This window comes from Pelobates fuscus, chromosome 1, assembly GCF_036172605.1.
Source record: "Pelobates fuscus isolate aPelFus1 chromosome 1, aPelFus1.pri, whole genome shotgun sequence".
NCBI lineage: Eukaryota > Metazoa > Chordata > Amphibia > Anura > Pelobatidae > Pelobates > Pelobates fuscus.
In genome coordinates, this window is record NC_086317.1 from 473412401 (window position 1) to 473484489 (window position 72089).

General features: G+C 43.5%; 3 protein-coding genes across 3 annotated transcripts; 1 reads left to right on the forward strand and 2 right to left on the reverse strand.

Moving 5' to 3' along the window:
• Positions 1-24530: 24530 nt before the first annotated feature.
• Positions 24531-31070, reverse strand: LOC134599909 (uncharacterized). The gene is made up of 4 exons (XM_063444986.1): positions 30986-31070; positions 27871-28717; positions 25667-25847; positions 24531-25066 (listed from the first exon to the last, which is right to left on the reverse strand). Exons 2-4 carry the CDS (start codon positions 28251-28253, stop codon positions 24863-24865), a joined length of 768 nt encoding a protein of 255 aa, XP_063301056.1. The 5' UTR covers positions 28254-28717; positions 30986-31070; the 3' UTR covers positions 24531-24862.
• A 1020-nt stretch (positions 31071-32090) lies between these two features.
• LOC134599756 (tachylectin-2-like) lies at positions 32091-40042 on the forward strand. The gene is made up of 4 exons (XM_063444977.1): positions 32091-32208; positions 36575-37421; positions 38492-38672; positions 39761-40042. The coding sequence occupies exons 1-4, from the start codon at positions 32196-32198 to the stop codon at positions 39962-39964; spliced, it is 1245 nt and encodes a 414-aa protein (XP_063301047.1). The 5' UTR covers positions 32091-32195; the 3' UTR covers positions 39965-40042.
• Positions 40043-53999: 13957 nt separating this feature from the next.
• Positions 54000-54737, reverse strand: LOC134585578 (odorant receptor 131-2-like). The gene has a single exon (XM_063441017.1). It carries the CDS (start codon positions 54735-54737, stop codon positions 54000-54002), a length of 738 nt encoding a protein of 245 aa, XP_063297087.1.
• Between the last annotated feature and the right edge of the window lie 17352 nt (positions 54738-72089).

The following is a 72089-nucleotide window of genomic DNA, read 5'->3' on the forward strand; positions in this document are numbered from 1 at the left end:
AAGAAAATTGAAAAATGGTCTGGTCACTATGGGGTTAAAGATGCTATAAGTTTACCTCAGTCACATAATTGGCTTAAGGCTATGGCAGAGGAAATCGATTAACTGAAAGAAAATGACACATTCACTTTGACTACTTTACCAGACGGTAAACGTTCAGTGTGGTTGGTCAATAGGTGTATGCAGTGAAAAACAATGTTGATGGGCTAGAAACATACAAAGCCAGATATGTCGCTAAAGGTTAAAGTCAAGTAAACGGAATTGATTACACAGAAGTTTTTTTCTCCAACTGCAAACATTACATCAGTACGTATTTTTTTTTTTTCAATTCTTTATTTTGGTATTGACAGTTACATAATAATACATATGCTTAGTTTGGCTTACGCAGAAGCCCATTTTTTCCGTCTTGGTAACCGTCCATTTTTCTTTTTTTGTAATTAGTTAAAACATGAATTTAACAAACAATATAAACTTAGTTAACATATGTCACATAGTTGTGTATTACAGGGTAGTTTGACTCAGCGTTATTATCCTAACCATTGGTTTTACCAGTTGAGAGTTAAGTCCCCTGATTCATGTGTCGAACTGTTCCCATGGTTCCCAAACTTTTCGGTAGGTGGATGAGGTGTTTCGCACTTGGGCTGTCAACCTGTCCATCAGACAGTTATCTCTAATTTTCGTCCGTACAAGCGTGATAGGTGGGGTGTCCGTTTTATTCCAATGTTGCGCTAACGCCCTGCGGGCTGCCAGATTTAGTGAGTTTAGTAATTTTTGATTGTGTTTGTCTAACCCCTCGGTCGGTCTGGACAGGAGGCAAGCCCATGGGTTTGCGGTCAGTGGTTTCTGTAATATGCGTGAGTTTTGGTCTGTCACCTCTTTCCAGTAGTTTCTGACCTTGGGGCACTCCCACCACATGTGGATGTAAGTGCCTTTTTCCCCACATAGTCTCCAGCATGTGTCTGATGGGCTCAAGCCCATATGGCATTGTTTTGTCGGGGTGGTGTACCACCTGAATAAGATTTTGTACATTTGTTCCTGTAAGGTGGTGCATATGGAAATCTTGGAACTTGCGTCCCATATGTCTCGCCACTCCTCCCCCTCTAGCTTCTCTCCCAAATCCATTTCCCAGCTGTCCGTGTAGGTTAATGTACCCCATTCTCCTGATTCCTCCCCTATATGGTTATACAGTGTTGTTATCATTTTCGTGGGCATGTGTTCCCTAAGGCACATGCGCTCGAAAAAGGTTTTGCGTTTGTGTATTGCTGTTCTGACCTCTGTTGTTTGTGCGAAGTCTCTGATTTGAATGTATCTGAAGAAATCATGGTTTGTCAGGGGTGCTAGAGTTTTTAGTTGGTCAAAGGTGATTACCTGATTATCTTGGTACAGATGAGTATATCTTTGTGTCCCTGTGGCTTTAATTCCTAGAAAAGCTTCTGTACACAGTCCTGGTGGGAACGCTCTGTTGCGTAATATCGGTGTCATGGGGGAGGGGTTGTTCATGAGTTGGTATTTTATGGCTGTTTTGTCCCATATGTCTATAGAGTTCAGAATTGCTGGGCAGGTGGTTCTGAGAATTACCCTGTGGTTTTTAGGGGTCCATATGAGTTGTTGTGGTGGGTCCTTGCCAGGGCCGGCGCGTCCATAAGGCGGCACAGGCGGCCGCCTTAGGGCGCCAGAGGAGGGGGGGCGCAAAAATCCGAATCCCCTGCCTCTGGCTGGAGACTCGGATTTTAATCTCACCTCTCTCCCTGCAGCCAGCACACAGCAGGAGCAGGGCAGTGAAGTCAGCCGTCCTCCTCTGATGATGTTAGAAGGGGGCGGGACTTCTACTGCTCCCAGACTCCCCAGCGGTCCTGACTGCAGCTCCAGCCTCCCAGCCGACCACCAGGGGGTAAGGTTCTCCCTCCTGGCCCAAGGTAAGCCTCTGGGAGGGGAAGGGGGTGGGGGAAGAACTTGTAGCATTTTTTTTTTTTTAAATCAAAACGGTTTTTTTTCCAGCCCCTTTCTACAGCCCTTGCCCCCACCATACTCCTCCTGCCCCCACCATACTCCCCCTGCCCCCACCATACTCCCCCTGCCCCCACCATACGCCCCCTGCCCCCACCATACGCCCCCTGCCCCCACCATACGCCCCCTGCCCCCACCATACGCCACCTGCCCCCACCATACGCCACCTGCCCCCACCATACTCCACCTGCCCCCACCATACTCCACCATACTCCACCTGCACCCACCATACTCCACCTGCCCCCACTATACTCCACCTGCCCCCTCTATACTATCCCTGCCCCCACTATACTATCCCTGCCCCCACTATACTATCCCTGCCCCCACCATACTCCCCTTGCCCCCACCATACTCCCCCTGCCCCCACCATACTCCCCCTGCCCCCACCCCCACCATACGGCCCCTGCCCCCACTATACGGCCCCTGCCCCCACTATACGGCCCCTGCCCCCACTATACTATCCCTGCCCCCACTATACTATCCCTGCCCCCACCATACTCCCCCCTGCCCCCACCATACTCCCCCCTGCCCCCACCATACTACCCCTGCCCCTTAACAGCCCCTCTATAGCCCATGCCCCCACTCTACTGCCCCATGTGCCCCTCTCCACCACTTCTATTTCCCTCTATAGACCCTGCCCCCACCATACTGCCCATGTCCCCTCTACGTCCCTCTATAGCCCCTGCCCCACCATACTGCCCCATGTGCCCCTCTACAGCACCTCTATAGCCCCTGCCCCCACCATACTGACCCTGTCCTCCTCTACTGCCCCTGTGCCACTCTACAGCACCTCTATTTCCCTCTACAGCCCCTCTTTCCCTCTAAAGCCTCTGCCCCACCATACTGCCCATGCGCCCCCTATACAGCCCATGCCCCCCTCTACAGCCCCTGTCCCCACTATACTGCCCATGCCCCCCCTATTGCTTTTGTGCCCCCCTCTTTATCCCCTGTGCCTCCTCTATTTCCCTCTACAGTCCCTGCCCCCTGCCTCTGCCCTCTTTCACACGCCTCTACTGCCCCTGTCTCCCCCCTCTACTTCCTCTACCCGCCTCAACAGCCCCTGTCCCCCCCTCTACTTCCCAACTACCCCCTACCATACTGTCCCTGTGACACCACTTTATTGCCTCAGTGTCCCTCGTTACAGCCTGTGCCCACACCATACTGCCCCTGTGTCCCCCTCTACTGCCCGTTTCCAACCACATTGCCCCTTTGCTCCCACCACAGCCCCTATACTCCCTTCTACAGCCTCTAATTCCCTTACTTCACATCCCTTCCACTCCCTTTTACCCCATAACTCCAGTACAGCCCCTATTCCCTTACTACAGTCCTTACCCCCACCCCACCCCCTCTCCCCCAATTGCTGCCCATATCCCCCACTACAGCCCCTGTTCCCACTTGCAGCCATCAACCTACTTCAGTCCCTAACCACCCCCTCCTTCCCCCCCCCCCACCCCCCACCCCACCCAAGATTAGGTTCTGGATATGCCCCTGCTCTGTATACTTGTCTGTATGACTATGTCTGTCTGTGTCTGTATGTCTCTATATGACTGTGTCCGTGTGTTTCTGAATGTCCCTGTATGCCTGTGTCTGTATGTCTCTGTATGACCGTATCCATATGTCTCTGTATGCCTTGTTCTGTATATCTTTGTGTGACTGTCTGTGTATATATGTCCCTGCATGCCTGTGTAAGTATGTCTCTGCATGCCTGTATGCCTTGTTCTGTATGTCTCTGTATGCCTGCATCTTCATGTCTCTGTATGTCTGTGTTTGTATAACTGTCTTTATTTATCTATATGCCAGTGTCTGCATGTCTTTGTGTGTGTCTGTATGACTGTATGTCTGTGTACCTGTATGTGTTGATTGTATGACTGTGTGCCTGTATGGCTGTGTTTGTTTGATTGTGTGCCTGCATATTTCTGTGACTATGCCTGTATGTGTGTGTGTAGCTGTATATCTATGTCTATATGGCTTGGGAGGGAAAAGTTACACAAAGGAGCCTGAGGGGAAGAGGGACACACAAAAAAGAGGCTGAGAGGAGAGACCCACAGAAAAGGGCTGTGGGAAAGAAAGACACACAAAGGGGCTGGGGGGGGGGGAGGAGATACACATGGGGGTTGTAAGAGACATACAAGGGGGTGTAAGACACACTAAAGGGGGGTACAATACACTACATGGGGATTTCAAAAGGCTGGATATGAGACACCGCTAAAGATACATCTTATTCGTGTGTGGGGGGGCGGCAAAATTCATCTTCGCCTGTGTAGCCAAAAATCCTTGCACCGGCCCTGGTCCTTGCCCATGAGGGTGGTTTCTATGTCTACCCATTGGTGTCAACCCTCAGGGCTGTGCCAATGTGCTATTTGCGCTATCTGTGCTGCTAGATAGTAGTGGTATAAGTGTGGTAGTCCTAGGCCCCCCCTCCACTTTGGATTGTATAGCACCGCTCTGGCTATCCGGGGTCATTTTCCCTGCCATATAAACTCGTCTATTGCCTTTTGGATGTCGGCTATATCCTTTTTTGTGACTGTAACGGGTAATGCTTGGAATAGGAAAAGGAGTCTGGGCAGGACATTCATCTTTATGGAGTGCAATCTTCCTATCCACATAATTGGTTTGTCTGACCAGTTCTCCAAGTCTTTTTTTCAGTTTGTGTATTAGTGTTGTGTAGTTTTGCCTGTATAGCATGGAATGGTTTTTTGTTAACTGTATCCCTAGGTACGTGAATTGGTCTTTAGCCAGTTTAATTTTGTATGTGTTGGTTAGATGAGTGTTGTCCTCTTCTGTGGTATGGAATGAGAGAGCCACCGATTTGGTGAGGTTTACCCTGTATCCCGACACCTCGCCATACTCCAGTAGGAGCGTATGCAGGTGTGTCAGTGACTGCTTCGGATCGGATAGCGTGAGCAGAACATCATCTGCGTACGCCGCCACCTTGTACTGTTTTGTGCCTACTTGTATCCCTTTGATGTTAGGGTCGTTTCTGATGGCTTGCAGCATGGGTTCTAACACCATCGCGAAGAGGAGCGGGGACAAGGGGCAGCCCTGTCTCGTTCCATTACTTACACTGAAAGGTGTTTTTTGGGCACCGGTAATAAGTGTTTGGGCTTGTATGTCCGTGTAGAGTGCTTTGGTAGCTGTTATGTATTTTTCTGGGAATCCCTGCTTTTCCATAAGTCGAAACATAAAGGGCCATTGTACCCTGTCAAAGGCCTTCTCTGCATCCATGACAGGGCCAATGATGGGGATTTGGTCTGTCTCATGTGCCATAGTAAGTCTACCCCTCTGCGGGTATTTTCGTATAACTGTCTGCCTGGGATAAAACCCACTTGGTCTGAGTGTATTAATTTAGGCAGCAGTGAAGCAAGTCTTGTCGCCAGAATTTTTGCGAATATCTTTAAATCCGTGTTGATAAGGGAGATTGGTCTATAGTTGGCGGTCTGAGTGGCGTCTTTGTTGGGTTTTAGCAGCAGCACTATGTTGGCTGTGGCCATGTCTCGGTCGGGGGTTCCTCCTGTCATAAAATGATTATATAGTTTGGTCAGCTGTGGGATCAGTTCTGTTTTAAATGCTTTGTAGTACTGGATATTGTAGCCATCAGGGCCTGGGGCTTTATTGCCTTTGAGTGTTGAGATCGCTGCTGCGATTTCCTCTGGCGCGATCGGTTCATTTAAGAGGTCGGCATCTCCCTCTGACACTGTGGGCAGATCCGAGTGGTTAAGGAAGGTCTCTATGTTTGTCAAGTGTTGGTGGAGTTCGTTGTCACTGCGGGGGGAGTGGTTATATAAGTGACTGAAGTAGCTAGTGAACTCTTTGTTGATGTCTTCAGGTGTGCTAGCTATAGTGTTTGTATGTGTCTTTATGGTCGTGATTGGTCGAAATCCGGGCCTGGGTTTCAGGGTCCTAGCCAGTAATGTGTCCATTTTGCCCGCTTTTTCGTAGAAAAAGCGTTTGGACCACGTAAGGGCCTTGGTGATCTCGCCTATGGACATTTCCTTCAAGGCATGTCTAAGGTCTTGGAGTGTTTGAAAGTTATCTGCGGTGGGGTCCTGTTTGTGTCTGGTTTCCGCTTTCCGTAATTTAGTCTGTAGTTCTAAGAGCTGCTTCGTTTTAGTTTTCTTTTTATGGGTTGCAATTTTAATGAAGTGTCCTCGCAGTACTGCCTTGTGCGCTGCCCATAGTGGTGTTGGGCCTATATCTTCCCCCTCGTTAGTGGTGAAGTAGTCTGTTATAGCTTTTTTGGTGTCATTGAGTATGGTGTCGTCTTGCAGGAGTGACGTGTTTAATTTCCATGTCCAGCTACTGTGGTGCTGTATTTTAGTCAGGGTCGCTGTTACTGCTCCGTGGTCTGACCATGTGATGTTATGTATTTCTGTTTGGCTCAATTTGGACATTCCAGCCCCGTTTAAGTATATGTTGTCTATCCTTGAGTATGTGTTGTGTGGTGCCGAGTAGTATGTGTAGTCTTTTGTGTGTGGGTGTTGTATGCGCCAGGCGTCTAATAGCCCTGTGTGTGTAAGAAAAGCGTTGAGCAGTTTGTCTTGTCTCCCCCCCCCCCCCCCCCTGCGCGCGAGTCATTCCTGGTTTGCTACTCCTGTCTATTGCCGGGCAGGGGACCGCGTTAAAGTCCCCCCCCATCACTAAGATGCCACCTGTGAGGTGCGTTAAGAGCGTTTCCAATGAATCCCAATATCCTGTTTCAGGAGTGTTGGGGGCGTAGATATTTACTATATGCATCTTCGTGGAGTGTATGGTGCCGGTAAGAGCTAAATATCTGCCTTCTGGATCTATGTGTGCTTTAGTCAGGTTAAATGGGCATCGTTTGTGTATCAGGATGGCCACTCCTGCTTTTTTCCTCAGGGCCCTCGCTTCGTGGGCTGTGTTGTAGATATGATTTTTCAAGTGTACGCGTGCTGACCTGGGTAAGTGGGTTTCTTGTATTAGAGCGATATCCGCTTGTTTAGCCTTAATGTCTCTGTGTAGGATTCTGCGTTTGTTGGGTGTGTTTAAGCCCTTGGCATTAATTGTCAGTATGTTCAGAGTCATGGAATCAGTCGTCTGATATGCGGACCGCGTGGGTGTAGCCCCCAGTGATCTAGTGATGGGTGGGGTGGGTGCTGTAAGAGGTCAGTCTCGTCCGTTTGTTTCATAACTTCCTGTGACTTTGTGACATCATTCAAAACAGTTAAAACGTTAACATCAAAATCAATTACATAACAATAAACAGATTTGCATATATACATTTGCACATTTTCTCTGGTCTTACAAGTCGCCAGAGTATATGTTGAGCGTGCACCTATCACGCGGGTTTTTCTGTTAATACCCGGGTAGGTGCGGATGCTCCTCGCATCTTTCGAGCCTTGGTGTCGTGAGCCCCATGTCCGGTGGTTTGTCCCCCCCTCTGTTAGTTTCACCATTTGGCCCTCCCCCCCCCTTTTCACCCCATTCATCGTATGGGTGGGTGAGTACCCCCCCCCTCCTCCCTTCCCCCCCATCCTTCTATTGTGTGATGTGTGTGTTGTGCCTTCTATCGTTCAGTCCCGCTACCAACTGGGTAGGAGTATTAGTGGTTATAGGACATTCTCTTCTCTCTATTTGCTCTTCCCTAGGGAGTGTTGTGTAACCTTTGCTCATAGCGAGTGAGCTTTTGTCCCATATACCAAATGGCCTGTATTGCCCTTCGCTTAATAGGTCGGAGTAGGGAATGGCTCTCTGGGGTCTGTTTGTCCATTACTCATTACTCATCATATTTACATTTACACACATTTTTTTTTTTTTAAACATACAGTTATTCTCTTTGGAGTGTTAGGGTATGGGGTATTGGGCCTTGGGGATAGGTCCCCCCCCCCCCCCCCGAATCTTTAAGTCCTTCCCGTTAGGGGAAAATGAGCGGTACTTAGCTGCGATACGTTGCTGCGGTCTGTACCAAATCGGTCTCAATGTCCCCAGTTGTAAAGTTATTGTGTCCGCCATGCCTTCTTGTGACTTAGGCGTCGGTCCAATCACTTTGAAGCGTTGAGAGTTCTGGCATCTGGTTGGTTTGCAGGTTGAGGGTTGGTGGGGGTTCTATGCGTAGGTTGCGAAGAAAGCGCTGTGGGTCGCACCCGGGCAAGAGGGTGTGAGTGGCTCCCTCTTTGAAGGCCACCAGCTTGAAGGGATGGCCCCACGTGTATTTTATTGTGTGTTGTTGTAGTAGCGCCGTCAGTGGTTTCCATGCTTTTCTTCTCTGTAAAGTCGTCGGTGACAAGTCCTGGTATGCAGTGATGGTTGCACCCTGGTATTGTAGAGTGTTTTGGCGTGTGTATTGCATGACCGCCTCTTTTGAGGAGTAGTAGTGGAACTTGATGATAATGTCCCTTGGCGGCATCCTCTCTGCTCTTCGGGCGCGCAGTGCCCTGTGCGCCCTGTCTATCGCCCATTTGTCTTTGGGGATATCGGGTATTAGTTGGTGAAAGAATAGCTCCATCTTTTTTACCAGGGGGCCTTCATTGTGCTCCTCCGGTACACCTCTCAGCCTAACGTTATTCCGGCGGGAACGATTTGCCAGATCTTCTATTTCCAACTCCAGGTCGGCGATTCTTTTTTCTGCGGCTTGTGAGTGGGCCACTATTTGATTGTGGGCTTGCGCTGCAGCGTCAGCTCTGGCTTCCAGTGTTGCAGTTCTGGTGCCCAGAGCGTGTATCTCTGCCGTCAGCGCTTGTGTGCTCTTGGAGATCTCCCCTGCCAGGTAGTGCCTGACTTCTGACAGCTTGTTTAGGACACTGGCTATGTCTGGCTGAATGGGGCTGGGTGAGTCCGGGCCCGTTGTGGCTGCCGGTGAGTGATGCGGGCTGCACCGGCGGCCATCTTGTGCGGCCTGTGAGCCTCGTGGAGAGGTAAGCATATCGGCTACAGAAACAGCGGCTTCTTTCTGCTCACCTTTTTTTTTTCGTTGCGATTTGACTCCGGACTGCGCCCCTGACATGTTGGGGGTAATGTAGCTGATTTTGGGGGCTCGATGCTGCTGATAGTGGGTAGATTGCGCTCGGATGCTGCGGAGCTCACAGACTACACGTCCATCTTAGTCTGCGGTCCGGCCACGCCCCTCACATCAGTACGTATTTTTATGCAAATGGAAGCACATTATGAATTACTTATTCAGCAGATGGATGTGAAAACAGCCTATTTACATGCCCCAATTGACTGTGGGGTTTATGAGGAACAACCAGAGGGATTTGAGGTAAAGTCCAAGCAAAATGATAAACTAGTTGTAAAATTGAACAAGTCGTTGTTAGTGATGTCGCGAACACGAAATTTTCCGTTCGCGAACGGCGAACGTGAACTTCCGCTAACCGGCGAACCGGGCGAACCGCCATTGACTTCAATGGGCAGGCAAATTTTAAAACCCACAGGGACTCTTTCTGGCCACAAAAGTGATGGAAAAGTAGTTTCAAGGTGTGGCAAACCTAGCCACTTCTGAACTATATGTATTGCAGGTTGTCCATAGGCTGAATGTATACTGTAAGTCTTTACCTGTATAAGTGCTGTGTTATGGCCGTTCGCATACTGGCAGCCGTACGCTGCCAGCATACAAAGCATTCATTCGACGAAACACGGTTATCCCGGCCGTACGAATGCGGGCTCCCCAGGTAGACCACACATTCACAAGTCGTGTGGCACCAATTAACCGATTGCAACAATGTTGCAATCGGTAATTAAGGGCTCTCCTAGGTGGCCGCCGTTCGACTACCGACCATGCGGCGGTCGGCCATCTTGGATCCTTTGTCTCTGCAGCGGTGTTCGGTCGTCGAGAGCCTGGAACTGAAAACGGCTACTCAATGATCCGAACACCGCTGGACTTCCAGAGCGTTCGGGAGTCCCGCGTTCGGTACATTATGTTCCCCATAATGATTCGGTACTTTTAAACCGAACTCAATGTTTAAATGTATTCTGTGCGGCGTTCGGTCAATTCAGCTGGGATCGGAGCGGTATTCTCACAAAGTATGCGCTCCAACCTCAGCTATCTGCCGAACGTTCCGCCAGCGCAAAGTACCGAATATTGGGTAAAATATATATTTTAAAGTCAATTGTCGGTTTTGCTGCACGAGGGGATAATCCACTTAATCGTCCATTTTAGTGGGAGTATCCCTCTCGTGCAGCGGTGCCTATTGGGAAAGTCACAATGCATGTTGGGAGAAATCCCCTGGATTATCTGTGTGGAAACCCCTTGCATGGGGAACTGCTTAAATATGCCAGCTTGCGAATAAACTGAGTTAGTTGACTCCCAAACTGTGTTTCGTCCGGTTATTGGGAGGATGGGGAATATTGCCGTGCTTTCTGTTCTGACTGTGGATTTCCTGAGGATACCAACGGATATCGTGGACTAATATACTGCATTCCGTTGCACAAGGGGACTAACACCTGGACTGTGGCATGCCGGAGGGGGATCCATGGCAAAACTCCCATGGAAAATTACACAGTATATGCAGAGTCTGGTTTTAATCCATAAAGGGCGGAAATCACCTAACATTCCTAAATCACAATGGATATGGATTGACACCTGACATATGACATATTGACACCTTGACATATGGATTGACACCTGTCCTCAGAGACCCTGATACACACTGACACAGAGCAGAATAGGGACTATTCCCCCTACATAGGGTCACTTGGCAGATATGGATTGACACCTGTCCTAAGGATCCCTGATACACACTGACACAGAGCAGAATAGGGACTGTTCCCCCTACATAGGGTCACTTGGCAGATATGGATTGACACCTGTCCTCAGAGATCATGATACACACTGACACAGAGCAGAATAGACACTGTTCCCCCTACATAGGGTCACTTGGCAGGTATGGATTGACACCTGTCCTCAGAGACCATGATACACACTGACACAGAGCAGAATAGGGACTGTTCCCCCTACATAGGGTCACTTGGCAGATATGGATTGACACCTGTCCTCAGAGATCATGATACACACTGACACAGAGCAGAATAGAGACTGTTCCCCCTACATAGGGTCACTTGGCAGGTATGGATTGACACCTGTCCTCAGAGACCATGATACACACTGACACAGAGCAGAATAGAGACTGTTCCCCCTACATAGGGTCACTTGGCAGATATGGATTGACACCTGTCCTAAGGATCCCTGATACACACTGACACAGAGCAGAATAGGGACTGTTCCCCCTACATAGGGTCACTTGGCAGATATGGATTGACACCTGTCCTCAGAGATCATGATACACACTGACACAGAGCAGAATAGAGACTGTTCCCCCTAAATAGGGTCACTTGGCAGATATGGATTGACACCTGTCCTCAGAGACCTAATTGTGTAATAATGGTAATACTATTACCTATTATATAATATTGGCAGGGGCAAGGAAATTCCCTCTAAATAGATGGGTATAGGCAGAGAGTATGGAGACCGGAGTGATAAAGTGTCAATAAGGTGATATAAAGTTAAATGTATCACAGACACACAGCCACCCTTTCTCTTAGCTAGTTTCCAGAAATGCTGGATAGGTAGAAGGGCTATAAAGACCCAGAGAGGTCTAAGAAGAATCCTCTAAACTAGCCCTAATCTCCTTCAAGGGTGTTCTAAGCTAAAGCTCAATCTAAACGTTTAGATGACTGCCTGATTTCCCATCACAGATGCTGGCTAGGAATAACAGTGTGCAAGACAAAGAGTGGGTCTAAGTGCCCATAGTGCAGTAAAGTGTCCCTAGTGAAGTGAAAAAGAGAATAACGAGCTGTCGCCCAAGAGAATAACGAGCTGGCGCCCTATCAGGGAACGTGTATATGGCATTGATTTTAGGAACCGGGAGATGGAAAAAGATGCGCTTGGTCGGTCCTCCTACTTCAAATCTGGGGCACTGCGCATGCAATCTAATGTGCCACCAGATAGGAGTGGTGTGTTAAGTAGTACTATTCCTATCAGTTTAATCCCTGTTATGTGCCTTTTTTTTGGTTTGGTTTTTGAAGCCACAGTGCAGCACCAGAGGGTCGAAAAATTAGGCATGTACACATGCCTGAAAAATTAGGTATTGTTGCAGCCGCTGCTGTAGAAGCGGCCATAAAAATTGATGTTTGTTTCCCAGGCAGAAAGTGCCCTAAAACATTGCGGCTTGAACCCTAGTTGGTGGCGGATAAGTCAAGCAAGTCAACCGGCATTCAGAGGTATAATACAGCAGCGTGTGGACCATTTTTAGCCCAAGGCAGCTCATCTCATCAGGCCTTTTTAGTTGAATGTATCGCCCACTGTCAGTCCCTTCGGGATCCATTCCTCATTCATCTTAATAAAGGTGAGGTAATCTAGACTATTTTGACCTAGGCGACTTCTCTTCTCAGTGACAATACCTCCTGCTGCACTGAAGGTCCTTTCTGACAGGACACTTGAAGCGGGGAAGGCCAGAAGTTCTATCACAAATTGGGATAGCTCAGGCCACAGGTCAAGCCTGCACACCCAGTAGTCAAGGGGTTCATCACTCCTCAGAGTGTCGATATCTGCAGTTAAGGTGAGGTAGTCTGCTATCTGTCGGTCGAGTCGTTCTCTGAGGGTGGATCCCGAAGGGCTGTGGCGATGCGTAGGACATAAAAAGCTCTGCATGTCCTCCATCAACAACACGTCTTTAAAGCGTCCTGTCCTTGCCGGCGTGGTCGTGGGAGGAGGAGGATGACTTTCACCTCTTCCCCTGTTAGATTCCTGTTGTGCTGTGACATCACCCTTATACGCTGTGTAAAGCATACTTTTTAATTTATTTTGCAAATGCTGCATCCTTTCCGACTTGTTGTAATTCGGTAACATTTCCGCCACTTTCTGCTTATACCGGGGGTCTAGTAGCGTGGACACCCAGTACAGGTTGTTCTCCTTCAGCCTTTTTATACGAGGGTCCCTCAACAGGCACGACAGCATGAAAGACCCCATTTGCACAAGGTTGGATGCCGAGCTACTCATTTCCCGTTCCTCCTCCTCAGTGATCTCAATGAAGGTATGTTCTTCCCCCCAGCCACATACAACACCACGGATACCAGATAGGAGACAACGAGCACCCTGGGATGCCTGTTGTGGTTGGTCTTCCTCCTCCTCCTCACAGCCACATTCCTCCTCTGACTCCTCTTCCTCACAATCCTCTTCCAGCATTGCCGCAGGTCCAGCAAGCGATGCTGATAAGGCTGTTTCTGGTGGTGATGGTGACCACAACTCTTCCTCTTCCTCTTCATGCTCATCTACGGCCTGATCCAGCACTCTTCGCAGGGCACGCTCCAGGAAGAAAACAAATGGTATGATGTCGCTGATGGTGCCTTCGGTGCGACTGACTAGGTTTGTCACCTCCTCAAAAGGACGCATGAGCCTACAGGCATTGCGCATGAGCGTCCAGTAACGTGGCAAAAAAATTCCCAGCTCCCCAGAGGCTGTCCTAGCAACCCCCGGTCATACAAATATTCATTAACGGCTTTTTCTTGTTGGAGCAGGCGATCGAACATTAGGAGTGTTGAATTCCAAAGTGTCGGGCTGTCGCAAATCAAGCGCCTCACTGGCATGTTGTTTTGCCGCTGGATATCTGCAAAGTGCGCCATGGCTGTGTAGGAACACCTGAAATGGCCACACACCTTCCTGGCCTGCTTCAGGACGTCCTGTAAGCCTGTGTACTTATGCACAAAGCGTTGTACGATCAGATTACAATTTATGGGGTTAAAGATGCTATAAGTTTACCACAGCACATGTGTCAACTTGCCCAACTTCAATGCCGCCAACAAATTTGTTCCGTTGTCACAAACCACTTTGCCGATATCCAGTTGCTGCGGAGTCAGCCACTTTTCCACCTGTGCATTCAGGGTGGACAGGAGTGCTTTTCCGGTGTGACTCTCTGCTTTCAAGCAAGTCAAACCGAAGACGGCGTGACACTGCCGTATCCGGGATGTGGAATAGTACCTGGGGAGCTGGGGAGGGGGGTGCCGTTGATGTGGAGCAAGACGCAGCAGCAGAAGAGGACTCAGCCGAGGAGGTTATGGAAGAGGATGGAGTAGGAGGAGTAGAGGAGGAGGCAGGAGGCCTGCCTGCAAGTCGTGGCAGTGTCACCAACTCCTCTGTAGAGCCACGCATTCCATGCTTGGCAGCCGTCAGCAGGTTTACCCAATGCGCAGTGTAGGTGATATACCTGCCCTGACCATGCTTTCAGACCAGGTATCAGTGGTCAAATGGACCCTTGCCCCAACACTGTGTGCCATACATGCCATTACTTCCTTTTGCACAATCGAGTACAGGTTGGGGATTGCCTTTTGAGAAAATAAATTTCGTCCGGGTACCTTCCACTGCAGTATCCCAATAGCCACAAATTTTTTGAACGCCTCAGACTCCACCAGCTTGTATGGTAAAAGCTGGCGGGCTAATAGTTCAGACAAGCCAGCTGTCAGACGCTGGGCAAGGGGGGGACTTTCTGACATTGGCTTCTTACGCTCAAACATGTCATTGACAAACACCTGACTGTGGGCAGATGAGCGGGAACTGCTCAAAGCGAGAGACGGAGTGGCGGATGGTTGAGAGGGGGCTGATGCTGGACCAGGAGGAGAATGGCGGCTTTGAGTTTGTGTGCTGCTTGTACTCATGTGTTGATCCCATAGGCGTTTGTGATGTGCGATCATGTGCCTACGCAAAGCAGTTGTACCTAGGTGGGTGATGGACTTCCCACGACTCAGTTTCTTTTGGCACAGGTTGCAAATGGCATCGCTGTTGTCAGAGGCAGACACACACAAAAAATGCCACACTGCTGAGCTCTGCAATGACGGCATTCTGGTGCCGATGCATGCTGTCTGACTGTGCCACTAGCTCCTTGCGACGACCTCCCCCTGCTTCCAACTCGTCTCCTCCTCCTCCTCTCTGTCTCCCCATCTGAACTTTTGCCCTGTTCTTCTTCTTGCCGAGCGGGCACCCACGGGACATCCATGGATGCATCGTCATCATCAACCGCTTCACTTGTATCTGACAACTCCGCAAAGGACGCAGCAGCGGGTACAACATCATTATCATCACACCGTACGTCCATGTGCGTAATGCTGCCTGCCTGAGACATATCCCTGCTATCTACATCCTCTGGCAATAATGGTTGTGCATCACTCATTTCTTCAAACGGATGTGTAAATAACTCCTCTGACCTACCAAGTGAAGCGGTTGTGGTGCTAGTGTTGGTGGTGGCGGCAGGCGGGTGAGTGGTATCTTGAGAGGTGCCCGAAGCTAAGCTGGAGGAGGATGGTGCGTCAAGGTTCCGAGCGGAGGCTGTACAAGATTGGGTGTCCTGTGTTAGCCAGTCAACTATGTCCTCAGAACTTTTCAAGTTCAGGGTACGTGGCCTCTAAAAACTGGGCATTATTCTAGGGCAAAAGGGAATCACAGCACCACGAGCACGATAGCCCCTGTGGGGTGGCCTGCCTCTGCCTGTCATTTTTTTTTTGGATTAGTGGTACTATGCGTGCAAGCTACTGTGAGACCAGATATGAGTGGCACTGTGCAGTGGCAGAGGTTGGCAGAGAAAACGCTGTAGGCCTGACACACCCGCTTGAAGACAACTAACTGCTATTCAATCTATAACAGTGAAAAAAGTTTTTTGTTTTTAAATGCACGCTATTGTGCCACCAGATATGAGTGGCACTGTGCACTGGCAGAGTACACGCTGTTGGCCTGACACACAGACGCTTGCAGACAACTAACTGCTAATTAATCTATTACAGTAAAAACATTTTTTTTGTTTTTAAATGCAAGCTTAAGCTATTGTGACACCAGATATGAGTGGTGGCACCGGGCAAGTGGGCACAGTATCCACTGCGAGCCTGACACGGAAGCTGGCAGGCAGGCAGGCAATATAAAATATGGCGTATACTGCGCCCAAATTTAATACGTACATACACCTCTGCGAGGGAAAGTTGGTAAAATACCTCGGAGTAATAAAACAGAGAAAAATGATAGTGCAATACAGCATATAACAGTGCAAATATTTGTGCTGGGTAACTGTAGGAAAAACACTCACATACGGTAGAGCTATATAAGAGCTCTACTTTGTTCAGCGTGGACGGTATAATCCCCGTCTAAGGATACAGGATGGTAAAGGTGGTACTGGTCCTCCAGATGCAAAATGGGGATAAAAGAGAGAAACGCTCTGATAGTGTAGTAAGTACTATAAGACCAGGGTAGTAGGATAAAGTAATGTACTTACAATTTGTAGAGCAAGACCTGCTCTAGTTATCACAGCATGGGTGGTACTATCCCCACCTAAGGATATGATGGCACCAGGTAGTCAGCAGGACATCAAAAGCAAATAGAATAAAATAATAAAAGATAGATGTCTAAATGTAATAAAATAGACTATTTATTATAAAATATAGCATATAAAAGTATAAATACAAATGTCCAAAAGAGAGGGGTGTCCCACTTGACGCATTTCGCCTCTCCAGATTTGTAGAGCAAGACCTGCTCTACATTTCGCCTCTCCAATTTGTAGAGCAAGACCTGCTCTAGTTATCACAGCATGGGTGGTACTATCCCCACCTAAGGATATGATGGCACCAGGTAGTCAGCAGGACATCAAAATCAAATAGAATAAAATAATAAAAGATAGATGTCTAAATGTAATAAAATAGACTATTTATTATAAAATATAGCATATAAAAGTATAAATACAAATGTCCAAAAGAGAGGGGTGTCCCACTTGACGCATTTCGCCTCTCCAGAGGCTTTATCAAAAGTGTGGGGTGGTTCCTCAATGTCCTGTATAAGTATGGGCAAGTTGATTGCAGAACGCTACCTGGTGGGTCTTTCTTCCGGTTTCATGATGTATACCGGAAGTGATGTGGCAGAAGGGGAGACGATCAGTAAGTGCTGGCTGTGATTTGCGTATCATTGTGGACCGCACGCGTCATAACCGGAAGTGACGCGGCAAAGTCAGAGTCTCTGCGGTCACGTGTCTTCTGTTTGGAACACACGCATCATCAGAAATGGCGTGCATTGCGTTCCAAACATAAATAACCTATATCTCCCATAGATGAACATAGGGGGAATAATAAGAAAAGCGAAACAAGTATAAATAAGCTAACAGTTACATGTATATATCATGTGGATCATATGGAACATCATATAAGAGCATAATCTGGGAAAAATAATGGGTACAGAGTTATCATAAAGCATATCTAGAATATCCATTAATGTATGAAAAACATATAAATTAATAGGCAATAAATAATAAAGTAAGAATATATACAGTGTTAAATAGCTATGGCAATAGTTCTGGTATTCACAAAAAGGGACAATATAGCAGCAGATATACAGTACAAATAGATATAATGTGGTAGGAGAGGGGGAGATATATTACACAAAAAGGAGGGAAGGCTTAACCCTAAGAGTATATAGAGAATATAAAAATGGTATAGATAAAAGGCAAATGATAAGAAGGTAGATTTGGATTAAAAGGGCATTGCTGGAACGGATATATATGATATAAACAGGGAAATTATGGTAAAAAATATATATATATATATAATAGAAATTATATTAAAATAAGAATAAAGAAGGTAATTATAAAAAGCTGTATAAATCAAATTCAATATTTAATCCTTTGGGGTGCAGGGTATCTAGATAGTATACCCATTTCATCAGTACAGGTTGGGGATTGCCTTTTGAGAAAATAAATTTCGTCCGGGTACCTTCCACTGCAGTATCCCAATAGCCACAAATTTTTTGAACGCCTCAGACTCCACCAGCTTGTATGGTAAAAGCTGGCGGGCTAATAGTTCAGACAAGCCAGCTGTCAGACGCTGGGCAAGGGGGGGACTTTCTGACATTGGCTTCTTACGCTCAAACATGTCATTGACAAACACCTGACTGTGGGCAGATGAGCGGGAACTGCTCAAAGCGAGAGACGGAGTGGCGGATGGTTGAGAGGGGGCTGATGCTGGACCAGGAGGAGAATGGCGGCTTTGAGTTTGTGTGCTGCTTGTACTCATGTGTTGATCCCATAGGCGTTTGTGATGTGCGATCATGTGCCTACGCAAAGCAGTTGTACCTAGGTGGGTGATGGACTTCCCACGACTCAGTTTCTTTTGGCACAGGTTGCAAATGGCATCGCTGTTGTCAGAGGCAGACACACACAAAAAATGCCACACTGCTGAGCTCTGCAATGACGGCATTCTGGTGCCGATGCATGCTGTCTGACTGTGCCACTAGCTCCTTGCGACGACCTCCCCCTGCTTCCAACTCGTCTCCTCCTCCTCCTCTCTGTCTCCCCATCTGAACTTTTGCCCTGTTCTTCTTCTTGCCGAGCGGGCACCCACGGGACATCCATGGATGCATCGTCATCATCAACCGCTTCACTTGTATCTGACAACTCCGCAAAGGACGCAGCAGCGGGTACAACATCATTATCATCACACCGTACGTCCATGTGCGTAATGCTGCCTGCCTGAGACATATCCCTGCTATCTACATCCTCTGGCAATAATGGTTGTGCATCACTCATTTCTTCAAACGGATGTGTAAATAACTCCTCTGACCTACCAAGTGAAGCGGTTGTGGTGCTAGTGTTGGTGGTGGCGGCAGGCGGGTGAGTGGTATCTTGAGAGGTGCCCGAAGCTAAGCTGGAGGAGGATGGTGCGTCAAGGTTCCGAGCGGAGGCTGTACAAGATTGGGTGTCCTGTGTTAGCCAGTCAACTATGTCCTCAGAACTTTTCAAGTTCAGGGTACGTGGCCTCTAAAAACTGGGCATTATTCTAGGGCAAAAGGGAATCACAGCACCACGAGCACGATAGCCCCTGTGGGGTGGCCTGCCTCTGCCTGTCATTTTTTTTTTGGATTAGTGGTACTATGCGTGCAAGCTACTGTGAGACCAGATATGAGTGGCACTGTGCAGTGGCAGAGGTTGGCAGAGAAAACGCTGTAGGCCTGACACACCCGCTTGAAGACAACTAACTGCTATTCAATCTATAACAGTGAAAAAAGTTTTTTGTTTTTAAATGCACGCTATTGTGCCACCAGATATGAGTGGCACTGTGCACTGGCAGAGTACACGCTGTTGGCCTGACACACAGACGCTTGCAGACAACTAACTGCTAATTAATCTATTACACGAAAAACATTTTTTTTGTTTTTAAATGCAAGCTTAAGCTATTGTGACACCAGATATGAGTGGTGGCACCGGGCAAGTGGGCACAGTATCCACTGCGAGCCTGACACGGAAGCTGGCAGGCAGGCAGGCAATATAAAATATGGCGTATACTGCGCCCAAATTTAATACGTACATACACCTCTGCGAGGGAAAGTTGGTAAAATACCTCGGAGTAATAAAACAGAGAAAAATGATAGTGCAATACAGCATATAACAGTGCAAATATTTGTGCTGGGTAACTGTAGGAAAAACACTCACATACGGTAGAGCTATATAAGAGCTCTACTTTGTTCAGCGTGGACGGTATAATCCCCGTCTAAGGATACAGGATGGTAAAGGTGGTACTGGTCCTCCAGATGCAAAATGGGGATAAAAGAGAGAAACGCTCTGATAGTGTAGTAAGTACTATAAGACCAGGGTAGTAGGATAAAGTAATGTACTTACAATTTGTAGAGCAAGACCTGCTCTAGTTATCACAGCATGGGTGGTACTATCCCCACCTAAGGATATGATGGCACCAGGTAGTCAGCAGGACATCAAAAGCAAATAGAATAAAATAATAAAAGATAGATGTCTAAATGTAATAAAATAGACTATTTATTATAAAATATAGCATATAAAAGTATAAATACAAATGTCCAAAAGAGAGGGGTGTCCCACTTGACGCATTTCGCCTCTCCAGATTTGTAGAGCAAGACCTGCTCTACATTTCGCCTCTCCAATTTGTAGAGCAAGACCTGCTCTAGTTATCACAGCATGGGTGGTACTATCCCCACCTAAGGATATGATGGCACCAGGTAGTCAGCAGGACATCAAAAGCAAATAGAATAAAATAATAAAAGATAGATGTCTAAATGTAATAAAATAGACTATTTATTATAAAATATAGCATATAAAAGTATAAATACAAATGTCCAAAAGAGAGGGGTGTCCCACTTGACGCATTTCGCCTCTCCAGAGGCTTTATCAAAAGTGTGGGGTGGTTCCTCAATGTCCTGTATAAGTATGGGCAAGTTGATTGCAGAACGCTACCTGGTGGGTCTTTCTTCCGGTTTCATGATGTATACCGGAAGTGATGTGGCAGAAGGGGAGACGATCAGTAAGTGCTGGCTGTGATTTGCGTATCATTGTGGACCGCACGCGTCATAACCGGAAGTGACGCGGCAAAGTCAGAGTCTCTGCGGTCACGTGTCTTCTGTTTGGAACACACGCATCATCAGAAATGGCGTGCATTGCGTTCCAAACATAAATAACCTATATCTCCCATAGATGAACATAGGGGGAATAATAAGAAAAGCGAAACAAGTATAAATAAGCTAACAGTTACATGTATATATCATGTGGATCATATGGAACATCATATAAGAGCATAATCTGGGAAAAATAATGGGTACAGAGTTATCATAAAGCATATCTAGAATATCCATTAATGTATGAAAAACATATAAATTAATAGGCAATAAATAATAAAGTAAGAATATATACAGTGTTAAATAGCTATGGCAATAGTTCTGGTATTCACAAAAAGGGACAATATAGCAGCAGATATACAGTACAAATAGATATAATGTGGTAGGAGAGGGGGAGATATATTACACAAAAAGGAGGGAAGGCTTAACCCTAAGAGTATATAGAGAATATAAAAATGGTATAGATAAAAGGCAAATGATAAGAAGGTAGATTTGGATTAAAAGGGCATTGCTGGAACGGATATATATGATATAAACAGGGAAATTATGGTAAAAAATATATATATATATATAATAGAAATTATATTAAAATAAGAATAAAGAAGGTAATTATAAAAAGCTGTATAAATCAAATTCAATATTTAATCCTTTGGGGTGCAGGGTATCTAGATAGTATACCCATTTCATCTCTGTCTTTCCAATCTGTTTAATAATATCGCCGCCTCTCCAGTGTTTATTGACAATTGCAATGCCCGTGAACGTAAGCAGTTTAGGGTTATTCTCATGCGTGCAAAAGTGAGAAGAGACAGCGTGGTTGGCAAAGCCCTTTTCTATGTTTCTACAATGCTCTGCTATTCTGACTTTAAGAGGTCTAATAGTTCTGCCGATATATTGAAGCCCACATGGGCATTCTAATAGATAAATTACATTTTTGCTATTGCAAGTAATAATATTTTTAATATTGTAGATTTTTCTGGTGTTATGGGATCTAAAGTCGGTAGTTACTTTAGGTGTTGATTTGGTTTTCCTGCACGCTATATAACAATTGCATTTAAAAAAGCCTTTTTTGTTGTCATGAAATTATCTGTTTTCTTTGTGTCTGCTTTTGTAAACATTTTTGTAATGTGCATCTTTAAATTGGGGGCACCTCTAAAAATTATTTTCGGTTTATCAGGTATAATTTTACCTAATATCTCGTCTTCTTTTAAAAGGTGCCAATGCTTATTTAAAATATACCTAAGTTGTTTATTTTTATTGTTAAAATCCATTACAATAGGTAGTGTAAAGTCTTTTTTAGCGTCTTTCTTCTTTTTGTGCACCAATTCTTTCCTAATTAAGAACAAAGTCTCCTTAATAGTCCCTTCTACTTTAATATCCTTATACCCTTTTTGTATGAATCTTTTCTTTAGCTCATATGCCTGTTTGTTGAAAATTGGAGTTTCTGGGCAATTCCTTCTGAGTCTTAGCATTTGGCTCTTAGGTATGCTATCCAGCCAAACCTTATTGTGGCAGCTGTTGGTCTTTATATAGTTATTGACATGTACATCTTTGAAATGTGTCTTAGTATGTATTTTATTATTTTTAATATATATGTCAAGGTCAAGATAGGTCACTGTTGTAGTGCTAATGTTAGCTGTTAGAATGATGCCCTCATTGTTGGTGTTTAAAAAGGATATGAACTCATGTGTTGAGGAGACAGGGCCTCTCCATATGAAGAGGAGATCATCAATATATCTCACATAGGCTACCAGGCTATCCACCCAGCCATGCCCACTCCAGACCATAGGATCTTCCCAATCGGCCATATAGAGGTTGGCATAGCTGGGTGCAAACCTGGTGCCCATGGCTGTACCAGTATTTTGTAGGTAGAACCCGTCCTACAACTGCAATTACATTACACAGAAAAAAAAAAAAGCAGACTGATGTTCTAGCCCTAAAAAGGGCTTTTTGGGGTGCTGTCCTTATAGCAGAGATCAGATGAGTTCTTCAGGACTGTAGAGGACACTGAATACCCTAGCCTAGCTATCAATTTCCCTATCAAATGAGCAGCAGCTACACTTTCCCTCTATCTAAGAATGCAGCTTCAGAATGAATCTAAAATAAATACTGTACAGGAGGTGGGAGGGTCTGCTGCTAATTTGCTGGAATGTGTCTGCTGACCGTGAGGCACAGGGTCAAAGTTGCTCAATGATGACTTATAGGGGGCGGATCGAACCGCGCATGTGTTCACCCGTTGTGGCGAACATGCTATGTTCACCAGGAACTATTCGCCAGCGAACAGTTCGGTACATCACTAGTCGTTGTATGGTCTAAAACAATCAGGTAGAAATTGGAACAAGATGCTGCATGATCATTTAAGCGAGCATGGGTTTGAACAAAATCCAGCCGAACACTGAGTATATGTCAAATAATCTGGACACGAGAGGGTCTAACTTTAATTATGGGTTGAGGATCTCATTATCGGTTCCCGAGAAGAAAAACAGTACTCAATGATGTGAAGAAAATGCTTAAAGCAAAAGTCAAGATGAAAGATCTTGGGAGGATCAAACATTTTCCTAGGTATTGATTTTGAACAAAGTGATGGTTTGGTAAAGATGAATCAAAAGATACATATCAAAGATTCTGGAGAAGTTTGGAATGACAGATTGTAAACCCAGATCAACACCATGTGAACAAAAACTGGACCATGATGATCCTGTAGATACAAAAAGATTGAAAAGTAGTAGGTAACTTGCTGTATGTAATGACCTGTACAAGACCGGAGCTAAGCTAGGTGATCAGTAAACTGTCTCAATGCTTGTCAGAACCAACAGAACATTTAGCCACAGCTAAGCATGTGATGAGCCACTTAATAAAATACTATTGACTGAGTTATGCTACAGAAAGTAGTCAAAACTTTAAACTTGAGGCATATGATGTGACGCTGATTGGGCCTCTGATGTGAACGATAGGAGTACGACTGGATACTGCTTTAGTCTAACCAACAATGGTCCACTGATTGCATGGAGGTCCAAGAAACTGACCACAGTAGCTTTATCTATGTGTGATACTAAATACATGGCATTGGCTGCAACTACACAGGAAAGTCAGTACCTTGTGCAGTTACTCAAAAGGAATAGACAATGGGTGTCACTATGAACCAATACAAGTCTTGGGGACAACCAAGTTTCAATAGCTCTTTCAAAGAATCCTGTTTACAGTCAGAGATGCAAACATTGATATCCAGTACAGGGCCACCATGAGCAAAAGAAAATTTGCCGCCACCCCCCTGTGACATCACAATGCCCCACCCACATGAACCAACATCAGTCCTGCATAGTGTGTTTACATTAAAAAGCTTGCAGGGACAGGCTATAGACACCATAACCACTTCGTTAAGCTGCAGTGGTTCTGGGGACTATGAGGTAAATTAGAGATTAGTGTCAATATACTAGATTGCCTACTAACAACCAGATGAGTATGATGGGCTCTGGCTGCAGTCTGGCTCCACTGGCCTGGTGTAGAACAGGATCCCTGGAGCCTGTTTGTAAATTGTCACAAAATTAAATTTTCAAAATTCAAATTCACTGAGTGAGCACTGCCTGTCAGTCCGGGTAAAGGAACGGATGTTCATGTACCATGGACCAGAGCGGAGCTCAGCCATGCTACACATTGAAGGGGAGAGGGTAATGAGGAGAACAGGGAGACAGGCAGTGCTGCAGCCACCTGAGGCCCTCTATAGAGTGCTCAGGCAGCTGCAGCATGAGTAGGGCTGGCGATGAGGGCACACCCTCCTAAGTGGCACCCTAGGCAGCTGCCATGTTGCCTTAAAGAAAGTGCCAACCCTGTATACAATACTGCATGCAGATGACAGTCCTTTCAATTAGGCAAGCACGTTTTGATCAGTCAGTGCCAAGAGAGGCATGTGTCCTCTTGTCAAATATCCTTTATTTATACCTCGTGTAGAGTAATTGATGAGCTTCACAGGTTGAATTAGTCCTTTGTCCTAGCTGGCAACTGGGGTGCCCAAGTTTACTGCAGTTCAGATCTAAAATAAACCACTGCATGATGTGACCTCCCCAGGTTTAAAAACCCGCTTCCCTTGACATGCCATTGTTTGACTCAATTCCCTGGGCAGACTTCACATGCAAAAACAACCCCTACTGCATTATACAAGAGTCATGGAATGCCAGTTGGCTAGTCATTTGGCTGACATCTAGGCTACTAGCCAGGATTGTTATAGTGTGGAGCTACACATACCACTAACATCCATAGATTGAGGGATGTTACAGTATGGATAAGGAAAGATACCAAGAATTGAGAATAATACTTGTGATAACGTAAACAGATCTACAGACAATGGAACAAGGGATTGTAAGACGTGCAAGAGGTTAATGTGTTTTTATTTTAAACCAAGACAGAACGTTGAATTCCTGTAGTTTATACAACTCATTACATAATGAGAGGCATCCTGCAGAGTTTGATTTGTCTTTGCAACATGTAGCCATGGGACAGATCATATTTCATACAGAGGATCAGTCCATCTCATGGTTTGTAGTCTTCCTGGGTGACCATCAAGTTATAGTGAGTGACCCCTTTCCACATTCCCTGGATGGTGGTCTCATAGCCAAAAAAGGTGCGGATCTTAGCATGGAAGGGTACGTCCATTTCTCCCTTGGTCACAGATGCCACCATACGTATAGAATGCCCACCTGGTACCTCCACATCGGAGCTGGATGAGAAGGTTGTCTGCAGAAGAAATTCGGTTAGATATTGGCAGAAGCAATACATGAGACAGTCTCCCCACATTTCATCATGAATAGTCAACGTGTTACCTGTATAGAATATTCATTTATTGTACAAATTAACTGGTTGAGAGAAAAGACAAAAAGCATGATGCAGTTTTAGACCATCTATAGTTAGACCTCTTGTAACTAAAGGTTGAGCAATAGTGTACAGACTGACCAGGAAGTCTTAAGCTTGATTCTTGTTATATGGATGGCTTGTTACAGCTGCTCCAATATAACAAAGGCTTTCTGTGGCTGTAAGTCCATAGATTTGCAAATGTTAGTATATTGTGCTACCATAGCATTTAATGAGAGAGTAAAAATAAAATATATGACGACTGTTTTGGGACGTAGCCCTTTTTCAATGTACAAACAATCCCTTATGTCTGAGATGAGAGTCAAGGAACCCAAGGCTTGTATTAAGTAGTTACATGTAGAGAGGACACAATATACCATGCCTGTTGCTTCCCCTTCTCCAATAACTCAAATCAGATTATAAACAAGAGCAAGATCTGAACAAATATTGATACCTTGCCACCACCAATATTTAATCCACCCTTACCTGGATTTCATTGCTCTTGGTGAAATTCCAGGTATGAGTGGTGCTCACATTGATTGAAATCTTGGTCTCCATTTCTCCTATGAAAGGGACTCCAGCTTTGAAAGACATCTCTGCGCCAACGGCCACTGTGAACCCATGTTCCTGGCTGAAGGTGCTGCTCTCAGTTATGGTCTTGGAGAAGCTAGAAATAAAAACCAATTACATTAATATATTGAGAGAATGAGAATAGTTATTCAGATGGTGACTGGATTTTGACCACCCATTCTAGGGGCACTCCAGATTATGTCAGTGTCCCCTTCAAAACACAGTTGGAAAGTCATGAAGTCATGTTAGCCTTCAAAAAGTGTTCTACAACAAGCATACAAAACTATGTTTAGATGGTATACCACGCCAGTAAAATTATACCATATGCACAAGTCTATGGACGACTTGTGTTGGAGGGGGTGTGGACATAAAGGGACGTACAAGCACATGTGGTGGGACTGCCACAAAGCAAAGACCTTCTGGGTGGGGTGCAGGGCTTGCTGGAGAGAGTGTTCCAAAGACAGATAAACAGAATAAACAGACCCGTGGGTGTTCCTCCTGTCTAGAATAGATAACTGGCTGAGGAAGGAACAAAAATTGTTAAACAAAATCACCCTAGCAGCCAGACTAACAATGGCACAGAGCTGGCTCAAGCCAGACATCCCCCAGATGGATACAGTTATCGTTAGTGACTGGCTTTCTGTAGCAGAAGCTGGAAACTGTTTTAAGACTAGAAAAGAGATTTTATGAATTAGAATCACAACTTCACTCAATCCCATAACTCTAAGCCCAGATACCATATGCAAGAGAAAAGGTTTAGGCACTCCAAGGTCCAATAAAGGTAAGCTCAAACCAGATAAGCAGCAATGTTTCAACCTTTAAGGTCTCAAACTAAAATAAATGACACCACATAATTTTAGAAGCACAAATCACAATTCAAATGTCAGTGCAATTAAAAACACATTAAGCGGTGGAGTGGCAGCTGTGTTGAAGACTATGGCCAATGTAAGAGCAGTATATCCAGAACAGCCAATTGTCCAACAGAATAACCTCACAACACATCCAATTGCAATTATAAGCATAGATCTATCCTCAGAACTTCCCCCCTGATTCATGAAGCATCTGTACGAGCGTACGTTGTCATGCGCATGTAATTTGTGACATCACAAGGATTCAGAATTGTAATTGAGCGTAGCGCAGGCATCCAGTAGATGCAAAAAATTATTAAAAATCACATTAGTGGACCCCAATTGAATAAGTTAAAGGGATGAGAAAAAATAAATAACACAACCTTATCCATCCCATTAATTTATTCAATTAGTCTCCACCCATGCACTTTAATACATTTTGGCATCTGCTGGACGCTTGCGCTATTTTGAATCCATGCAACTTCATGTGCGCAGATGCGGCATTGAGATGCCTGCACATGCTTACGGATGCTTCCTGAATTGGGAGGAGGAGTTCTGAGGATGATTGATTCATTCATAGGTTATTCTGCTGGACAACTGTTCTGGATGTACTGCTTTTACATTGGACAGTCTTCAACACAGCTGCCACTTCTTAATGAGCAAGTTTCACCTATGTGATCGTTTTTAATTGCAATGATTGATGTTTGGATTGTGCTTTTTCTTATAAAATGTGGCGCATCACTTGATAAAGACTAAAAAGGTCAAAATGTTGCAGCTTTTCATCTGGTTCGATTAAACTTTCCTTTCTTGGACCTCGGAGTGCCTAAACCTTTGTTTTAGGCATAGAAGAGTCACAAGCACCAACAGGCATTGTTAAAGAGTACTGTCTGCCAATAAGTAGCCCTAGGATTGTAAACAATTTCCTCAAACTTTGTAAACATACACTATTCTCTATTCAGCCAGTATAGAATCATGTAACTTATGAAGGACATTAGTTTAGTAAGACCACCAGCCTTTTAGTATTCAAAAGGTATTGTATATAGTGCACCATCCTGTACTCTGTAATGTTGCCAATAGGTAGAAGTACCTGCAGAGCTAAAGTCCTATGCCATTAGTTAGGCCTAGAAGCGAGTGATAACTGCAAGCCTGAAGGTTCCATGGAATACTGAGGGTGAATTTCTGCTTGCCATGGCTAAAGTGGTCACTCGCCAATGGAAAGTTGAAATAGTGATCCCTGAATGGATGAGACTCCATGAGGTTTCCATTACTTACGAGAAGGTGTGCTTTAATGGAGTGCTGCTCTTGTTGTTATAGATCTGGGTCTGCACCACCTCTGTGCCTTGGGATAGGATTTTCCCTGAATCTGGCAGGAATTCAAAGCATACAATACTCTGCATGGTTTTATCAATGGTGAAGGAAAGGAGAGGGTAGACATTGTAACCCCAGCCCAGTTTCTCTGCCTTTTCAATGTAGTTGGTATCAGCATTGGTTGGGGCTGGTCCTTTACAGATGTTGCCATTCTTTGAATCCACACACCACAGGGCTGACTCTAGGGTGAAAGCCATGAAATGGGTCAGGATGCGCCAACCTCCTTTTCCAATGGTTGTGCTGGAGCCAAGCCAGTCATCATCTGCTTTGGTTGGAGGGCTTCTCATCACAAGCTTGTCGTCACTTGTCACTGCATACAGGATGCCTTTAGGGTCAAAGAAAAGGGCATCAAATTCATTCTAGGCACAGTTTCCTATTTTGGTGGCTTGGCCATAAAGCCAGGACACGTTTTCATTGCTTGGTGCTGGACCCTTGTAGAACTCCCCTTTCTTGGTAGCTGCATACAGAAGGCCATTTGGATCAAAGAAGAAGAATTTTAACCCATCCCAGTCGGTTTTGCCCACTCTCTGAGCAGTATTGAAAAAGTCCAGGCTTGGATCTGAAGGCATAGCTCCCATGAAGAGCTCTGTACCACGCACAGCAAACAGCACCCCTTCTGGGTTAAAGGCAATCTTACTGACATTATTCAGCTTCCCTACAATGCTAGATCTGGCATCAAAGTTGTCCAGAAGATTCTTGGGTGGTAATCCAGCTCTAGCAACATAATCCTTCACAGCAAACAGGAGGGTATCTGGAAGTCAATAGGAAGGGGTTAGTTCAAAGTAATTCACAACATGGCATGCAAGCCAAAAGCCAAGATCTGGATTGTAGTTCGCTTGAAGCAGTTAAAAACAAGCAGCACAGGAAACATTTCTTATGGTTTACAGCAGTGCTCCTCAAGGAATACCCAACAGTCCAGGATTACCCAGGTGTGTCTAAGGTGTTTAGAAAATAAAAACTAGACACCCTAGACATACCTGGGTAATCCCTAAAACATGGACTACCTTGAGGAGCACTCATCTACAGGTTTCTTTATACCTCCAGAGATTTCAAATGAACAAAAAGGGACACTCATTTATGGATGAGATTCAAGGTGTGGCCAGGGATAGAATGGTTGAGAAGTTTTAGGCATTTTACCAACAATTTGTACAGTTAAAATGTAATTTTGAACAGGAATAATGCATCTTTTTTACACAGACCAATTTCTAAACACACTTTGTAGTTTAGAGACATTATTGCGGTGGAGTTCTGTTATATAAATAGACAATAAAGGAGCCCCTGGCAAAGAGGTACGGTGGGAATTGTGGCCACAATATGGACTGGATCCCAAGTAGGCAAAGCTGTCGCAAGACAGTTCATTTCCATCATTTACCAAAATTAACTCCAGATCTCTGTGGTGGTCAGGTTAGTTGTGCCTTGATGTCCGTGGCAGACAGGCAGCAGCCAGTCATGCCGTCTCAGCACATGTGATCACAGACAGCAAGTCAGAGCAATCATGTGCTGCAGGGACTTTTGGTCTGCCTTCCTAATTATTGAACCCCTTCCCTACAGTGAGCAAAATACAGGTCACAGTATTTGACTTTGATCTGATTTTTTTAATCCACAGGTTAAATTTAATTACCGTAATTAGTTATTTAAATATTTTTATAGTTATGTATTTAGCTAGAAAGGTGGAAGTTGGTTGAAAATTTAGGAGATTTACTGCTAGGCTAGCCAGGGGTTTAAAAAAAAAAAAAAAAAAAACTACATTTGGTACAAAGAGAAAAAAATCCCACACAAAACAGATATCAATAACAACCAAACTATACTTTTGAAATACCCTGGGGTGTCTTTAAACAAAGGGCATGTCTTTATAAGGTAGTTTGACCAAGCTACCAGGCAAAATTCGCCAAAAACAGGATTCCATCAAAATTCACACTTAACCTGTGATGCAATTAATCTTTCAATATAAATATGTCGTCAACTTCTGAAGTTGTTTTACATTGAAATGTATTCCTTGTATTTGGTGGCTTAAGTACTCTAAAGCAAGACAGATTTATTTTGGATTACTTTCCCCAAAACTAAAATTATGCACACTTTTTCCAGTTTTGGCAATATAAAGTTTGGCTTTTTTTTTTATATTAAATAAGAATTTATACATGTATGGCACATCAAGTTAAGCAGCAATTTCAGCCAAACCTGAGAAGATGTGACATCAGCTAAGACCCCGGTTTAGGCGTTTTTTGCTTTAGATTGAAGTACATTTTGAATACCAAACCGTTACAAGATTTTTAATCCAGAGAGTTTACAAACATGTATTCCTGATACTGCAGTATCGGTTTAAATTCCCAGCCCTCCTTAGCTCACTCTGAAAGGTGATTTTAGTCACTTCGATCCCATGCCAGTCTTACAGAAGATAGTGCTGCCTACATGGTGGAGATAATCCGGTTTGATCTCAGCCAGTACAATGCTTTCCTGTAACAAGTCAGGAGGTTATTGCACAGAAGGACTTAGCCTGGGCCATCTATTTGCATACATAGCAAGTGCCGTTATATATGTAGTTCTCCGGGCTCCTGATGCCGTGTCGAATCCCCCCCATCAAGGCATCGCTTCATAGACGTGAATTGAATTAATGCATCTCTGAGGAACATTCAGTGCCCCCTGCAGAGTGTGGAAATACTGATCATCAGTACTGCACATTGTGCAGAACTGACACAGGAAGCTCCTCTAGTAACCATCTGAGTGAGTGCCACTAGAGGCATTTCTAGATAATAAGAACATTGTCTTTTCCCTGAAAGGGCAGGGTTTACATTGAAAAGCCTCCAGGGACAAACAGTTGACACCAAAACAACTGCATTACACTGTAGTGATTATGTTAACTGTAGGGTCCCTTTGATATCATTATTAAAAGGGTCTATAAGAAACAAGCAATTACAGACAGACATAGTTCTCTATAGTGGGAGATACTCCCTAGTAATGCTCAGTATATACAGCCCTACAAAATGAGCTTCAAAACCCACAATACACAGGGATCACTTACCTGGTGTATCCATTATCACAGAGAGATCAGAAAACAAGCTCCAAATCTGTAGACTCCCAGCACAAATCCTTCTTGTTCTTTCTTGGAGTCTCTAGTTGGTATAGATCAGGAAAGGTCTCCAGATATTTCTGTATAAGGTCATCAGTGAATACCTTTATAGTCAGGACCCACCCCGAAACACAGCTGTACCTGGTTTAATAAACAGGAATGAAATGGACTCTCACTGGGTTATTCACTAAACTCTAATCTGAATGGAAAAACAGACAACCAAATAGTGACTATGGGGGTGTATAACACTTCTGACATTCACTTTCAGCAAATTTGTGTGAATGTTCCATTTTATTATGTATAAGATTTTTAATACATTGGGGATATATTTTCCATCCTTTGTTGTAGTGTGCCAAAATGTGTTTTTGACACTTTTTATTCCTCTTTAAAATTTTTGCTATTTTTTTTTCTCCCATGAGTCACTGTGATTCTGTGTCCACAGGGCTCCATTTTACCAGTCTGCATCCTCCTAAAAATACAAGCACGTTTTCAATAGGGTATATCTAGTAATGTCTTACCTCTTTGTTTAAAGGAACACTCCAAGATAAAAAAGGGAGGTAAATATCACTATATAATAGATATTCGCCAAAGAAAACATGCATGAATTTTTGCTGAATGCTTTCACTGGTGGTATATCTGAAACAAGCTTGAACAATCTGCAGATCTTCTAATTTACTAAAGTGGGAATTAGAGAAATTGAAACCAATGGTGGAACTGACGTAGAGAACGCCTGGTGCAAAAATGTCTTGTCCCCAATCGCAAGGGTGTCCAAAAGGTAGATCCCCATCTGTTGTACAATTATGTATTATTATATATAATAAATGGAATATTTGCACCAACGAGAATTGTTATACATAACCCACGTCGTCACAATGTGGCCATTTTTGACTCTGTATTGCCTTTCAGATTTAATCTGCAAATATTTGGTGCTTAGTGAATAACCTTGTGAGAATGCACTTTATTCCTGCTCATTAAACCAGGTACAGCTGTGCTTAGGGAGGGGTCCTGACTATAAAGCTAATCACTGATGGTATTGACATTATACAGAGATATCTGGAGACCTTTCCTGATCTATACCAGCTAGACACTCCAACAGAGAACAAGAGGGATCCCTGCTGGGAGTCTACAGATTTGGAGCTTGTTTTCTGATCTCTCTGTGATAATGGACACACCAGGTAAGTGATCCCTGTGTATTGTGGGTTTTGAAGCTCATTTTGTAGGGCTGTATATACTGAGCATTACTAGGGAGTATCTCTCACTATAGAGAACTATGTCTGTCTGTAACGGCTTTTTTCTTATAGACCCTTTTCATAATGATATTAAAGGGACACTACAGTTAACAGAATCACTACAGTTTAATGCAGTTGTTTTGGTGTCAACTGATTGTCCCTGGAGGTTTTTCAATGTAAACCCTGGCCTTTCAGGGAAACGGCAGTGTTCTTCTTATCTAGAAATTCCTCTAGTGGCACTCACTCAGATGGTTACTAGAGGAGCTTCCTGTGTCAGTTCAGCACAATGTTTACTTCTGTAATGTTTTTGTGGCTTCTCAGACACTTATTAATGATATTAAAGGAACACTACAGTTAACAATCACTACAGATGAATGTAGTTGTTTTGGTGTCCATCTATTGGATAATGGATACACCAGGTAAGTGATCTCTTTTAACTGCGTCTAAGATGCTTCTCCCTATAGCATACACCACAATTGTTAATGTCTCCTAGGAGCTCCATATTGTTGCTATGTTTGAATGTAACTACAATAAACCTGTTTGGAATCCATTGAGGTAAAACCCATTGCTAATCCTCTAAACCCCTTAGTGTCAACTGTTCTTACAAGGGAACCTAAAACTTCACAGAACAGCCCTGCCCTTTCCTGCTGTGTTGGGTTATTTTATTTTTACTTGGTGAGAGATACCCAATGGAGGGCTGTGTGATGTGTATAACACCTGTTGTCTGGTTGTACTTGTCCCCACTGTGAAACCTGGATATTCTGATAGTTGTCTCCTGTAACTTCATTATTTCTATAATCTCTCCTCCCTCAGATTTCGTTACTGTATATCCATTATCTACATTACAACGCTGGTATGTTCCTTCTGAATATCTAGTTCTTGGTAAGACCAGGGCTAAATCTGCCTGGCAAAACAAAGACTGAACTAGCAGAGTTAGATAATTAAAGGGACACTATAGTCACCTGAACAACTTTAGCTTAATGAAGCAGTTTTGGTGTATAGAACATGCCCCTGCAGCCTCACTGCTCAATCCTCTGCCATTTAGGAGTTAAATCCCTTTGTTTATGAACCCTAGTCACACCTCCCTGCATGTGACTTGCACAGCCTTCCATAAACACTTCCTGTAAAGAGAGCCCTATTTAGGCTTTCTTCTGTTTAATTAAGATTTTCTTATAGATTTTCTTATCCCCTGCTATGTTAATAGCTTGCTAGACCCTGAGATTTGGAGATTGAGATACAATTATTTAAGGTAAATTACATCTGTTTGAAAGTGAAACCATTTTTTTCTTTTTTCATTCAGGCTCTGTCAATCATAGGCAGGGAGGTGTGGCTAGGGCTGCAGAAACAAAGTGATTTAACTCCTAAATGGCAGTGAAATAGCAGGGGTATGATCTATACACTAAAACTGCTTTATTTAGCTAAAGTAATTTAGGTGACTATATAGTGTTCCTTTAATGTTGCTCTCCATGGGGGCTTAGAAACTCAGGATGGGGTGTGGCCTGTGATTTTTTTATGCACATGCAGAGGATGGTTAAAATGCTCAGCTCGTGGTCAGAATGCCCTAAATGTTAATACTATGGTCAGGTCACTACACTGGCTGTATATACACTGATGCCATCTGTAGTAAGTCCATGCCTCCCAGCTGTCCCAATCTCTGTCATAACTTCTGGGGTGTTGTCTTACTTTAGTTCCTTGATGTCTCATAGTTGTGGATACCAGGAGATGGTCCCCAGGCACTTGTACCATGCAAGGAGCGCTACAGCTGAGCTTCTTACATGGTCCTTATAGTAAGGGGGATGGCGGTTGCCTCTTGTTTTGTAAATTACTCATTTTCTGGGCATTGCTAGAGATAGAATATCTCTCAAGACTCCACCGACCCATCCACCATTTTCGTGCCTGACTGTTGGGATTTATGAGCAAGTCTAGTGGCTTACTTAGTATTTCCCTCTCGCTTGTGATAAATTGAACTGAAGCACAATTCCCATAAATCTCAGCTCAAATTATTTGTCTGCTTCTTTATACGCAAAAACCAGACCTCAATGAGGCTGATTGCTATAACCGCAAGAGGCTCCATCAATCACAGGGTCAATGCAGCAATTGGTATTATTTCTAAAGGTAACTTTCCTTTCCATCTTATTCCAGTGTGTGGGGTTGTTATGCATATTACCTTGTATGTTGTGTAACTATCTTCTAAAGGATGTCCTGGCACTAGACATGGCAGAGGCAGACTATAACGTTAATAAAAGGAATGGAGCATCTTGGTTATGAAGAAAGGTTAAAGGGACACTACAATGATAGGAATACACATCTGTATTCCTGTGCTATACTTTCCTTGCGCTGTAAGGGTTAATAAAGCCTTGCGTTCCTCTGGAATTGACCACATGGTCTGGAAACTCTTGCGCACCAACAAAGTTTCTGCTTTCCTCTCTCTGTAATCAGCTGTTGGGAATACTCAATGACTTCACACCACTCAGATGTAGTATCAATAGGCATTCAAAGGCTTTTAATGCATAGTACATCATTGTGGCAGAAATGCCTCCTCCACATATCCCTGGAGGGGCATTCTGCCCAAATACTATGGTCCTTGCAAAAACCTTGTTAAAGAACTCTGTTCATGCCTTATTTTTATTTTTTTCTATGCTGTTTGGGAACTGAACAGATGCATGAACTACGGAGTTGTTAAGTTCTAGATCACCTCAATAATTCTAACCGCGGTGTTCTAATTGTTTGTCTGGGTGGCCACAGTTCATATGAACAACCATACTGAAACTCTCAAACACTGCTGGACTTGCATAATCGCCTGCATGCGGTTTTACACCACCAGGAAGGGTTTTTGCGGTGGAATTTTGTCTGGATGAGAACAAGCTCCACTGTATGACTATTGACTACGTTCGGTAGTTTGTTAGTTTTTCAAACTACCGAACTTGACTGACTGCTACCACTTTGTTCCCTGCAAGTGCTGCGCGCATTCAAACTATTCATAGGAAAGCCTTTCTCAATGGCTTTCCTATGGATGTTCTGCACGCTGGATGTGAATTTTGCATCCAGCGCGCAGATGCGCCTGTCAGGAAAACGGCCACTAGAGATTGGATTAACCCTTAGCAGGGTGGTCTGGGTGACTATAGTGTCCCTTAAGCCTTGGGGGGGGGGGGGGGGGGGGGGTGTGTGTGTCAGATACATCACTTTCTTTTACTGGTGATACTCTTAGAGATGTCTTCCCACTAGGAGCTGGATCCAGGGGTTTGGTCCAGGGTGGCAAGGGATGCCGAAAACCAAGTTGTGGTGGCTGAGGGGGCTACAGTGGCTGTGGTGTCCTGTGCTTATGGTACTCGGTGAGCACCAGGAAGTGTGACTGGTGGAGGTAACTAGTCAAGGTGCCAGGTGATCCGCCACGTGTGTGTGTGTGTGTGTGTATAGGTATATAAAAGTTTGTCTAGGGGTGTATACTTCAATGGCAACATTATCCAATCATGGAAGTCTCAGAGCCATAAGTAACTTTTCATATGAAACTTTGCAACGCTGTTGGTCTCCTGTTGACTGATGCAAGAGACCATCTTAGATTTAGGAACCCGATAAGGATTGTAGGTGTTAGTGCTATTTTTCCAAGTGCAGGATGTTTATAGTACAAGCTGGTGTCAGGGCACAAGAATAGAAAAATATTGTAAGTTTAAAAAAATATATAAAAATGTGAGTTTAACCCTTTCAAAGCCTGAGTTTCTTGTATAATAATCAGGCCTACTGACCTTTTTGGTCTCATGTTATGTATAAAGTAATAAATACTGAAGTAGAAAGCAGGACATGAGTCTGACACCCTGTAACATAATATATCTAGATCTCTCATATCAACTAAGCATTGCATAAGTAAATCAATGTTTTCCAATGGCTGTAATTGCCAATATTCAGCACCCCTTTTCCTTTGTTCTGGGTCAGTGCTCAGATTCTTCTGCCACTTGCCAGCAAGTGCCCTATGCTTCAATGCTTTCCTACAAGGATTATACTGATCCTGGATTTCCTCATGCAGATTTTCTAAATATTCTAATAAAACGAAGGGAGTGCAAATTTGAAGATGACACACTTTTATAGCCCTCATTTCTAATGAATAACTTGCACCCTAGTCTGCTTCACTGGTATGAATATAATTCCTAATGTGACCATTCTCTCCATATAAAGAGGTACTCTTGTACAATCGGCAAAGCTAAAGATTTCAACTCTAAATACAATCTGTGCTTGTGAACAAAATCCATTGTTGTATTCTCATACTGTTGTGAATTGCATCTGATGGTGGCTATAACCTCTTCCTATTGACTTCCAGATACCCTCCTGTTTGCTGTGAAGGATTATGTTGCCAGAGCTGGATTACCACCCAAGAATCTTCTGGATAACTTTGATGCCAGATCTAGCATTGTAGGGAAGCTGAATAATGTCAGTAAGATTGCCTTTAACCCAGAAGGGGTGCTGTTTGCTGTGCGTGGTACAGAGCTCTTCATGGGAGCTATGCCTTCAGATCCAAACCTGGACTTTTTCTCTACTGCTAAGAGAGTGGGCAAAACCGACTGGGATGGGTTTAAATTCATCTTCTTTGATCCAAATGGCCTTCTGTATGCAGCTACCAAGAAAGGGGAGTTCTACAAGGGTCCAGCACCAAGCAATGAAAACGTGTCCTGGCTTTATGACCAAGCCACCAAAATAGGAACCTGTGCCTGGAATGAATTTGATGCCCTTTTCTTTGACCCTAAAGGCATCCTGTATGCAGTGACAAGTGACGACAAGCTTGTGATGAGAAGCCCTCCAACCAAAGCAGATGATGACTGGCTTGGCTCCAGCACAACCATTGGAAAAGGAGGGTGGCGAATCCTGACCCATTTCATGGCTTTCACCCTAGAGTCAGCCCTGTGGTGTGTGGATTCAAAGAATGGCAACATCTGTAAAGGACCAGCCCCGACCAATGCTGATACCAACTATATTGAAAAGGCAGAGAAACTGGGCTGGGGTTACAATGTCTACCCCCTCCTTTCCTTCACCATTGATAAAACCATTCAGAGTATTGTGAGCTTTGAATTCCTGCCAGATTCAGGGAAAATTCTATCCCAAGGCACAGAGGTGGTGCAGACCCAGATCTATAACAACAAGAGCAGCACTCCATTAAAGCACACCTTCTCGTAAGTAATGGAAACCTTATTGTGCTGCCTCTGTTAATACTTCTGCTTGTTGGCAATGTTTGTTCTGAGGTGTCAGTGAGGTAAATGCCTGCCATATATAGAGTACTCGGATTGCTCAGGTGGAGGATAGGAAGTATCTGTAGCCCAAGCCCATGATAAAAATGGCTATATAGAGAACGGGGTAACTATGCCAATTCCATATATAAATACAAGGAGTATTTGATTGCCTGTCATATGGAGACTGGTTGCCTTTCTCCTTCATTGGTGAGCATGAAATGAGGCTCTGGTGTAGCTGGATCTCTACACAGGATGCTCTCCTTGAATTTCATATCTGAATGGAAACTACATTTAGTAAGGTTTTCCATCTATGATGCAATAAGGCAAATTGTTTAGGGGCTTGTTCTCAGGAGTAACTTGTATCCTTGCCATATACATGACTAGCCTTAGTGTTTGTGGTTGTGTGTGGGGTTTTTTTTTTTTTTTTTCTTAAATTTGGTCCTCAGACTAGTTGCCATCCCAATCCCTATAGCATACCCAACAGTCCATACATTTAGGAATATTTCACAAGTGGCCAATATTGAATCTTGACACTACAAAGTAGCTGGAGAACTGGGTCAATAGACCTGTGCAATTCATTTAATTGCATCTTGGAAGAGTCCAAATGTACAATACTGTCAGACCATTCCTTTTTAATCTGGATTTCAAAGTAAGGACTCTTCTACTAAAGAACAGATGGCTGGCTTTCTTGGCTATCTTTTCATTATTTTAATGGATTGCTCATTAACTTGGTACTTATGTTGCACTCCCATTATTGAGCCATCTGATCAACTGGGGTTAATGGGCACAGGAATTCCAGAAGCCAATGGAATATATAATTTATTTCTGAAGTTTAAGCAAACAAATGAGATTACAGATCAAAATAGTTTAAGGGGATCTTCTTTGTAATTATCAATGCACATCCTTGGCAAACATCTAGTTTACGAACTGCATTTGGGTGCATCTAGCCAGAGCCCTGCTCCAGGTAGTCCAGTCTCTCCCAATGTATTAATGTGAAGGGTTTATCTTTCTAGCTTCTCAAAAAACATAACTGAGAGCAGCACCTTCAGCCAGGAACATGGGTTCACAGTAGCAGTTGGCGCTGAGATGTCCTTTAAAGCTGGAGTCCCATTCATAGGGGAAACGGAGACCAAGATTTCCATCAATGTGAGCACAACTCATACCTGGAATTTCACCACAACAAACACCACACAGGTAAGCTGGGCTTGTATGAGGTTGAGAAGGGATTCTCTGCATTAGTCTTGGTTTGTTGCTTACAGTAAAGTCACAGCACCCACACAGCTATGAGGGTAATTCTTCAGCCGGTCTCAATTTTCTGCTTGTGACTCTCCATGTATGACTTGTATCTGCTTCTAAAGAAACCGTCCAACTGATTATCGATATCCTGACTTGGTAGACGTGGGGCCTGTTACTGCCACTCCAATAACAAGGCAGATGGCTATGCATTAACATATATAGCTTAATAGTTCTGGCCCAGGTCAGTGTACCCTCTTGCCCAACCTCCTCTCTAAAAACACTACCTCTTTACTCTGAACTAGTTAATTTGTAGTCTGCTGCAATGTTATATATTTTTCCTAGTGGGATATTCTAAGCATTAAAACAATGTGTGCTTAATGAGGTTGTTTTGGTGTATAGATCATGCCCCTGCAGTTTCACTGCTCAATTCTCTGCCATTTAGGAATTGTATTTTTATTTTTTGCTTCTATCACCTCTGGCTGTGACAGCCTGAATGGAGAAATGGTTTAACTTTCAATCAGGCTTACTTGCTATCTGGTCTCCTCCTGTTCTCTTAACTGATCTCTATTCACATGAGGATATTAACAGAGCAGGAGAAGATGATTGTTTTTTTTTTTTTTTTTTTTTTTTTTTTTTTTAGATTAAACAGACTGTGCAATAAAGGAACCTGTAATATCCAAGCTTCTTTTTCAGGAAGTGTTTTGGAAGTCTGTGCTGATCACATGCAGGGAGGTGTGACAAAGGCTGCCCAAACAAAGTGATTGAACTCCTAAATGGCAGAATTGAGCAGTAAGACTGCAGGGGAATGATCTATGCCCCCAAACTGCTTCATTAAGCTACAGTTGTGGTGTTTATAGTGTCCCTTTATTGTAGCCAGGGGCAAGAAATATTCAATAAGAACCACACAACAAAATCCCGTGTGCCTTTCTAATCGCTCACTTAACATTATTGTACTGGAGAGCAGTCCAGCTGAAAAGGGTTAAAATATGACCGGTTTCCAGTTTGCCCCATTCCTTCAGCTTCTAACCTTCTGACTTCTTCTACAGGCAACCTTCTCATCCAGCTCCAATGTGGAGGTACCAAGTGGACATTCAATACGTATGGTGGCATCTGTGACAAAGGGAGAAATGGATGTACCATTCCGTGCCAAGATCCGCACCTTGTTTGGATATGAGACCACCATCCAGGGAATGTGGAAAGGGATCACTCACTATAACCTGATGGTCACCCAGGAAGACTACAAACCATGAGGTGGAGGGATCCTGTGCAATCCTGAGTGAAATGTGTCCTGTGGATAAATGTTGTACAGAATGCCTCTCATGGTGTAACTGGACTTGTATAAGCTACAGGCATCTCATTCTGTCTTGGTGTAAAAATAAACAATGTTGTAAAATACTTAGTTCTGCTGCATATAATTCTGTGGGTCACAGGTGCCTGTTCCTGTGGGCTTCATTATTAACTCGATGGAATTCCTGATTTCCACAAGGCACTAATGAATGCATATATCTTGTCCTCAAGAAATATGGAGGTCCAGGAGTACAGCTCACTGCACTTATACCAATTGTGCAATTAAAGCCCACTGGTTTTACTCCAGATCATGAGATTATTCTCACTGCTTTACTTCCAGTGTGTAGTCCTATAAATGATCCCCAAAGGTACCACAAATACAGTGACTTTGTCTAATTGGGTTTATTAGCAATAAACACAAAGTGCTGGTACTTGGCAATAGTCTTGTATGCATATCCTGTAACCGTACTACAAGACCATATGAAGTCTTTAGAATATCACTCCAGTTCAATGCAACTGAATATAAAGTCACAGTAGCATAGTATTATATAGGAACTGTACTCAATCCCAAATAAGATGTATCCGGGTGCATAGTATTGTGATATTTAGAACTTGCATTTTTATGTAATCCTAGTTCACCAGTTTTGGTGATTACATTCTAATCAAACAAATTCTTAGTCTAGATAAGTGAAGGTATCAGTTATAAAAGGGAATGATGGAAAAAAAAGTGCAACAAAGGAATTTGTCCTGGTTGTTACTTGGATGGCTGACCATGGGACTATGGGGCATTGGGAGCAAAATCAAGTTGATGCAATCTCGAGCAGACCGTATCACATTGAGTAGTTCTAAATATACACCTCTGTGTCACCTGCTTGTCAAAGCAGGTCTGGGTGATTGGTCGGCAGAAGGTATAAGGGGCCCAGGCGCTCTATATATGAGCAAACTTCGCTCCAGAGCTTGTGGGGAGTAAAGGGAGATGAGGTAAACTTGGCCCATTCACCCGGGTCAAAGGGAACCCTGTTGGGATCAAAAGCCTGGGTTGGCCAATGCCAGGTCCCTTATGTTCATTTATTTCACACTGTCTATCTTCCAATATAGAAGCCAGGGGTGCCATGTATCCAGATATGCTTGTTTCTTGCCCCTAGTCGCCCATTGTATCCATTTTGCACCCATCTACTGTCAATCCACTGTTCTTCAGTAGGTATCAGAGTTTTCCCTGCAGTATACCAGGATATGTGCATTGGCCTCTCACAACCAGAGGTTTTGCAATTGTTTGTCATAGAAGGTATTCAGCCGACCTAGCCACCAATGTGACGGACCGCCTGCCATGTCGACCGGGTACCTCAGTCAATCGCTGCTTCCTAGTACATTTGAGCACCATAAGCACTTCACTAGAACACCATCACCACCGTGATCCCCACAAACTGACGCAGCTTGGTTCAGACCTTGCTGTCCTCCAAACAACTTGGACCCAAGACCAGGGTCCAGCTTCCAGTGGGTAGACCTCTCCTAGTCCAGAGAGCGAAGCAGGCTGCTTATAAGAGCAAGTGTTGTGATCCAAGGGAGTATAGTGATTATAGCAATCCCCAGCGTGTGAATACAGCTCACTAGAGTTAAGCGTACACCTGGATGTTCGGGTTCACTGGGTTTGGCCGAACTTCGGCAAAAAGTTTGAGTTCGGGATTCAAACTTAATCCCGAACCCCATTGAAGTCAATGGGGACCTGAACTTTTGAGCACTAAAATGGCTCTAAAGTCCTGGAAAGGGCTAGAGGGCTGCACAAGGAAGTAAAATGTATTGCCTAAGCCAGGGGTAGGCAACCTACGGCACTCAAGGCTGCTAGAGCCAAATCAGGAGTCCCAGTGAAGCTTCAGATATCTGCTAATACGAAAAGGTGGTGAAGGACAATCCTCCATGTATGCATTGCTGCACGTAGAAGTGGTGATCTCAGATCACTTCATTTCAGCACTTGTGAATGGGAATCCACACTGGAGTAGGGCAGCCCTCTCCAGCTATTGCAGCTCCTGTCCTTGAGCTGTACCTGGCCAGCCTGGTCCCCACTGAAACCAAGGGAAGCTACCCACACTGTGTAGATATACACAGAAATGCAGAATAGCCCTCCCCTCATACAAATAATACATACAGCCCACACACAAACACAACACATAATCTGCACAAACTCAACACCACTGACAATTTACATACATGCACACAATGCCACATGCAATAACCCAAACAGCCCCACACACTATGTGACATATCCATCCACACACACAATTCTACAAGCAGCCCCCATACACAGTCCACATTCATAGGAATCATACACAATACCACAAACTACTCATGAACATATACAATATAATAGCTCATATACACACAAATACGACGATACAAAGCAATTACAGTATGAATAACACAAGCAGAATATGTCAACATACACACCTCAATAAAAAAAGAAGAAAAAAGACTGACACGCTACAGTACATCACAATCCTATTTTGGCACAGTGCTGCTAAAAGGTTGCCTACCCCTGGCCTAAGTACTAATATAATTACCCAATGGAAGAAGCATGTTACACTGTATACAATTTTAAATAAGTATACAAACATGGCCAGGATTCAGCTGTAAGCATTTGCAACACTTACAACAATCAAGTAACACACATTCATATAAAATCTTACATTTTACTTGGCCAGTCAATGTATTAGAGGGCTATCTACCAAAAGGCTGATAGACCTGAATAGTGATGTACCGAACTGTTCGCCAGCGAATAGTTCCTGGCGAACATAGCGTGTTCGCCACAGCGGGCGAACACATGCGCGGTTCGATCCACCCCCTATTCATCATCATTGAGTAAACTTTGACCCTGTTCCTCACGGTCAGCAAACACATTCCAGCAAATTAGCAGCAGACCCTCCCTTCCAGACCCTCCCACCTGTACAGCATCCATTTTAGATTCATTCCGAAGCTGAATTCTTAGATGGAGGAGGGAAAGTGTAGCTGCTGCTCATTTGATAGGGGAATTGATAGCTAGGGTATTCAGTGTCCACTACAGTCCTGAAGGACTCATCTGATCTCTGCTGTAAGGACAGCAACCCAAAAAGCCCTTTTTAGGGCTAGAACATCAGTCTGCTTTTTTTTTTTGTTTTTTTTTCTGTGTAATGTAATTGCAGTTGCCTGCCTGCCAGCTTCTGTGTCAGGCCCACAGTGGATACTGTGCCCAGTGCCACCACTCATATCTGGTGTCACAATAGCTTAAGCTTGCATTTAAAAACAAAAATTTGTTTTCAGATTTGTAATAGATTGAATAGCAGTTAGTTGTCTGCAACCGTCTGTGTGTCAGGCTCACAGTGGATACTGTTCCCACTTGCCCAGTGCCACCACTCATATCTGGTGTCACAATAGCTTGCATTTAAAAACAAAAAACTTTTTTCACTGTTTTAGATTGAATAGCAGTTGGTTGTCTGCAAGCGGGTGTGTCAGGCCAACAGCGTGTACTCTGCCAGTGCACAGTGCCACTCATATCTGGTGGCACAATAGCGTGCATTTAAAAACAAACTTTTTTCACTGTTATAGATTGAATAGCAGTTGGTTGTCTTCAAGCGGGTGTGTCAGGCCTACAGCGTGTACTCTGCCAACCTCTGCCACTGCACAGTGCCACTCATATCTGGTCTCCCAGTAGCTTGCACGCATAGTACCACTAATCCAGAAAAAAATGACAGGCAGAGGCAGGCCACCCTGCAGGGGCCATCGTGGTCGTGGTGCTGTGATTCCCTTTTGCCCTAGAATAATGCCCAGTTTTCAGAGGCCACGTACCCTGAACTTGAAAAGTTCTGAGGACATAGTTGACTGGCTAACACAGGACACCCAATCTTCTACAGCTTCCGCTCGGAACCTTGACGCACCATCCTCCTCCAGCTTAGCTTCGGGCACCTCTCAAGATACCACTCACCCGCCTGCTGCCACCACCAACAATAGCACCACAGCCGCTTAACTTGGTATGTCAGAGGAGTTATTTACACATCCGTTTGAAGAAATGAGTGATGCGCAACCATTATTGCCAGAGGATGAGGATAACAGGGATATGTCGCAGGCAGCATTACACACATGGACGTATGGTTTGATGATGATGATGTACCCGCTGCTGCTTCCTTTGCGTTGTCAAATACAAGTGAAGCGGTTGATGATGACGATGTGTCCATGGATGTCACGTGGGTGCCCGCTCGGCAAGAAGAACAGGGCAAAAGTTCAGATGGGGAGACAGAGAGGAGGAGGAGGAGACGAGTTGGAAGCAGGGGGAGGTCGTCGCAAGGAGATAGTGGCACAGTCAGACAGCATGCATCGGCACCCGGGGTCAGCCAGACAGCACGCCAATCAACGCATGCTGTGTCCACCACCAGAATGCCATCATTGCAAAGCTCAGCAGTGTGGCATTTTTTTGTGTGTCTGCCTCTGACAACAGCGATGCCATTTACAACCTGTGCCAAAAGAAACTGAGTCGTGGGAAGTCCAACACCCACCTAGGTACAACTGCTTTGCGTAGGCACATGATCGCACATCACAAACGCCTATGAGATCAACACATGAGTACAAGCAGCACACAAACTCAAAGCCGCCATCCTCCTCCTGGTCCAGCATCTTCAGCCACGTCAACCACTGATGTCCTCCTTGACCCTTCTCAACCATCCGCCACTCCGTCTCTCGCCTTGAGCAGTTCCCGCTCATCTGCCCACAGTCAGGTGTCTGTCAAGGACATGTTTGAGCATAAGAAGCCAATGTCAGAAAGTCACCCCCTTGCCCAGCGTCTGGCAGCTGGCTTGTCTGAACTATTAGCCCGCCAGCTTTTACCATACAAGCTGGTGGAGTCTGAGGCGTTCAAAAAACGTGTGGCTTTTGGGATACCGCAGTGGAAGGTACCCGGCCGAAATTTTTTTGCACAAAAGGCAATCCCCAACCTGTACTCGATTGTGCAAAAGGAAGTAATGGCATGTCTGGCACACAGTGTTGGGGCAAGGGTCCATCTGACCACTGATACCTGGTCTGCAAAGCATGGTCAGGGCAGGTATATCACCTACACTGTGCATTGGGAGTTGGCGACACCGCCACGACTTGAAGGCAGGCCTGCTGCCACCTCATCTACTCCTCCTACTCCATCCTCTTCCATAACCTTCTCGGCTGAGTCCTCTTCTGCTGCTGTGTCTTGCTCCACGTCAACGGCACCCCTCCAGCTCCCCAGGTACTATTCCACATCCCGGATACGGCAGTGTCACGCCGTCTTGGGTTTGACTTGCTTGAAAGCATAGAGTCACACCGGACTCATGTCCGCCCTGAATGCACATGTGGAAAAGTGGCTGACTCCGCAGCAACTGGAGATCGGCAAAGTGGTTTGTGACAACGGAACAAATTTGTTGGCGGCATTGAAGTTGGGCAAGTTGACACATGTGCCAAGCATGGCACATGTGTTTAATCTGATCGTACAACGCTTTGTGCATAAGTACACAGGCTTACAGGACGTTCTGAAGCAGGCCAGGAAGGTGTGTGGCCATTTCAGGTGTTCCAACACGGCCATGGCGCACTTTGCAGATATCCTGCGGCGAAACAACATGCCAGTGAGGCGCTTGATTTGCGACAGCCCGACACGTTGGAATTCAACACTCCTAATGTTCGACCGCCTGCTCCAACAAGAAAAAGCCGTTAATGAATATTTGTATGACCGGGGTTCTAGGACAGCCTCTGGGGAGCTGGGAATTTTTTTGCCACGTTACTGGACGCTCATGCGCAATGCCTGTAGGCTCATGCGTCCTTTTGAGGAGGTGACAAACCTACTCAGTCGCACCGAAGGCACCATCAGCGACATCATACCATTTATTTTCTTCCTGGAGCGTGCCCTGCGAAGAGTGCTGGATCAGGCCGTAGATGAGCGTGAAGAGGAAGAGGAAGAGTTGTGGTTACCATCACAACCAGAAACAGCCTTATCAGCATCGCTTGCTGGACCTGCGGCAACGCTGGAAGAGGATTGTGAGGAAGAGGAGTCAGAGGAGGAATGTGGCTTTGAGGAGGAGGAGGAAGACCAACCACAACAGGCATCCCAGGGTGCTCGTTGTCACCTATCTGGTACTCGTGGTGTTGTATGTGGCTGGGGAGAAGAACATACCTTCATTGAGATCACTGAGGAGGAACGGGAAATGAGTAGCTCGGCATCCAACCGTGTGCAAATGGGGTCTTTCATGCTGTCGTGCCTGTTGAGGGACCCTCGTATAAAAAGGCTGAAGGAGAACGACCTGTACTGGGTGTCCACGCTACTAGACCCCTGGTATAAGCAGAAAGTGGCGGAAATGTTACCGAATTACAACAAGTCGGAAAGGATGCAGCATTTGCAAAATAAATTAAAAGGTATGTTTTACACAGCGTATAAGGGTGATGTCACAGCACAACGGGAATCTAACAGGGGAAGAGGTGAAAGTCATCGTCCTCCTCCCACGACCACAAGGACAGGACGCTTTAAAGACGTGTTGTTGATGGAGGACATGCGGAGCTTTTTAAGTCCTATGCATCGCCACAGCCCTTCGGGATCCACCCTCAGAGAACGACTCGACCGACAGGTAGCAGACTACCTCGCCTTAACTGCAGATATCGACACTCTGAGGAGCGATGAACCCCTTGACTACTGGGTGTGCAGGCTTGACCTGTGGCCTGAGCTATCCCAATTTGTGATAGAACTTCTGGCCAGCCCCGCTTCAAGTGTCCTGTCAGAAAGGACCTTCAGTGCAGCAGTAGGTATTGTCACTGAGAAGAGAAGTCGCCTAGGTCAAAAAAGTCTAGATTAGCTCACCTTTATTAAGATGAATGAGGGATGGATCCCGAAGGGTCTGACAGTGGGCGATACATTCGACTAAAAAAGGCCTGATGAGATGAGCTGCCTTGGGCTAAAAATGGTCCACACGCTGCTGTATTTTAGCTCTGAATGCCGGTTGACTTGCGTGACTTATCCGCCACCAACTAGGGTTCAAGCCGCAATGTTTCAGGGCACTTTCTGCCTGGGAAACTAACATCAGTTTTTATGGCCGCTGCTACAGCAGCGGCTGCAACAATACCTAATTTTTCAGGCATGTGTACATGCCTAATTTTTCGGCCCTCTGGTGCTGCACTGTGGCTTCAAAAAACAAACCAAAAAAAAGGCACATAACAGGGATTAAACTGATAGGAATAGTACTACTTAACACACCACTCCTATCTGGTGGCACATTAGATTGCACGTGCAGTGTCCCAAATTTGAAGTAGGAGGACCGACCAAGCATCTTTTTCCATCTCCCGGTTCCTAAAATCGATGCCATATCCACGTCCCCTGATAGGGCGCCAGCTCGTTATTCTCTTGGGCGCCAGCTCGTTATTCTCTTTTTTACTTCACTAGGGACACTTTACTGCACTATGGGCACTTAGACCCACTCTTTGTCTTGCACACTGTTATTCCTAGCCAGCATCTGTGATGGGAAATCAGGCAGTCATCTAAACGTTTAGATTGAGCTTTAGCTTAGAACACCCTTGAAGGTGTTTAAGGAGATTAGGGCTAGTTTAGAGGCTAGCTTAGACCTCTCTGGGTCTTTATTGCCCTTCTACCAATCCAGCATTTCTGGAAACTAGCTAAGAGAAAGGGTGGCTGTGTGTCTGTGATACATTTAACTTTATATCACCTTATTGACACTTTATCACTCCGGTCTCCATACTCTCTGCCTATACCCATCTATTTAGAGGGAATTTCCTTGCCCCTGCCAATATTATATAATAGGTAATAGTATTACCATTATTACACAATTAGGTCTCTGAGGACAGGTGTCAATCCATATCTGCCAAGTGACCCTATGTAGGGGGAACAGTCTCTATTCTGCTCTGTGTCGGTGTGTATCAGGGATCCTTAGGATAGGTGTCAATCCATATCTGCCAAGTGACCCTATATAGGGGGAACAGTCTCTATTCTGCTCTGTGTCAGTGTGTATCATGGTCTCTGAGGACAGGTGTCAATCCATACCTGCCAAGTGACCCTATGCAGGGGGAACAGTCTCTATTCTGCTCTGTGTCAGTGTGTATCATGATCTCTGAGGACAGTTGTCAATCCATATCTGCCAAGTGACCCTATGTAGGGGGAACAGTCCCTATTCTGCTCTGTCAGTGTGTATCAGGGATCCTTAGGACAGGTGTCAATCCATATCTGCCAAGTGACCCTATGTAGGGGGAACAGTCTCTATTCTGCTCTGTGTCAGTGTGTATCATGGTCTCTGAGGACAGGTGTCAATCCATATCTGCCAAGTGACCCTATGTAGGGGGAACAGTCTCTATTCTGCTCTGTGTCAGTGTGTATCATGGTCTCTGAGGACAGGTGTCAATCCATATCTGCCAAGTGACCCTATGTAGGGGGAACTGTCTCTATTCTGCTCTGTGTCAGTGTGTATCAGGGATCCTTAGTATAGGTGTCAATCCATATCTGCCAAGTGACTCTATGTAGGAGGAACAGTCCCTATTCTGCTCTGTGTCAGTGTGTATCAGGCTCTGAGGACAGGTGTCAATCCATATGTCAAGGTGTCAATATGTCATATGTCAGGTGTCAATCCATATCCATTGTGATTTAGGAATGTTAGGTGATTTATGCCCTTTATGGATTAAAACTGGACTCTGCATCAACTGTGTAATTTTCCATGGGAGTTTTGCCATGGATCCCCCTCCGGCATGCCACAGTCCAGGTGTTAGTCCCCTTGAAACAACTTTTCCATCACTTTTGTGTCCAGAAAGAGTCCCTGTGGGTTTTAAAATTCGCCTGCCCATTGAAGTCAATGGCGGTTCGCCCGGTTCGCCGGTTCGCCGGTTCGCGAACGTTTGCGGAAGTTCCCGTTCATGGTTCGCGAACCGAAAATTTTGTGTTCACGACATCACTAGATATGAGTGTCAATGTGCACTGGCAGAGGTTGGCAGAGTACACGCTGTAGGCCTGACACCTGCTTGAAGACAACTAACTGCTATTCAATCTATTACAGTGAAAAAAAAGTTTTGGGGTTTTTAAATGCACGCTATTGTGACACCAGATATGAGTGGCACTGTGCACTGGCAGAGGTTGGCAGAGTATACACTGTATGCCTGACACACACGCTTGAAGACAACTAACTGCTATTCAATCTATTACAGTGAAAAAAAAAATGTTTTTAAATGCAAGCTATTGTGACACCAGATATGAGTGGTGGCACTGGGCAAGTGGGCACAGTATCCACTGTGAGCCTGACACAGAAGCTGGCAGGCAGGCAACTGCAATTAGATTACACAGGAAAAAAAAGCAGACTGATGTTTTAGCCCTAAAAAGGGCTTTTTGGGGTGCTGTCCTTACAGCAGAGATCAGATGAGTCCTTCAGGACTGTAGTGGACACTGAATACACTAGCCTAGCTATCCATTTCCCTATCAAAATAGCAGCAGCTACACTTTCCCTCCTCTATCTAAGAATGCAGCTTCAGAATGAATCTAAAATGGATGCTGTACAGGAGGTGGGAGGGTCTGGAAGGGAGGGTCTGCTGCTGATTGGCTGGAATGTGTCTGCTGACTGTGAGGCACAGGGTCAAAGTTTACTCAATGATGACGAATAGGGGGCGGATTGAACCGCGCATGTGTTCGCCCGCCGTGGCGAACGCGAACACGCTATGTTCGCCAGGAACTATTCGCCAGCGAACAGTTCGGTACATCACTATCCCTGAATTAATCTGCATTAGTCATTAGAGTGTGCCCTTTATTAAATGAATTACATCCTTGTATTTTGCCTTTATACTGCACCTAACTTCATTTGCTGATCCTGCTAGGGCTCACTGCATGCCTTGGACTGTTTCAGCCTGGAATCTGGGCACTGTTTGTCTGTGTTTCTCCACTGCAGCCTGGTGGTTTGTGTGAGGCAGACGACGTGGCTAATTTCCCATGCTTGGAGAACTGATGGGTTATTCAAGATCACCTTGACCTTTGGACTGGTGGGGGTCATTCGAGTCCTCTAAAGCATCGTCCTTAAACTAGTTTCACACTACAGGGCCCCTGTGTTAGGTCACGAGAGCACATGCTACTCACCCAAAATGGCGGATGTCCATGACATGATGGCTCCTCAAGGCCGTGACAAGCAAGTGCACTCTCCTTGCGGATTTATGGCCCGCTTTGACTAACTGTGCACAATATTCTGGTTTTGCGTGAGGTCAAGATAGAGGATGGAGGCTGGAGCAAATATGCAAGCACGACTATGCCATATCAGAGATACCCTTTAAGTTTGTGACGGTGTATACCTATAACCACCGAGGTGTACCTATACCTGACATAGCCAACTCACATGAAAGAGCAATACACCAACACATTAAGTTTTTCTGTATGACATAACCTGACTCGCCTCTCTTCCTGGGGGCTGATAGATGGCTGTTTGTATCTACCGGTTGACCCTCAGCATGACAGATCTCTGCCAGGGCTGTGCCTCTGCCTTCCTTTCTGGCTCACATACATAACCTCCAAATCAGACATAGGCTAAGGACTACAAACTGCTCTAGGAACTCATCCAGCTTACAACTAGATCTATGTCGTCCTACTGTATGATCTGACCACACAGTTTATAGTTAATTCTTATTTGTCTGTGTTTTTTGTAACTCTCATTTCATGATGAGTACGTATTAGTTACACAGGGACCTTACTCTCAGTACCACTCGATAAAGGGTTCTTGAGCCCTTCTATCGGCTCTAATTAAATGCTGAAGAAAGTAAATGAGCATGAGTTATTATCATTATTATTGCCATTTTATATAGTGTCAACAGATTCCGTAGCGCTTTACAATATTATGAGAGGGGGGATTTAACTATAAATAGAACAATTATAAGAAAACTTACAGGAACGATAGGTTGAAGAAGACACTGCTCAAACAAGCTTACAGTCTACAGAAGGTGGGGTATAAAATACAATAATAGGACAGGAAATAGCAATCAAATAAGGTAAGAGAGAGTAGAGTGCTGCCCTTTAGGAGGGAGCACGAGACCGGTATGTGAGGTAGAGGTTACTCTTGCAGGCCATAAGCTTTCCTAAAGAGATGGGTTTTAGGCACTTTGTAAATTATTAAAGACTAGGGAGTCTGATGGCATTAGGCAGGCTATTCCATAGGAAGGGAGCTGCCTGTGAGCGTGAGTTGGTCGTACGGGTGCGAGCAGCGGACAGGAGAAGGAGAAGGGGCATACCTATGGATCTGTGAAGCGATATGAGGGCCTAGAATTGTTCAGTGCTTTATAAGTATGGGTTAACACTTTGAATTGACTCCTATAGGATACAGGAAGCCAATGTAAGGACTGACAGAGGGGTGAGGTGTAAGAGGACCAACAAGAGAGGAAAATCAGTCTGGTGGCAGCATTCGTTACAGACTGTAGCGGGGCAATACGGCTTTTGGGAAGACCAATTAAGAGAGGGTTACAATAATCCATGCAGGAAATTACTAGAGCATGGACAAGCTCCTTGGTAGCATCTTGTGTAAGAAAGGGACGGATGCGGGCTATGTTTTTAAGATGGAATCGACAGGTTTTAGAAACAAACTGGACATGAGGCGCAAAGGTGAGTCCAGAATCAGAAGTGACAGTTATACATATCTATCTTATTTTTCTTTCTCACTTGCATCTAATTGTCTTTGCAAGCAAATATCCAAATATTTATCATGCTCTTAAACCTGCAGCATTTTTAGCAATGTACCATTAATCTTTATTGTCATTTGAAATTGTATTATTTCTCTAACCACCTGCATACTTATCTCTGCGCTACAAAAAAAAAGAATGTAAACAAAAAAATTAACTTACGAAATATCTGTCTGCTTGTGTCTTATTTTTGTACTGCAGTCTGCCTGTCTTCCTGCAGCTCGGCACATTAACCACGGCTGTCAGTGGCTGAGCTTTGTATGTTCGGGGCTAAGCCAGAATATATGGTAGAATTGTGGACAGGCTTATTGTGCACAGTGCTGCAAAACATTGATGTTATTTTTGCAAAGTTATATATATTTGTGTATGTATATTTGAGCATACAGTATATTAATGAAGCCAAACCTTAGGATGTCTGTTAAAGTTGGGCTGGTGACCAGCTTATCCCATTAACACCTTTTCAATTCTAACAGCTGTTACCTGATAAACCTGACTATATTGTAAGCAGCCAGCATTCGGGCATTTATGTAAGAAAGCTTTTAGGGTGTTTAAATATAAAACATTAAACATAAAATGTGTGTACATTACGCTCAGTGATGACAGTATCCTCTTCCTGTTATATACCAAGAAAATCAAAAGAATAAGGAGGACAGAACCACTTGATATATAAGAATGTATAACGTACTACCTCCCATATGAGGTTAAGGTTTGATGTCAAACTATCTCAAAAATAGCAATTCAAATTTGACATATGACTAGATGAAAAATATTTATAACACAAATGCATTACAATAAAAAGCCTTTCGGCATCTATTCGGCAAGACAGCAATCTGTGGGATGGTAACAATGAGTCTGTATAGTACAATAAACAATACAGTTGTTTACACATCTATGCTTGCAGATATTGTATGTAACATTAACCTCAATGTCACATGTACCTTATTATTCATTGCCTATGTATGTCTAAGGTCCTGCATGTCTACCTTCTGTTACCTTGGCTGTCCAAAAATAAAGAGAAACAAAAATAAACTTACTAAAAGGCAGGACTTTAGAGTATGTCTCATACTGACTCTCCTCTGAGCCTTAGTCAAAGGGATCAAAGTCCCAGCTCAGGAATAAGAAGGAAGTATTCACAGGGGGAGGATGGAATGTGACAAAATAAAGAAGGATGAGGTGTTTGAATAAAATGTGATATGAGATATAGGAAAATATAACAAAATGAGGCTTTTGGAGAGAAATATAATAAGGTGAAAAATATGGAGCAAATTATAGCTTTGTGAAGAAACATGGAGTTAAAAAATGTGTTCCTCTTCTCTCCCTCTCTCATCTGTTCTTCATTTATTCATGTCTGCTCTAGTTTTCTTTAAAACACAAGACAAAGTAGGGACTTCCCCTAGATATGATTGACAAAGCGTGCATGAAAAAAAAAAACTGGTTTCACTTTCAAACTGATGTGATTTACCTTAAATAATTGTATCTCAATCTCTAAATTGAACTTTAATCACATACAGGAGGCTCTTGCAGGGTCTAGCAAGCTATTAACATAGCAGGGGATAAGAAAATCTTAATTAAACAGAACTTGCAATAAAGAAAGCCTAAATAGGGCTCTCTTTACAGGAAGTGTTTATGGAAGGCTGTGCAAGTCACATGCAGGGAGGTGTGACTAGGGTTCATAAACAAAGGGATTTAACTCCTAAATGGCAGAGGATTGAGCAGTGAGGCTGCAGGGGCATGTTCTATACACCAAAACTGCTTCATTAAGCTAAAGTTGTTCAGATGACTATAGTGTTCCTTTAAGTAATTATTCACTTAAGAGGAAATTGCACTTTGCCGAAAACACACCCATAGGAAAAAAATCACTCAAATACATAAAGCTATACTTTTGTTTAGGTTGGAGGAAAGATGAGACAAGGGGGATATGATAGAAACATTTAAATACATAAAGGGAATCAACAAAGTAAAGGAGGAAACTATATTTAAAAGAAGAAAAACTACCACAACAAGAGTACATTAGAGGGGCAAAGGTTTAAAAATAATATCAGGAAGTGTTACTTTACTGAGAGGGTAGTGGATGCATGGAATAGCCTTCCAGCTGAAGTGGTAGAGGTTAACACAGTAAAGGAGTTTAAGCATGCGTGGGATAGGCATAAGGCTATCCTAACTATAAGATAAAGTATTTAGAAAATTGGGCAGACTAGATGGGCCAAATGGTTCTTATCTGCCATCACATTCTATGTTTCTATCCAGGGTTGCATATTTAGATAATTACCCTTTAAGTACTTTAATAATCTTTAACAGTTGATCCATAACAGGGTCCTTTAACAGTCAAGTTGTATTCGGAGATACTTTTAAACAGAAAACAAACTTTTTGATATAATTGCGGAGCAATTCATCCCTAAACCCATAAATCAGGGGGCTGAGGGTCCGAGGCAGGCACATGAGGAATAGGAAGCTAAATTTTGTTGCTATCTGAATATATTCTTTAGAATGCATTTCTATAAAATTGTGGACAAAGGCACTCATGCATAACAGGAGCTGAAAGGCGTGGAGCAGAATGGTTTTGCCAGCTTTAGAAGCCGATGAATTTTTCGACTCAATGTTTACAGCAATTAACATAATCTGGATATATGTGAAAATGACAATCAGCCCCACCAACACGAAGCTCGATATATCAGCGACAGCATTTATAATTTGCTTCTCTTCAGTTTTTAAGAAAATCCTTTGGGAACATTTAACACTAAGCAAATAGAAATTAGTATTTTCATTTTGAACCATAATGAAGAAATCTGTAATGTTTGGAAGAAACCCAATGATCCATATCACTGCAACAGCAACAAGAGAGTTATGTCTGGTACAAGCCTCCATGTGTCGTAGTGGGAAACATATAACCACGTAGCGTTCCAGAGACATGACCGCAAGATTGTATGGGGTCACCTTGAACGATGCCGCTAGCACGTTTACTATGATGTAGCAGATCGGCACTGGGATGTACAGTGGGACAAAGAGTGCAGACAACAATAGAAAAATGCACAGAGAGACAAATATTGTGTCAACGATAAGCATATGAGCAAATAGTAAATAGCGAGGTTTCTCCCGGACTTGAGCAACAGAGAAAAAAATTATCAGAAGCACGGTCGCAAAGTACAAAAAAAACAAAAAGGATAGTATCATAAGGATTAAGAAAACTGGTATCATTATTTCATACAAATCGCTAATAAATGTAGAGGTTTGGGTCGTATTGCTGTATGGTGAATTTGCCGGTGTGAAATTCATGCTGTTCATTCCTTCCAGGTAGGACTTTGTTGGAATCTGTGAAAGTTTATAGTTTGCAAATAAGGTCTCGGCAACCAAAGAACATATATTCCTGCATTGAATTCGCTTAATTTCATTACTAAAAATAAAAAAAGAAATAAATGAAAATAAAAATATATTTATTACATTTAAATAAATGGAGTGCAATTTAAGGACATATAGGGATTTCAAAATGTTATCAATCGCTAAATAAAATTGATAAAAATAGTTAAAATATAGTATAAAATACCTATTAGTGGAGCGCTATAAATGTCTGAGGTAGGGGTTCCTTTAACTTTCCCCACGAATACAGTATTAGAATATACTTGAAGATACATAATATGAGAAAGAAGAAGAAAGAACAATAATAGTGTAGACAGTCTAAAAATTGCAACCAACTGTAGAGCAAAACATAGAAACATAGAAACATAGAATGTGACGGCCGATAAGAACCATTCGGCCCATCTAGTCTGCCCAGTTTTCTAAATACTTTCATTAGTCCCTGGCATTATCTTATAGTTAGGATAGCCTTATGCCTATCCCACGCATGCTTAAACTCCTTTACTGTGTTAACCTCTACCACTTCAGCTGGAAGGCTATTCCATGCATCCACTACCCTCTCAGTAAAGTAATACTTCCTGATATTATTTTTAAACCTTTGTCCTTCTTATTTTAGACTATGTCCTCTGGTTGTGGTAGTTTTTCTTATTTTAAATATAGTCTCCTCCTTTACTGTGTTGATTCCCTTTATGTATTTAAATGTTTCTATCATATCCCCCCTGTCTCGTCTTTCCACCAAGCTATACATGTTAAGATCCTTTAACCTTTCCTGGTAAGTTTTATCCTGCAATCCATGAACCAGTTTAGTAGCCCTTCTTTGAACTCTCTCTAAGGTATCAATATCCTTCTGAAGATATGGTCTACAGTACTGTGTACAGTACTCCAAGTGAGGTCTCACCAGTGTTCTGTACAATGGCATGAGCACTTCCCTCTTTCTACTGCTAATACCTCTCCCTATACAACCAAGCATTCTGCTAGCATTTCCTGCTGCTCTATTACATTGTCTGCCTACCTTTAAGTCCTCAGAAATAATCACCCCTAAATCCCTTTCCTCAGATGTTGAGGTTAGGACTCTATCAAATATTCTGTACTCTGCCCTTGGGTTTTTACGTCCAAGATGCATTATCTTGCACTTATCCACATTAAATGTCAGTTGCCACAACTCTGACCATTTTTCTAGTTTACCTAAATCATTTGCCATTTGGCTTATCCCTCCTGGAACATCAACCCTGTTACATATCTTGGTATCATCCGCAAAAAGACACACCTTACCATCAAGACCTTCTGCAATATCACTAATAAAAATATTAAAGAGAATGGGTCCAAGTACAGATCCCTGAGGTACCCCACTGGTGACAAGCCCAAGCTTCGAATATACTCCATTGACTACAACCCTCTGTTGCCTGTCACTCAGCCACTGCCTTACCCATTCAACAATATTGGAATCCAAACTCAAAGATTGCAGTTTATTGATAAGCCTTCTATGTGCAACAGTGTTAAAAGCCTTACTGAAATCTAGGTAAGCAATGTCTACTGCACCACCCTGATCTATAATTTTAGTTACCCAATCAAAAAAATCAATAAGATTAGTTTGGCATGATCTCCCTGAAGTAAACCCATGTTGTCTCTGATCTTGAAATCCATGTGTTTTTAGATGTTCAACAATCCTATCCTTTAACATGGTTTCCATCACTTTCCCCACTACTGAAGTAAGGCTTACTGGCCTATAGTTGCCCGACTCCTCCCTATTACCTTTCTTGTGAAGGGGCACAACATTCGCTAACTTCCAATCTTCTGGGACTACTCCTGTTAACAATGATTGGTTAAATAAATCTGTTAATGGTTTTGCTAGTACACCACTAAGCTCTTTTAATAGCTTTGGGTGTATTCCATCAGGTCCCATTGACTTATTTGTCTTTACTTTTGACAGTTGAAATAGAACCTCTTCCTCTGTAAACTCACGTGTAATAAATGACTCATTTATCCTTTTTTTAACAGAGGTCCCTTTCCTTCATTTTCAGCTGTAAATACCGAACAAAAATATTCATTGAGGCAGTCAGCTAGACCTTTATCCTCATCTACATACCTTCCTTCTTTTGTTTTTAATCTAACTAATCCTTGTTTTACTTTTCTTTTCTCATTTATGTATCTAAAAAAAGTTTTGTCCCCCTTTTTACTGACTGTGCTATTTTCTCTTCTGTGTGTGATTTGGAAGCTCTTATAACTTGCTTAGCCTCTTTCTGCCTAATCTTATAGGTCGTTCTGTCTTCCTCACTCTGGGTTTTTTTATAATTACTAAATGCTAACTTTTTGTTTTTTACTATTTTGGCCACATCTGCGGAGTACCACAGTGGTTTCTTGAATTTTTTGCTTTTACTGACAAGCCTAATGCAATTTTCTGTTGCCTTCAGTAGTGCAGCTTTTAAATAATCCCATTTATTTTGGACTCCATTTAAATTGCTCCAGTCTGATAATGACTCCTTTACACATATTCTAATTTTAGAAAAGTCTGTTTTTCTAAAGTCTAAAACTTTTGTTTTTGTGTGGTGTGACTCAGTCACTGTTCTTATATTAAACCACACTGACTGATGATCACTGGATCCTAAACTTTCACCTACAGTAATATCTGGTACCAAATCTCCATTTGTTAACACTAAATCTAGTATGGCCTCTTTACGAGTTGGCTCCTCAACGACTTGTTTTAGAGACAATCCCAGTAGGGAGTTTAGAATATGTGTGCTTCTGGCACAAGTAGCTATTTTTGTTTTCCAATTCACATCAGGAAGATTAAAGTCACCCATGGTGATAACTTCCCCCTTCATTGTCATTTTAGCTATTTCTTCAACTAGTAGATTATCTAACTCTTCAATTTGTCCTGGGGGCCTATAAATCACACCTACACGAACTACTATGTTCTGGGGCCTATATAATATTGGCTCTGTAAGGTGGGCCTTTTTGCTCTTAGGGCACATCACTGGTACGATAATATCTCCTCCAAAGGGGATATAAGAAGAGAAGCGACCAATGTGTAGTTTTGTAAACTTATAGACTTAAAATCGTATGGTAAGTATTGTGCTCACCATTTTTAGAGCCTTCAATTCCTGACTCTAAGGCTAATAAGCAGAGTGCCAATTTCCTGGGGATGGCTCCTCCACCCCAATGAAGATTCTCTGAGGCTTCAAAGGACTTAATGGGATAACATATACAAATGTATTGTTTACAATAAAAACATATAAAGTTAAAAAGTCCAATTCTGCCTAAACGCATTTCACTCATCCATGAGCTTTTTCCGTAAGCTGCAGTGTAGCCTCAAGAATCTTCTGTCTTTTAAATGTCCGGTAGGTCCCCTAGGCCCTTCTTCTTTAGGTCACGTGTGGTTAGATTAACCAATCCTCCGTCCATATTCCATACCATACCATCAGACAATTATCTTCACCTATGTTTTAAAACTCTCTATAAGCTAATTGTATTTGCCACTTTTTGTTAGTGGTAGTTAGTGGTGCCGGTTAGTGGTTTGGACTGAAACATTGACACGTTGATGGGTGTTTTACACTGAATTAATAGAAGCAAGTATTTTACTTACAAAGTTGTCCTGAGTTTGCAAGAACAGGACCGGGAAATCCAGTGTTGATTTCAAGATTTTATATATATATATATATATATATACATGTATCTGAGTATGTTTGTATTTAGATGCCATTGGTGGTTGCTAACTAAACAAAGAATTGTTGTAAATTGTTAAACAAATTGTTAAGTTTAGTTGAGTATTAACCAAGTCAAAAAAATATGCAAATTTGAGTTATTTTAGCCTAAATTTTGAAATTTGTCTCACCACATGTGTAATTCATAGGAGTTATTTCAGTAAACGTCAAATTGTCATCACAATGAATTGAAAATCAAGTTGCAATTTTTAAGTTAAAATAGTCAAAATCTGAGAATGTTTGTTAATAGCTATTTCTATAAAGATGTTACACCACTTTCAAATTAATGCAACTTACAGGCAGGGTTATTTACTAAAGTCAGAAGTCAAAGTGAATTTCACATTTAAAGTAGTGGCTGAGTAGCTGAACTGAAAGCATCGCAGACTTTTTCTGGTTTGGTTATTTTGACCTTAGAGGGGCTCTGTAGGCACCTAGATCACGTCATCTCATTCAGCATGTGTGTGTATCTGTGTCATTATGTGTGTCAGTGTATGTGTATCTGTGTCATTATGTGTGTCAGTGTGTGTGTATCGGTGTCATTATGTGTGTCAGTGTGTGTGTGTATCTGTGTCATTATGTGTGTCAGTGTTTGTGTATCTGAGCATTTTGAAGGGAACATTGGCAGCTTTTTACCGTCAAAGAAAACATGCAGAAAAAAAAATACTTAACCCTATGTACTCCCTAAACAAACATAACCATGCCTACCCCAATGTCCATACTCAAACCACCTATCCATACCCCCATTCCATAACCCTATGTATTCTCTATCCATACCCCCATTCCATAACCCTCTGTATTCTCTATCCATACCCCCATTACATAACCCTCTGTATTCGCTATCCATACCCCCATTACATAACTCTTTGTATTCTCTATCCATACCCCCATTCCATAACCCTCTGTATTCTCTATCCATACCCCCATTACATAACCCTCTGTATTCTCTATCCATACCCCCATTACATAACCCTCTGTATCATCTATCCATACCCCATTACATAACCCTCTGTATTCTCTATCCATACCCACATTACATAACCTTCTGTATTCTCTATCCATACCCCCATTACATAACCCTGTGTATTCTCTATCCATACCCCCATTACATAACCCTCTGTATTCTCTATCCATACCCCCATTACATAACCCTGTGTATTCTCTATCCATACCCCCATTACATAACCCTCTGTATTCTCTATCCATACCCCCATTACATAACCCTCTGTATTCTCTATCCATACCCCCATTACATAACCCTCTGTATTCTCTATCCATACCCCCATTACATAACCCTCTGTATTCTCTATCCATACCCCCATTACATAACCCTCTGTATTCTCTATCCATACCCCCATTACATAACCCTCTGTATTCTCTATCCATACCCCCATTACATAACCCTCTGTATTCTCTATCCATACCCCCATTACATAACCCTCTGTATTCTCTATCCATACCCCCATTACATAACCTTCTGTATTCTCTATCCATACGCATTTGAACGCCAACATTACATACAAACACTCCTCTGAATTCATACACACACACAGTCCATACCAAAACATGTTTACATTCAAACGCACAAACACTACTCACAAATACAACCGTGCAAGATGGGCAAATGGTCGAACCCCAGCAAAATATTGTTGGAGTTGCACAACGGTTAAAGGACCATTATAGGCAGCCAGACCATTTCAGCTCAATGCCAGGTCCCCCTAGTTTTAACCCTGCTGCTGTAAACATAGCAGTTTCATAGAAAGCTTTCTGAAGTTCCCTCCTTCTTCTCTAAAGTCCTGAGCAGGGCAAACAAATGGAAATCCCAAGATCTGAATAAAATCCATGAAGTATGAGACAAGGCTTTATTCACTAAACTAATTGTAAGATTCAGGATGTTACATCCATACTGCGACAATAGACAAACTGGAAAATGTTTAAAGTTCTGCACTTTTACCTATATTTATCAATTCAATTTCCACTTCTCTAGAATTCATAGTTTAGTGAATAAAACCTTGCCATACTTCATGGATTTTATTCAGATCGTTTACTTTGCTCAGGATTTCCAGAGAAGAAGGAGGAAACTCCATAAAGCTGAATCCTAAACTGAATGTTAATTTGAATAAAAAGCTATGAAGACATGCTACAGGTGCTGGGAATTTCCAATAACCCAACTAGAATAACTCACCTGTCCTACACTAACCAGTGCTGCACACATTCAATAACATTACTGACTTCCAGAATGCTGAGATTAAATTGCTGACAAATTCCTTTAATAAGTGATTGATTCGGTAAATACTAAATTTATTTGCATACTTACTGTAGCTCTGTGTTCCAATGGTTAAATCACATCGCTCTCTATCCTGCAGGCTCTTTGCTCTTAGGATAAATTCAGTCCCAGTATTTATCTCCTTCTCACACCCTGTATTATTCCTCTGTGGGCCTGATTTGAGGCAGAGTAAATCACACAGCGGGCTGCATAGACAGGGTTAAACGTCAAGAGTTTATTCTTCCGTAACAAATGCTTTTCCCAAATGATATAATGTTTTTTTCACATAATGGACAATAGAGAATAGTTTAACATGTGATACTTGTCAGTGTTGATGTATTCACTCACTATAAGTTGTTTCTTGTCTTTGAAATGAAGTTGTTACATATTACATAGTTACATAGCTGAGAAGGGACTTGCTGTCAGGATCGGGACAGGGATCCAACACGCAGAGTACAAACAGTAGCCAGATACGTATACCGGACCTTAGAATGGCCGGACTAACGTAAGTAGTACAGTATAGAATGGTCAAAGACAAGCCGAGGTCGAGGGTAACAGAAGACAGGTAAGCGAGAGACAAGCCAAATCAAGGGTAACAGAGATAAGCAGAGTAAGGTAAACAAGCCAGGTCAAAACCAAAAGGGATAATAGAATACACAAGCACTGAGTGACTAGAACAAGCTAGAACCACGACAGGGCAATGAGCTAATGAAAGAAGCTCTGTTAAATACCCTGTTCAGAGCAGTAACCACGCCTCCAAGGCGTCCTGATTGGTCCTGCAGCCATTGACTGACAGGTTGTTCCGGGGGAGTGTCCTGATGACTACTTCCTGCCTAGATGCTGTAAAAGGCAGTCACTCCTTCGCGGCCGGCCTAGCATGACCGGATAGACCGCGGGGAAGGGAGCCATCAGACCGTCTGGATGGAGGAACAGCTAAGTCTCTACCTCTTTCGGAGGTAGAGACCACAGGTACCCTGACACTTGCGTCCATCAAGTACAGCCTATGTTGAAAAAAGTATGTGGGGGAAAGCTATAGTAATGCTCTGGTTTACAGAAGGGAAAGTCTCCTGAGGTATTATCACTGCAGCCTGGTCCAGGGGAAGAGGTCCTCAGAGACCCCAGTCAAACTTTGGCGACAGTGTCTCAAGTGCTTCAGAGACCCCTGGTAATAGTGAGGAAACTGGCTTGACAGAATTATTCAGTATACAGGAGCTCTGTCACATTTGGTGGTAACAGTGGGATGGCTTCATAGCAATTGGGGAAACACCCAAAAGGCCACAGGGATTACTGCATATCTTCCAGAACTAGCACCTGTCCAGTGTCATTATCCGATGAGGAGTTCCAGAGAAGAGTGTTGAATTAGTTATCTTCAGAAGCAATCCATCAACACAGGTGGTGCAACAGACGTGGGAGGATGTGACCACAGAGAAGGACCAAGAGAGGCAAATCTTTCTGGCAAGGCCTGAGTAGGGGCAGAGTTTGTAAAAGAAATGGGGTTAGTGCCATAGCAGCAAAGGCATAGCCAGAAGAGAGAGCTATGGAGTACCTGCATTTTAGGCCTCATCCCATCCTGGAGGACATTGAGTGTCTGGATTCTTGGATTCAAGATATAATATTTCTGGGGGCGTTATGGAGCTTTACATGCCAGAGACTGGCATAAATACCTCAGCAAGCCTGATGTCTACTTCCTAATCCAGGGCTTGGTCTACAGTGACCCTGGGCCCCTGTGGGATTTCAGACAGTGTAATGAAAACTATGGGGCTGAAGAGGATGTCTGGGTCTGGGAGAGGCGAACCAGTGGCCATTCCAGAGATCTAGTGTGAACTGATGGACCTGAGAAATGGAGTTTGGAGATGGAGTGTAAGGAGATCCAGAATGTGTTCCAGGGAGAGAATGCAGGCAGCATCTTTCCCCAGCGGCAGATAGAGTTCAGGGCAGAGGAAGTAACAATATAAGGAACAGTAATACGGGCTAAAATCACTGTCTGTTACGGCTTCCTTGGGGTTTGGGTGTTAGGATCCTCTGCTACTGTGACAAGGTCCAGGTGAATTTTGAATGCATATGGTTTGTGAACATTAAAATAAGATTGCATTTTAACAGGTTTTTCAAATATTGTAGAACTTTTTCCACTGGTTACTCTCTTACAAGCTGCACTTGGTAAGTTGCAACAAGAATGTCAACCTGTTTTACGAAGCTAACTGATGCCCAAACAGCACTGTTTAATACAGACTTAGCAGAATGTCTTAGGAACCCATATGAAACTCACAGGTTTGGAGAGGCAGAATATATTTTCAAGTTTATTCTCTGACAATTCTCTAGTCTCTATGTTCCAGGTCTCTCTCCCAAGTTTTAATTGTTTTATCACATTTAATGTAATTTATAAACATGAATTTTCTATATATATTTATATATATTTATTTTTCCTCGCCATATCCATGGCAGCATAACAATGGGTAGCTCCTCCCTATCCCTAGTAAGATAGGAACCTAATTAAAACAGAAGGTATAAGTAACCCCTCCTACCCCTCCCGCCCTCAGTCTTTTTGTTCCTGTCCTATCCCTAGGACAGACTTAGTCATTCTAAGACTAGAACATTTTCTTTTTGGCTTACCAGAGGGTTGTTACCTTCTGCCTCAAGGGAGTTCAGCCTCTCTCCCTTGGGAAGTCTTCACAGTACACGGCTCTGTGCGAAGATGACCCCTGAAGATACCCCTTTAGTGACCGGGGGTTCTAACTTGCTGTGACCCTAGGGGTAGCAAGATCATGCCATCACAATATTTCCTGCAGTGACCAAGAGGTAGCAGGCTGGGCATGCAAATACAGAGCACATGGATTGCAAGGATTAATATGACATTGACTAACATTCCATCGCTGAAAGAGTTAATGTGCGACTGACTAGCATTCCATCACTGAAAGGGTTAAAGTACAACTCTATAACTTTTACTTTCCCATGGATTTACTTGCTGTGACCTAAGCTTAGCAAGGTTATGACATCATCCTATTTCCTGCAGTGACCATGGAGTAGCAGGCCGGACATGCACATACAGAGCACATGGATTGCAAGGAGTCTGAGATTAATTATCATTTCATCCCTGAAGGAGTTAAAGTGAGACTGACTAGTATTCCATCACTGAAAGTGTTAATGTACAACTCTGCTATCTTGTACTTTCCCATGGATATACTTGTTGTGAACCTAAAGGTAGCAAGATGATGCCTTCACCCGATTTCCTGCTGTGGCCAGAGAGTAGCAGGCTGGGCAGACACATACAGAGCATATATATATGGATATAAATCCTTCCATCCTTCACCGGTTTCATCTGAATGATAAGAGTTTCCTACTAATTTGAAATTCATGGCTATCTACCACTTTTATTACATTATTAGATGTCTCTATGTTTGGTTTTAGGCATTCACTAGCTTTTTTTTAATCCTATTTCTAAGTCTCTGTTCTTGGTAATAGGCTATTCACTGTTCTATTCCTCTATCTCAGCCTTTTGACCTGTTTTATTATAGGTCCCTAAGTTTCCATTCAGGTTTTTCCTTGGCGTTTAACAAACGCGAATACGCAGGCACTTGTCGAACGGTCACTCCATGCCGTTTCCGCGCATGCACAAAAATGTGATTCGCTCATGTGTATTTTGAAATGTAAGTCCAGTTGCAGTGGTTGCAGTGTCGTACTGGCTCCCACTTGTAAGCACAATTTTATCTTATTTGTTTTCATATATTAAGTAAGTAAATTTGTGTGCAGTTTTTATCTTATATTGAATTCTCCTGTTTGGAAGCATATCATAGATAGTTTTCCTTTGTCTGTTGACAATTTACAAGTCATTAAGCCAGAAATAGTCTCCAGCTAGGAAGCCTATGTAGGTTGCATTATATTCTAGCCATAAATATGACTTTCTCTACTTTCTCTACTAGCTGGGCTCTTTGGTTTAGTACCTGGTCCATGAATGTACCCTCGTAAATGAATGTATCGAGAGAGCGGCAGAGGGAAGGAAAGCTTGTCTACTTCAAGAACTAAGGTTCAGGAGTCACTTTCGATCCAATGACTCTCTTTAACTTCCTTCCTGAACCTTCTACATTTAAACGCAGCAAGCGCTCCCAATTACAACCCTGACACACCAAGCTAATCCGGTATCTCAAAACTTTTTCCAAAACTGCTGAACGCTGTTGGAGAAAGTTTCACTTTGCACCTGACTTCCTCCACTATAAATGTATGCTGCGCTCCTACACTCTGGCTCTTTCCTCTGCAAAAGTAAATTACTTCAACACCCTCATAAGCACACTGTCCTGCCTTCACACTTTTAATACTCTCCTTCGCCCTGTTGCTCCCCCTCCTCCTACCACCCTGTTCTCCTCAAACTTTGCAACTCACGTCACTGAGAAGATTTCTACAATCAGGGAAAAGATCTCTAACCTCTCTCCCTCCCCTTCCAATACATCACCCAACCCCACTTACTCCACTGTTCTATGCTCATTAGCACATGTGATAGATGCCCTGTCCCTGGATTTAAAAACGTTCTGTTCCATTCGCCTGTCTGTTCAGTAGATTGCATTCCCCTCCTATTCTAACATTGTCCCATTCGACTACCGAACAACCCCACGAACCAGGGACCACCCGGGAGCTTGTTAACACCTATTAACACCTTGGAACGGTTTTCACCGCAGTGTTCTAATTGTTCGTCTGGGTGGCCGCAATTCCTATGGACAACCATGAGGTGGCGTCCATCTTGTATGCAGGAACGCAGGCAGCAGTGTTTGAGCATAAATCTCATGTAACTGAAATCGGATCCAGACACTCCCGAACACCACTGGACTTCCATCATAGCCTGCGTTCGGTTCTACACAATTGGCACTGTTCAGTGGAATCGTTCGTCTGAACAAGAGGAACAAGCTCCAGGGTAAGACCAATGACTATGTTCAGTAGTTTGTTCATTTTTAAACTACCGAACTAGACCGACCACTAGCCTTGATTCTATGGAACTATTTTGGGCATAGGACCATGCGTGCGGTTGGTAAAAAATAAGACTTCCAAGAAATTCCTGAACCGATATGGGTGATTTTTGGATATGTTGTTCACCCAGATCGGGGCTATCAGGGGATTTAACTTTTGTGGGGTTTTTGTATGTTTTAAAGGTATTTTTTGGGGTACTATAAAATGTGTGTTTTTGTGTCTGGAGACAATTGAGTTGATACAGTATTTGACTCAATTATCTCCCAGGTACAAAGGAGGGATTGACCTAGTGTGTATGAGAGTGTCCTTGATCTGAGAGCCAATGTGATTGTGTATTTGTTTCTACTGTGCTTTACATTCATGTCCAGGGGGGAGTGTCCTTCATCTGAGAGCCAATGTGATTGTGTATTTGTTTCTACTGTACTTTACATTCATGTCCAGGGAGGAGTGCCCCTTGCATGGGGATTATCATAAAAGGCCAAGTGTGGTCCCATTAAAGTCAGTTCACTTCACCCTCAACACGCAGCCTCGTCTCGTGATTGTAGGGAACAGCTATACCTGCTTCAGGGTGCTATACTGGCTATAATCACTAGCTCTTGTAAGAGCTACACAGTTATACCTGCTAGACTCTCTGTAGGAGAGGTCCACCCACTGGAAGCTGGATCCTGGGCTTGGGTCTAGGGTGGGTGGAGTGCAGCGAGACCCTTGCCCAGCTGCGTTGGCTAAGGGGCTATGGTGCTTATGGTGTCCAGTGCGGTGCTTATAGTACTCCAGGCTACTAGGAAACAGCAATTGGCGAAGGCTCCCAGGCGGGGTGCCAGGTGGTCCATCACAGCACCTACTACAACGGAAGAGGTTTCTGCTCTGCTCCGGTTCTCCCGCCCCACCACCTGTTTCCTTAATCCTATTCCCTCATATCTCATCCGCACCCTGTCTCCTTCTCTTGCTCTTCCTCTCACTAATATTTTCAATCTCTCCCTTTCCTCCAGCACATTCTCTTTCACCATTCAAGCATGTAACCATAACGCCAATTCTGAAAAAGTCCAACCTTGACCCTAACTCCCCATCCAACTACCACCCTATATCACTACTACTGCCATTTGCCTCCAAGATCCTTGAGAGAGTTGTGTGTGCGAGATTGAGAGACTTCCTCGAATCCAACTCTCTGCTTGACCCACTTCAGTCTGTATTCCACGCTCGTCACTCTGTTGAAACAGTTATGACCAAAGTATCCAACAATTTAATCACTGCTAAATCTCGCAGCAATTACTCTATCCTAATTCTACTTGATCTTTCTGCTGCCATTGACACTGTTGATCATCAACAGCTTCTTCTCATGCTCCATAATCTCAGTCTACGAGATACTGCTCTCTCTTGGTGCTCTTCCTACGTCTCCCAGCACTTTTTCAGTGTTTCTTTCTCTGGCTCTGCCTCTTCTCCCCAACCCCTCTCTGTTGGCATTCCCCAAGGTTCTGACCGTGGTCCCCTACTGTTCTCCATTTATACTGACTCCCTTGGTAAACTCATCAGCTCCTTTGGCTTCTATTATCATTTATATGCATATGACACGCAAATCTACCTGTCCTCTCCTGATCTCTCTCCACCCATCTTGACTCGTGTCTCTTACTGCCTCTCCGCGATTTCTAACTAAATGGCTGCTCACTTCCTTAAACTCAACCTGTCCAAAACAGAACTTCTGGTCTTTGCTCCCTCAAGTGTTGCTACTCCCGTGTCTGTCTCCCTCCAAATCAACGGTGCCACCATCACATCTACCTCGCAGGCTCGCTGCCTAGGTGTTCTCTTTGACTCCGACCTCTCCTTCACCCCTCATGTCTAGTCAATCACCAAATCATGCCGCTTCCATCTCAAAAACACTGCTCACATCCACTCCTATTTAATCTATAATGAATGCAGTGGCAAGGCTCATTTTCCTGCACGCCCTCACCTCCCACACCCCCCTCGGTCAGTCCCTACATTGGCTTCCAGTTAGATAAAGGGCTCAATTTAAGATTCGGATGCTAGCTTACAAGTCCCTACATAATGCTTCTCCAGCCTACCTATCCTCTCTAATACATAAGTATGTCCCGTTGAGGCCACTGCGCTCTGCCGAAGACCTACGTCTATCCTTTGTCCCTACTCCCACATCTGATGCTTGCCTCCAAGACTTCTCCAGGGCTGCACCTTTTCTGTGGAACTCCCTTCTCCGTTAGACTTTCACCCAGTCTCCACTTCTTCAGAAAATATTTGAAAACACACTTCTTCAGGAAAGCATATCATTTAAACTGTTAGCAGGTTTTCATTCCCCCCCTCTTGACTCCTCTCCTGCAACTGTCAAAAATAATCCAAGTTCTCAATGAATACTTTTCTAGCAACCTATTTCATTACCTCTACTTATACCTTTTGTGTCACTATACCCCATTCCATATTACCTCAGCAGAGAGAGCGTTGTGTCACGTATTCATCTGCTTATAAAAATGTATAAAAAGCAGCAACCAAATCCACAGAAGGGTTAATGCTGAGCAGCAATTATGCAAATGGGAACCTGATAACTGCCTTTGGGGTCAAAGGTCGGTTACAGCCTATCAGATCCACAGGCGGGGTATTTAGGCCCAGTTCTCATCCTGTTCAGTGCCCTGTCGTGGTTTCCCTTGTGGTTGTCCGAGAGCGCGTTATTGATTCTGGTAATGCTGGTTATTTGACTTTGGCTTTGTTTTTGACTTCCCTGTTTTCTGGCATCCCTGACTCCTGGCTTTTCCTTATCGTTGTGTCTCTTTCTGTATCCCTTGACCTCGGCTATTCCTGACTATTCTTTGGTACGTTAGTCCGCCCATTCTAAGGTCCGGTATAAGTTACCTATCAGTCCTCTGTGTTACACAATTCTACGTGCTGGATCATTCTGTAATCCTGACACTTTGATCCAGGTCCTCCACCATAAGTATGATAGGATGGCACAAGGGAGGAGGTTAGCTTTCCTATAGAAATTCCTTGGACAGTAATAACTATGAATCCATCCCCTAGGGTTGAGCAACTTTTCTCCAAAATTAAACATGTTCGGAAAAGGGACACCCTTAACATCCAACACTTCTCTTGCAGAAGTTGCAAGAGCCAAAATCAAGCATCCTGACAGTTCCATATTGGTACCCAGTCCATGTTTCCACTTCTGCTTATCTTCTTCAGTACCTCCATGGGATCTCCCAAAATAGTTCTTCCCTCTTCCATTAGATCCAGTGCTAATTTCCTCATTCTGAAGGTTTCTGTTTCAAATATTTTTATGGAGTTTCTTTTTAAACATATATACATATAATGTAATAACAATAAACATATTGACAATACACATTGATAATACATGAGTTTTAACAATGGGGCTACAAAGTTACCAACAATATAATGAAAATACAAAAAATAAAACACACTCAAAATTAAAAAATAAATAAAATTACATTAAAAAATAAAATAAATGTAAGGGTTTTTCAGCTGCAGTAATTAATACCCTTCTGAAGACCATGGAAATGTATATCCTCAGCTACCTTTACAGAGCTGGAATGCCTTTTTTTCTGGTCTATTTCGAATTACATGTACAGGTACAGTTACATGTCTCAGCACTCTCTGATCTCTCTTTTCGTGAAAGGTATTTATTTTTGGAGGTATCTAAATATCTGTCGGCTGTATTTCTATGATTCCTCGGTTAACCATTGCTCAACATGGAATTATTCCCGTTTTTTGGGGGGGGCTCTGAAATCTTCACCCCTTTTAACCATGAGACGCTATCTCTCCACAACTGGTTAATATTAAGTTAGCTCTATCTGTCAAGCATGCAAAAGTGTCATTCAAATTTGTGCATAAATACAGATATATATATTGGAAATTCACCACATATACATTAACCGTGCAGGCTAATATACACAGATATAGAAAAAGTTATATACTTGCACAGGTCTGCCTCGGCTGTCCAATCTAAAATAAGAAGACACAGACCTAGTGCAATATTGTTAAGGTAAATAATAGAATGAAAAGAAAAAATTCCAAACTCACAATTGTGGAGTGGTTGAAGTACCACTCCAAACAATCAGACCTCAGGAGGATCAGCCCCTTGTGATCGTAGGATCCGATAGATGAACAGCTGAAAGCACTCACTTGATGACCGGTAAGGTATAAAAGCAGTGTTCCATTTATTAAGACATCAAAGAAAAATTATTAAATATATTAAAAATATGCTCCTGCCGCTGATAAAGAGGGTAAGAGTCCAATAAGTCCAGGTCTATGTTGGCCATTTCTCACCCTGGCTCAACAGTATCCCTAAAGGGCAACTGTTGAGATTAAGGCGGAATTGTACGGAGGATAGTACTTTCCACATACAGGCCCAGGAGTTGTTAAACAAATTTAGAGAGAAGGAACATCCAGAGGACATTTTAAGTAGGACGTGGCAAGAGGTAGAAAGGTTAACACAGAAAGACTTACTCGATAAATCCCTAAGAAATAGAAAGGATCCCCCAAAGGATTTAATGGTTTTTAATTATAATACTGAGCATAGAGCAATAAAACGTATAATTAACAAATCCTTGCACATCTTAAAGATGGACAAAGACCTTGGGGACACACTGTCCGAAAACCCCAATATCACCTTTAGAGGGGCACCTAGTTTTAAAACTTCATTGGTAAGAAGCTATTTAAAGGAAAAAATCCCACCGATAACCAGTAATTTGTTTGGGGATTTAAGAGGTTTCTACAAATGCAGAACATGTCTAGGATGCAGGGACACTCGTCAGACTGATAAAGTAATACATAAATTTCAATCAACTAAAACTAAAAAAGAATATGACATAAGGGAACACATTACATGTCGGAGTATTAATGTAATATATCTATTGGAATGCCCTTGCAGGCTCCAGTATATTGGGAGAACTATACGCCCACTCCATGTAAGAATACGGGAACATGTGTATAACATCCGGAAGGGTGTTACGAGTCACAGTGTCTCCAATCACTTGGCCCTGCCAGAGATTTGAACCTGCAGCCTTGTCATTGGCAGGGTATGTCTTCACTATGTAGGGAACAGCTATACCTGCTCTAGAATATGTGACGACATGCCACACCCCTGGTAGACTGCAGAATAGAGTTTTGATACTCCGCCCCTCAGGAACTCCCACATTAAACAGCTGATGGCCATGTTTCATCAGCAATAGGTATTTAAATGGAACAAGCTGCTCATGTTCGCAGGCTCCTGATGACGGCGTTTTGAACACGCCAAAATGCGCGTCGAGCCTTTTCTTTTTCTTTAATCTCTGCACTTGGTAGCACTTGTTTATTTTTGTTACCACTATGGTTACTGATTTTTAGGTGTTTATTTATAACGTTAGTAGGGAGAGTTGGTTCAGGTAGACACTAGTGCAGGGGTTCTCAACCCAGTCCTCAGGACCCCCTACCAGTCCAGGATTTAGGGATTACCTGGGTGTGTCTAAGGTGTTAGGAAAAAAAAAAACACCTTAGACTCTCTCTTAGACACACTCAGTTAATCTCTAAGTCCTGAACTGGTAGGGGGTCCTTGAGGACTAGGTTGAGAACCCTTGCACTAGTGGTTAGACCACGGTGTCGAGGTAACTTTTAGGGTGAACTGAGAGATTGATTTATTTATTTTTTGTGTGAGGCTTTTTATCTGCGTTTAGACCTGATTACCCGGTCCCTTGTTCTCTCTCCCTAACCTCGTTTACACTACCTTCCTGTCAGTCGGACACTACACATCTACACATCACCTACTTCTATTACCTACATATTTTGGAGGGTTACCCCCGCATTGGAGCTCCCTATTAGGTGGTTACAGTGGTGCAGGTCATGAGCCCTTGACTTTTATCCGGACTCCTGACCTGCTCTCTGTTTACTATATTTCTCCATTTTGTATAGTGAATGTAGTGTGTGCAAAGTAAATGCAGTGTATGTGTATAGTGAATGCAGTGTGTGTGTAGTGTGCGTGACGTGAATGCAGTGTGTATAGTGAATGCAGTGTGTTTGTGTAGTGTGTGTGTATATATAATGAATGCATAGTGTGTGTGTTTGTGTAGTGTGTGTATACTTAATGCAGTGTGTTTGTGTAATTGATACCGGAGAAACTGACGGAAGCCAAGCACAGAGAGATGGACACAGGTTTCTTCA

Excerpts from the sequence above, each read along its gene's own strand:
- LOC134599909 (XM_063444986.1), bottom strand. The coding sequence starts at position 28,253 with ATGAGAAGCCCTCCAACCAAAGCAGATGATGACTGGCTTGGCTCCAGC. Across the intron at positions 25,848-27,870 it reads CCATTAAAGCACACCTTCTC|CTTCTCCAAGACCATAACTG; the intron begins GTAAGTAATGGA and ends TTTTATTTCTAG. Across the intron at positions 25,067-25,666 it reads CCAAGAGCAATGAAATCCAG|ACAACCTTCTCATCCAGCTC; the intron begins GTAAGGGTGGAT and ends TTTCTTCTGCAG.
- LOC134599756 (XM_063444977.1), top strand. Across the intron at positions 37,422-38,491 it reads CCATTAAAGCACACCTTCTC|CTTCTCAAAAAACATAACTG; the intron begins GTAAGTAATGGA and ends TTATCTTTCTAG. Across the intron at positions 38,673-39,760 it reads CCACAACAAACACCACACAG|GCAACCTTCTCATCCAGCTC; the intron begins GTAAGCTGGGCT and ends CTTCTTCTACAG.
- LOC134585578 (XM_063441017.1), bottom strand. The coding sequence starts at position 54,737 with ATGCTTATCGTTGACACAATATTTGTCTCTCTGTGCATTTTTCTATTG.